We start from the raw sequence: 71,877 nt of genomic DNA, 5'->3' as shown, positions 1-71,877 counted from the left end.
GAACTCCTGATCTCAGGTGATCCACCTACCTCAGCCTCCCAAAGTGCTGGGATTACAGATGTGAGCCACCACCCCCAGCTGACTAAACCTCTTTGTTTTGTAAATTACCCAGTCTCAGGTATTTTTTTATAGCAGTATGAGAACAGACTAATACAATATATATTATACGTAAACAGCTGGTCTTTCTAAGGATAGTTGACCCTTAAAGGAAAGCTCAGTTTTGTCCAGCAGTTTCCCAAATTTTAGAATTTCAGGTCAGAATGTGTTGCTTTGTGAGCGTCAATCCACAAAGTGTCACCAGTGAGTCGTGAATCCCTCTCTTGCATGTAACAACTGTTCATGCAATTTTCTTTGGCAGGATTGAACCCATCCTCACGTTCTTTTTGGTATTGAACAAACAGGAGTTGGTCACAAATCAAAGTCCAAGTCTGAATTACATGCGGTAGGAAGCAGCTACAATTTTAACAGCATGTTATGTAATTTCAGGCCAAAAAAAATGAAACTACTTATGCTAGACTGCCAATGCTGTGACCTGGACCACCTGCTGTGAAATAGGTGGTCACAGTTGGAGACAGTTACCTTTTATTTTATTCCCGAAACCAGAATCAAAATCTCCATTCAGTAGTTTAGGCATATCTCCATTCTAAAAAGAGATGGTTGGAGAGAACAGCCCAAATAAAGGCAAAAAAGAAAGGGAGATCTGAATTCAGGACTCACCCTTTTGAACCCTGTGAAACCTCTGGAGTCTGAGGAACATAGTGCATCAATGCTGAGTCCAAGAGGGAAGGCAGCGTGTTCAGGGTTGGGAGTTCCCTCTGAATCCTGCTGACTATAACAGATATGTCTACCTAAAAGAAGAAACCTAGGTAAAATTAATATAAGTAGAGGGTCTATTTGTGCCAAATTTGAAGACTGTAACCTAGGAAACACCTCCAAGTCACTTTAGAGAATAAAGAACATACTTGAGATTTTAAGAAAAAAGGACAAACCAGGGGAGGGGATGATTACAAAAGTTTTCATCAGGAATTCTCATTGCTTTACAAAAATAGCATTGATGAGTAACCTTTATACATTATTTAGCTATAGAGTATGACTTACGGTGTCCACATATGGCATTGTTACATTAATTTGTAGCTACTTGGGGTATCAATCTGTCCAGAGTCCACATGGCAAGCAGCCTCCAGAGATGATTACTTAACTGAAGGAGGGAAGGGGGACATGACTGCTTTCTCATGCCAGTGCCTCTCTGGGCCTGGTAATTGAAAGGAGCATCGCATTCCTCAGATTAAGAAGGTTTTTGTGCAATCTATATTACAATACATATGTACCCAGAATTTATTTAATTACCTTTTGGTTTTTCCTGCTGTAATCTAAGGATAGCACTGTGGCCTCTAAACCTAACACTTGCTCAGTACATAAGTGTTAACGTACCTTCTCATTTCCATCTGAGCTTGGTGGGTGCCTAAATCAGCACATCTCTCCTTTCTTCCTTTTTTTTCCTATTTTGGGATGTTGCCTCTGGAAGCTCTGTCTTCAGTTTTTTCTCTGGTTGATAAGAGGAAAAGAAGGAAGAGGATGGGACCTCTAGGCAGCAGCCTCTCCCTGGGATGGCCCTGAGGACAAACAATGTTCCCTGTCATCAGAGGTGAACGAAAGGTGCACAGTCACGTCCACTGCTCCCTCAGTCATGCCTGCATATGTAGTTCCAAGAGGAGTCCACAGTTGGGTGATCTGATAATTGAAGACATTTTTTACAAAATTAATATCATCATAAACTTAATGAAATTTAACATTTTTATACCATTAAATTCCATAAAACTGTTAAAATAATTCTCTCACATCATCTAAAATGGAGCATACATTCTAATTTCCCCAAATTCCTCTAAAACCGTTTTTCTGATAACCAAATTTGGTTTTAATTTATCTCTAAATGTTTCATAATATTTTCCTAAGAAACATCAGTTCCTTGAGAAAACTTTTGGGTGTTTTAAAATTATGAATTCACTGTCCTCAAATAGTTTAGGGATATTCACTTTATTCTTCTCATATTGGGTGAGTTCTGGTAACTTGCGCTTTTCAAAGAGTTTTTGGTTCATTTTATCTGTGTTGTCATGTGTGGAGTTGTTCATAATATCTCTTAATGATCCTTTTGGTGTCTGCAGGGTCTATAGTGATAGCCTTTGTTTCATCCTGATATTTAAAAATGTGCCATTTCTTTTTTCTTCTTCATCAGCCTTGCTATAATTTTTTCCCATTTTCTTTTCTTTCAAAGGATCGACTGTTTCTGTTGTATTGTTTTTATGTTTTAATTTCATTTATTTTCCGCTGTCTTCTCTTTTTTACTAATTCTGATCTCCAGCTTGCTTCAGGTTTATTTTGCTCTACTTCTTGTAGTTTCTTGAAGTGAGCATTTTTATTACTGAATTGAGACTTTTTCTCTTTTCTGTGTCATTTTTTTGGTCACATTCGATGGCTGGGAGCTCATATTAGGGGGTGGGTGTCCCCGGTGCCTGGCCTCAGGGCTGTTCCCGAGTCCTCAGGTCTCTAGTCAGTCTGCCTTCCTTTTTCACCTTGGAAGTCCTCCTATGCCTGCTTCTCATGATATTTCTAGAATTTCTAGTTGTATTTCTCAAGGAGGAGCTGGAAGAGATGAATCTGCACCATCTGTCTGAAGTTGCATTTGCTTTTTAGACTTCCATCCACCCACTGGAGCTCCTACCAGGGCTGCCATTGTTGGGTGCTTCCATTGTGCTGGACATAACATTCTCGCTCATGTGCTATGGCTGGAAATGCGATTTAGGTGGTCTAGGCTGGTAGGCAACGTGCAAGACGCCTTATGTGATGTGCTGCACCAGCAGCGTGGCAGCCTAGTGAGACTACGCGCCGGGGTGTGGTGATTATTGTCATTTGACCCACAGTCATTTTGCAGCTTGGCATTCTTTGTTCAAGTAACTCATCATACTCAGAGCCAGGCTTGTGCAAAATCTACTTTTGCTTTTTTACTTTGTCTTTTGGTTTGGGAGGTTAGTTATAGAGATAATCAGCTATGCTGATGCAGCTGTCCCCAGAAACCCAGAAGATGGCTGATGATTTGTAACTGCTTTGACCCAAATATTCCCTCCCACATCTCAGGGTCCCACAACTTCCCCATCAGGGACCTAGCCTAGCAAAGCAGTCCTTTGAAGCTGAGATTCATCCACCTCTGTGCTTCTGCTTCTCTTATACTGATCCCTAGCCCAGTCTTCTATTCTTTCTGCCCTCTGGCTCCTTGAGGTAACAATCTATACTGCTGCGAGAAGTCCTCTTGTTTTCACACTAAGCCTTAACTCATGATCAGTTACTCTTAGCTTCTCATTGTCTTTCCCCAAAGAACTGATGCCCAGCAACAACCATCAAACACCTCAGTCCTCATAACTACCATTTCCCAATTCAGTTTCAAATGCCTGATGCCAAAGAATTTCCTTCCCACTTCACTGCTAGTGAAAGTTTTACTAGTTGTACCATAGCTGCAACTCAGGGCTTCCCCAGCTCCACTCACTGCCAGCCCTGGGGTCTTCATTGTCAGCTGATAAGTGAGTGGTCAGGTTCCAAACTTGCACTTTAGAGTCTGCTTTTCAGACCATTTCCATTGTCAGTTTTGCTAGGAGGACAACTGGAGGTGGATACAGGAATACAGGAAGCATCCTAGAGTGTTGTCAGGGTTGACATGCCTGAGGGAGGGAGGCACAAATGCAGGACAACAAATGTGTTGAGCCACAGTGCAGACAGGACAAAGACCCAGCTGCTTCTACACAGAAGCCAAGGGCTAAGAGGGTCCCTTAGAGTTTTTTTAATTGAGGAGAGAGGCATGGCCTTTCTATTTTCAATTCAGCCAATCTTTCTTATGGTCTGCCCCCTAGAAGGAGGAGTGTACTTGGAGAATGTAACTCTCCTGGAGGGAGACAAAGTCCCAGAGAGTCACCCAGCTGGGAACTGCTGGTCTCCACCATTCCAGCCACAGATGCTGAGATCTCCATACCTTCCTTAAGGACCCACCAGCACCATTTTATTTCCCAGAAAACATATATGAGAACAAAAGTAACCATATCTTCATTTGTTTGCTTTAAACGGCGAAAAAAAAATTCTCAGAGTAAAAATGCAAAGAATCCAAATGTGTGCTTCCTCAGATCGGACTGTCTGTCCAACAGAGAGATTTCAGATGGCACCTGCTCTGGGGTTGAGATGAGCTTGATGTCTGAGGTCCTCCCAAGCATGAGAGTCATGCCAGGGTGTTTTCTAGCCAGCAAGATCATTAGGTCCAGCCCCTCTAGGGCTTCCCTAGGTCTTGAGAACATGGGGTTATCTCCCAACCCTGGGGTTAAGCAGGGCGGCCTGCGACTTTCTCTGAAGCTATCCTCGAGTAACTGAAAAGCATGTTAGTTGCTTGCTGCATGTAGAATCCAATCAATGAATGGGAAGCAGGTCTGACACAAAGCAAGTGAATTTATTCTGAAGCCTGCTTGGGGAAGGGGCACAAAGTGCCCTGCCTTTAAATGTGCCCCTTTGAAGCAGAGAGCAGATACTTTTATAAGGTAATGAGGTTGGGAGCAAGGGAAGGTGTCCCTCTGCTAGCCTGGTGACTTAACAGACAGTTGGGTTGGCACCATCCTGTGCAGAAGTAAGTTGTAAAAGTGGCCAAGTGGGCATGCTTTCCATATGCCCTCCTCGTGGATCAAAGTCTGGAGAATACCCACGGAGGTGACATTTCCATGGTGGGTATGCTTTGGTGTATCACCCCACCAGGAGAGAGATCTGTCTTGGAGCACACAGAAAAAGTTGCCCTGCAGGGAATGTCTGGTGAGGGAAAGGTGAAAGTTGTATTTGCATTTCTGAAGGGCTAAGTAGGAAACTAGGAGTGGGGGGGGTGGGGAGGGAAAAGAAAAAAAAGAGAAAATCAACTACCTCTCAGCAAACTGGGGGTACTCAGTTACTGTCTTGCCACCTGCTTGCCCTTTCGTAATTGTTCCTATGACCTTGGGAGGATGGACTTGTCTTGTTCAAAAGGATACAGTCTCAGGAATCATCCTAATGGAAGTAATGATGGGCTTCCCTAGGTTTGGATACAAGTAACCTCATGACCCTCCCTAAATTCTCTGAGCCTCAATTTCCCCTTCAGAATGGAATAATAATCCCTGCCCCACTGCCTTGTGAGGATTAAGTGAAGAACGCAGGTGCCACATGTATAAATACCTGAGTACATATTCTTTCCACCTCTTCCCTCCAGGAGGACAACCTGACAGCCTGGGACAGGGTGAGGGAATGAGGAACCTCTTTCCCTGGCCTCTGCCTTGGGTGGGAGCTACGGCAGCCCAGGCAGGATGCAGTTTCAAAAGCTTTAGGGCATTGACAGTCCCAGGTAGCCTCAGATGGGGTAAGTGGGATTCTATGGAATGGCCTCCTGGGTAGCCCCCTCATAACTTTTCCTGTCTCCTTTCCAGGCCTGGCACTGGCTCCTACTGCTCCACTCCTCATAACGCTCCACCTGGGCCCCAAGGTGCTGCTGGTGGTTTGTGTCTCTGTCATCTATGCCCACTGGAAGCAGAAGGCCTGACTGTAAGTGTGGGGGATGCAGGCCTGAGCAAGGGCTGTCCCAGAGGGGCAAGGCCAAAAGAAGAACCCAGCCAACATATGCAGCATCAGGGTCAATGGAGTTTAGAGAAGGTGACAGAGCTCCCTCAGCATCCTCAGGAGCCTCAGAGAACCCTCTAAGAAGGACCTAACCCCCAGGAAGTGTGTGAGTGCTTAAGGAGGTGAGCTATAGCAAGGGTGTTCACAGGTTTTTATAGAACCCCAGAGGTTCCATGAGGAGGCAGGATTAGGGGCCTGAATCATGGGCAACTGAGTGGGTGGTCCCTTGCAAGTCATCTCTAGATTATTTGATGCTGAGCTCCATGGACCCAAAGGAATCCCCACTATAGAGTCATGTTGAGAAACCGCAGATGGGTGGCTCCTAGGGCTGTACCCATTCTGATCCTCTGTGTGCCTGAGTGGAAGCAATGAGAGAAGCGGCATCAGGACTCGGAAGGAGGGCTGAGCTGGCAGAGTCCTATCTCAGAGCTACCTGTCCACTTGCAACAGACATCCCAGAAGGACACCACCACTGCGAATACACCAGCCTCCCAGTAAATGTTTCTTAAATGATGAGCAGATGATTAAATACAGACATGTTACCCACAGCTCCTTCCCTCCTCCCCTGCCACATGGGACCCCACATCTCTGCTGTCTCTTTCCTTCCGTAAAGGGGTCCCATGAGAAGGCGCTTGTGAGAAGCCTCCCCAGACTCAGCTCCAAACGCCTCACCTCCCGGGACATCTCCCTACCCACAAGCTCCTGTTGCTCCTTTGCAGAGTCCTCGATGCTCTAGAGCAGAGTCTTCATTCATGGTCCTGAACAGAGGCCATGGGACGGGGCTTGGGCGTGGCTCCTGACAGCTCCCTAGGATGTGGGAAACACGCCGAATCTAAACACATCAGGAAACCTCTCTCCTCCATTGTTTTGGAGTGTCCATAAGCCACAAATTTTAGTACAGATTCTCCAGAGTTATTCTGCCTTCTGGATTCCTGCCTACCCAATTACCCAGCCTTGTTGAGATCTGCTATTGCCTTCTGAATACAAATTAACCCCAATTCTGGTTTTAAGCAAAAAAAAAAAAAAAAGTTCCTTCCTCTTTGTTTAAGCCTATGATATAGTTTGGATATTTTTCCCCTGCAAATCTCAATGTCAAATTTCATCCCCTATGTTGGAGGTGGGGTCAGGTGGGAGATGTTTGGGTCATGAGGTGGAGTCATCATGAATGACTTCATACTATCTTGGTCTATTAGTACCCACAAGTTCTGATTGTTTAAAAGAGCCTAGGAGCTCCCTCCTCTCTCTTTCTCTTCTTTCCTGTCTCCCATGTTGTGCCAACTTCCCCTCACTGTCCACTATGAGTAGAAGCATTCTGAGTCCCTCAGATTTTATCCATACTGCAGCAAGTCAACCTAAAGTTGAAACTGAATTCTGCTCGTGATTGCCACAGACAATTTTTACTCAAAAAGCATCTATGTTTTAGCAGATCTTCACTGAAAGATTGGAGTTCCTTGAGAACGCCTTGACAGTTCCTTCCTTGGGAAGGCACCTTGCTGCTCCAAGCACAGATCTGCCATCCTCCTGACACGATTGCATCAGTTTTTGAGTCCTGTATTCCAAACTATGACGTTTTGGAGGCATGAAACGTTATGGCTCACACCTTCCAAGCCGATTGCTATTTTCATGAGAAGAAATATTCCTCTTTCAACCACTGGCATGTTTTACTTTGAATTATATTTCTTCGGCTATTAATATTTCTTTTTTTGCTTTGTAAACAGTACACTTTTATATAACTATGTAGGTAAATGTAACATTTTGCACCTTCAAGGTTATCATTCAATAAAAAAGCTTATTAAGATCAGCAAAACATCTTAAATATATTTTAACAATGTGCAAATGTATTCACAACACAATCTGCTGATTAAGAGACTCCACCAAGTTTATACCTACAACACAATTTACAGATGCCTACAATAGTTTGCACATTGATTTAGTTTATAATAACATCTATTGCTTTAAGAAATACCATTCATACAAATGCCTGATATATAACATTCTCATTATAGTAAGAAAAAATATAGATTTATAAAATAAAGTATCTTTAGCCATTATGTGAAGTATGTAAATGATTATTATCATTAAAACATAAGAATAATTCATTTTTAGTCATAAAAAATAAATTTCATTAGGTCAAAGAGCAATGAAGAGCTCCAGGAGGTTCCAAAGAAAAATCTGATTTGCTTTTTACACAATAAATAGAACAGCACCAATCTCTTGGTATTCCGGAAACATAAACTATGATTTTATTTATATTAGTTGGGCCTTAAGTAAATTATTTCTTACAAATGAAAATAAACACAATTTTAGAAACTAGGTAATACCAATGGCCTAAACTGGGTTTTTACTTGTTTGTGTATTTCTAGGAAATTTTACCATGAAGTACGTATTAAAAATTAACAATTATTTCTAACCTACCCATAAGCCAAAGTGCTCACTTATACCATGGAAACAAAACTTGCTTCTGAAAATAATCTAAAGAAATAATCTGTAAATACATAGAGCTTTCAGATGGACTAAGAACATCCTATGTTCTATGGATCAAATTGCAAAGGCCTTCATTACATTTATCAATAAACAAGCTTTGGTTAATTTGGGATATATTGATATTACACGACCATGTGCATACTTCTGTATACCATTAAACAAATGTTGACGTTTGTAATGACAACACAGTTTTGAGCCCCAAGTACTGGAAAGAAAATAAAAATATGAAAAGTATTTTCTTTGTTTTAAATAAAATTAAGTGGGGGAAAAAAAGCCAATGCTTTTTGTTGCAATATAAACTGAGATCTAAAAGTTTCAGAATCAAGAATCTCTTAGGTTGTTCCCCAACACAATAAAACATATAAACTTCCTCCCTCTATTTGGGAAATCTCATCACGTCCCATGTTCGACCACTTTACTCTGAAGGAGAAGTGGTTGAACTTCTCCTTCAGAGTAAAGTGGTTGACGTTCAAACACTTCTCCTTCAGAGTAAAGTGGTTGAACACTGGACGTGATTAGTCTGTTCTGTGTTAGTCTGTTCTCACACTACTATAAAGAACTACCTGAGGCTGGGTGCAGTGGCTCCGTCTAGTAATCACAGCACTTTGGGAGGCTGAGGTGGGCAGAGCACCTGAGGTCAGGAGTTTAAGACCAGCCTGGCCAACCTGGGGAAATTCCATCTCTACTAAAATATGAAAATTACCTGGGAATGAAGGTGGGTGCCTATAATCCCAGCTACTCAGGAGGCTGAGGTGGGAGAATTGCTTGAACCCGGGAGGCTGAGGTTGCAGTGGGCCAAGATTGTGCCGTTGAACTCCAGCCTGGGTGACAGAGCGAGAGTCCATCTCAAAACAAAACAACAACAACAAAAAAACTACCTGAGACTGGATAATTTATAAAGAAAGGAGGCATAATTGACTCACAGTTCGTCATGGCTGGGGAGCCCTGAAGAAACTTACAATCATGGTGGAAGAGGAAGGGGAAGGAGGGAACATTTCACATGGCGGCAGGAGAGAGAAAGAACAAGGATGAACTGCCAAACACTTTTACACCATCAGATTTTGTGATAACTTACTCACTATCATGAGAACATGGGGGAACCACTCCCGTGATCCAGTCACCTCCCACCACATCCCTCCCTTGACAAATGGGGATTATAATTTGAGATGAGATTTGTGTCGGGACACAGAGCCCAATCAAACCAGGCACTAAAGGCAAATATCACTCACAGCACTTGACAGGCAACAAGTCCCAACCAGAAGATTCTTTATTCAGCCTGTAAGACAGTTTTACTCTCTTGACAGGATGCCTCCCCGGACTCAAATTCCTAATGGCCCTTTCTATCTTCATCAGTGTGATTCCACCAACATAGTCCAATAATTTCTCTACCAGTGACATTCTTCACTGCCCAAAATCACCTGACAATGAGGTCATTGTCACCACACAGGCAAGAAAGCTACTGCTGGGCAGTTCACAGAGAAGATAGATGGTGACTGCAGGAAAAGTGGTGTCACCGGATGTCTGATTTTGGATTACGTTGGTCTACTAGTTGTCTCCCCTTCTAAATCAAGCAGTGAAATATCTGCAGTGCCATCATCACTGTGTCTGCAGAGCCAGCCCTGGGCACTGCCACCTCTCTGCACGCCTGCAGCTCTTCACCTGTTTCTGGCAACATTATTTTTGACCTGTTTTGTGAGATGTCCTATGCTATACCTGTATTTATACCTATTTACATTACTCTGTTGGGTGTCTCTGTGCTGGATCCCAAGTAATTGCCCCACATGATCCCCCAACTCACTAACTTACTACTTACGTGTATATAGTCACCTAGTCAACCTATTACATTTTTTAATACTGTCCTCTCTAATTATGTTTTCATTTGCAAAGTATCTTTTTTGTTATTTTTCCAGTATACCTGTTACTTCCTGCCTGCCTATTTCTGTTTCACACATCCCTGGTGTATTTTTATGGATTTACTTCCTTTTGCTATCTTTATAAAGTTACTACATATACTAATTTTAAAGACCTTTTTATATTTTATTTTGTCCTATGTCCTCAGTTGTGAAGTTTTTTTTGATTGCTGTTTTTTGACATATTGTTGTTCTTGGATTGGTTAGGTATCTCCTATGGTTCTGCTGCTCCCCGAATCTTTAGCTATTCCTGTTTGCACTGATGTCTTTCCAGGAATAATGCCCCACCCCACGTGATCATGTGTTGTCAGGCCCTCATGGAGCATGGCACCTGCCATGGCCTCACTGTGGGGTCTGTTCCTAATTGAGGCTATGGCTTCTTTTCCGCTTCTTCCTAAGAGATGTCTCTTTTTTCCTGTGAGAAATTTCATAGTGCAAACATCGAAGGTAAAGTCTGTGGAGTGTGGCAACCTATGCTCTAGTTCTAAAGCTGAGTGATCTCGAGCAAATCCATTACTCTCTGTGAGACTCAGGTTTTCTCACCTGTAAAAGGAGGCGGGTTAGTGGCAGTGCTTACCTGATGGAGTCAGAATGATGAGTTAATGAGATAACCGACATAAAATGCTTGACACCATGTCTGGGGCACAGGACATCTCCAATAAATGATAGGTGCTACTATTCCTTCATGTCACATAGAGACTATTGTCTTGTTTTTAAGTGTAATTTGACAGGGATTAATATAATTTTATACTTTTTCATTTTCATTTTTGTGGGTATGAAGTAGGAGGGGGAGATTTCACCCTGTGCACATTTGCCACATTAAACAGAACTTTGAATGAAAATATGATAACCTTTATAATTTCATTTGACAATTACTGATGTCAGATGAAGGATCTAAAACCCAGCATGTGACAGAGAGGCTTCCAGACAGGTCTTTCTTAGTCATAGATGATACAAGAGAAACCATTTCTCCTAACAAGGTGGCTGTTCTAAAGCACAACTGTGGCAGGAAAGCAGTGAACCCTTCCCATAAAAAAAAAAACTAGTCACATTTTTGTGGTTAAAATTAATTGTGAGTCAAGCATTCATTACGGTTTACATTGTTTCTACCACATCTCTACAAGGTGTATGTTGGTGCATGTTATAACCCCTATTTACACTCAATCAAAATAAAACTCAGAGAAGTCAAGTGTCTTCTTGAAAGTCACAGAGCTGGAAATTGTGAGAGAACAAATTACTCTGTAGATTGTATGGAGCAGGATGCAGAGAATCCAAGTGAAAGCAATTGATCTCCGTGTGGCAGGGGTAGTCCAAGTACACCGTATACTGTGGGTCTCAGGAGGTCTGGGTTGCTGGAAGAAAGACAAGCCATGCAGTAGGGATCCATTCAGAAGCATCATTTGAGTTTCCCATCTTCACCTGGCACCATGAGTTTCAATAATGACCCACTGGGTTTCAGGCATGGTACAGTCATTATTGTCTTTAATCTCCATGATAACAGTGCAATGAAACAATTATAACCCCCAGTTTAGAGAACAAAACTGAGCACAGGTGGCCCCAGTGACTTCCCCAACTCCTTAGCACACCCTCTTGGTCGGGGCATTTATCCTTACTCTCCCCCCATTTCCCATCCGAACACAGTGAATGAATTAGGTCCTCCGTGCAGAACAAAGTGTACTAAAGTTGATGTGATGGCCTCAGAAACCTGTCCGCCATATTCTGCTGAATCATAAACCTATCCTGTTTTTAAAAACCACATTCCTCACTTCACCCCACGAAATGGATGCTCAATAAACTAAAACTACTCCCTCTCCTGGAAGAATTCGGGAAATGATTCCCTCTGCCGGATGCGGGCACATGAAAGTGCCAAAGTCCAGATTAGATTGAATTTGGGCTATGTTTCACCAGTCATATCAATAAAAGGTTAGAATAAGGAATCATTTCAAGAGCAGACTTGTTTCCTCTTCAACATCAAGAGGGTCCTGTGATCCCTCCTCCTGCCCCCTGCTGAGTAGCACTTGGTTGAGGCTGGTACAGAACAAAGCCACAAGCCAACCACATCCTAGGGTCTTGAGATGGAGCATTTAGGGCACAGCTCACAACTACAGATCTTCTTGGCATGAGACCCCCAACTGGCAGATCACCAAGGAGACCTGAAATGGGGAGGGGCACCATGTGGAGATAACTCGGGCCTCATTGAGGGGGAAGCATTATTTGAGATAAGCCTGTCTGATTCTGCTGAAAATGGAGCATGAGTAACCATGCTTTGTAGCTGCCTGCTGTGCCTGATTTGTATGTCACAATCTAGAAGCAAGATTGTGATATCCCCACCATCATAGCCACTTCCTCTTGAATCTAGGGAGGCAGGGCTTGTTTTCTCCTCTCAGAGCAGAGCCTGGCATCTCCCCATGAACAGAGCAGGCTCCTGAGGTCTCCAGGATGCCTAACCCAGCCTCCTGGCCCCACCCTCCTGGTCCTCTCCGGCTGCTGACTTTACTGCTGGGACTCACAGGTGAGCACTGCCTTGGGCTAGAACCCTTTCCCTTGGCCTGCAGGGCCAGAACCCTTTCCCTTGGCCTGCAGGGCCATGCTCTGCCCCTGGACTTCCGGGAATTCCAAACAACCACAAATGCTGCCAAGGAAGGCCAAAGACGGGGCCTAAGAGCAGGAAATCGGGGAGCTGAGCGCTTACTCTGTGGATCAGCAGCCGGCTACCAGAGGCATGGAGTCACAGGATGGGGCAAAGATGGGGCTAAGAGCAGGAAATTGGGGAGCTGAGTGCTTTCTCTGTGGATCAGCAGCTGGCTACCAGAGGCATGGAGTCACAGGATGATTGAATCACCACCACAATTACTTACATTTTGATAATATTTCATTTGACAAATACAGGACAATCATTACTTAAATCTTTATCAGTCTTGAGACTCTGGGGCCAAACAACCTACCCAAGGACAGGGCAAGCTCAGAGACAGATTGAGAGGGCTGTGTGGCTCCCGGCCCAGCCTTCTGTAACCACCACCCAGAGGAAGTGAAGTCTGAAATGGCACCTGCTTGAGTAGGGCAGGGGTGCAGTGTTTCCTGGGGATGTTTAGCCACTGTCCTCCTTAAGGGTGCTCCTTACTTTGTCCTGTGTCCCTCCATGCTCCTCCCTCCCCTGTGACCTGATTCTTACCACCCATTTCTCTGTGGCCTCCTCCTCTTTAAGCAGTGCTGCATTTGCCGCTTACTGGGTCCATATTTCTTTCCTAGGGCTTCCATAACAAAGTGTTGCAGGCTGGGAGGTGAAAGCTACGGCACTGTTAACAATAGCAAAGACTTGGAATCAACCAAATGCCCATCAGTGGTAGACTGGATAAAGAAAATGTGGCACATATACACCGTGGAATACCATGCAGCCATAAGAAAGGATGAGTTCATGTCCTTTGCAGGGCCATAGATGAAGCTGGAAACCATCATTCTCAGCAAACTGATACAGGAACAGAAAACCAAACACTCCATGTTCTCACTCATAAGTGGGTGTTGAACAATGAAAACACACGGACACAGGGAGGGGAACATCACACCCCAGAGCCAATTGTGGGGTGGGAGATAGGGGAGGGACAGCAGGGGGCAGGGGAATTGGGGAGGACTAACATTAGGAGAAAAGTATGTAGATTACAGGGGGATGGATGCAGCAAACCATCATGGCACGTGTATACCTAGTAACAAACCTGCATGATCTGCCCATGTACTCCAGAATTTAAAGTATAATGTAAAAAACAAATACAATCTTTTTATGTTACAGGCCAGGTTGGGAGAGTTAAATGAGATAATACGTGTAGTGTGCTGAGCTCAAGACTGCTCCTTATGTGCACCCAGTCAATTAAAGCCTTTGATAAACATGGGGAAACATACAAGATCAAGTCAGGATAAATACATGACTGTTTTGTGCTCCTTTCAGGAGTGGCAGGTGAGGAGGAGCTGCAGGTGATTCAGCCTGAGAAGTCCGTGTCGGTCGCAGCTGGAGAGACGGCCACTCTGCACTGCACTGTGACCTCCCTGGTCCCTGTGGGGCCCACCCAGTGGTTCAGAGGAGCCGGACCAGGCCGGGAATTAATCTATAATCAAAAAGAAGGCCAATTCCCCCGGGTAACAGCTGTCGCAGACCAGACAAAGAGAAACAACATGGACCATTCCATCCGCATCAGTAACATCACCCCAGCAGATGCCGGCACCTACTACTGTGTGAAGTTCCGGAAAGCGAGCCCTATTGACGTGGAGTTGAAGTCTGGACCAGGCACTGAGCTGTCTGTGCGGGGTGAGTACAGCGTGGGCCTCCTTCATCCCCTGGTTTGTGACAATAAGCCAATAATAATACCCTCCGTTCTTTGAGCCATGACTAGGTGTGCTGGTGGGTGCTCCTTTTTATGATCTGATGTCAGCCTGGTCTACAGATCACATGAGTTGAGGCTTGGAGATCTTATGGTAGTCGCTCGAGGCTCCTTGTCTTGTAAATGATGGGAATGACTGTGTCCCTAGTCTGTGACTCTACAGCTTGTCTTTCCAAATCTGACCCAGCCCTTTGGTTCCATAGATGAGGGAACTGAGAAGTTGAGTGACTTGTTCAGGTCAAGAGTGACTCAAACTCAGGGATTACAGGTGTAAGCCACCGCTCCCAGCCAACAATTTATTTTTCAACAAATCTTTTAGGTCCAAGAAGACCTAGTTTATGGAAGTATTAACACTGAAATACGCACATTGAGCTCTTTTTTCCAATTTAACAGAATTATAATTTTTGTGAAAGGCTCTGGATGAGCAGCTTTGGGTAATGGGGTTCACCATGGGGCCCTGGTGTCCGCACTTGGACCGTGTGGCTTCCCTCCACTCTTCCAGTAGCTATCTTTTGAGCTACCACATGCCAAATGCTTATTTTCCAGCCCCCTCTTCTACTGTCCTGTTGTGACACAAACTCCCTCCGTGTTAGTAAAAACCTAGGAAAGCCTGGAGAAAACCTTGTCTTCAGCCCCAGCCCCAGCTTTGCTACCACAAAAAGGGCAAACTCAGTGCCAGGTTTCATCAGCCACCTTCCTCGGGCTGTCAGAGGGCAAAGTGCATTTCCCCATTTCCAAACCCAGCCAGACTCATTCCCGGCAACCAACCAAGGAAAAATGCTTACCTGTCCATCACTGGCTTGAACCTTTCACTTCCATTTTGACAGATCTGAGTTGACTTGTCAAAGGCTGAGTTATAGTTTATAGTTGAGTTTGAAAGGAAAAAAGAAAAATAATAAAGCAAGTTGCCAGATATTCTCTCCATGTGCATTCTGCCTTCAGGGAATACTTGCCCTCGGGGTGGCTAAGTCTCCTCTTTATGCATCAGGCACTCACTGAGAACCCACTGTGTGCAGGATCTGCTTGGATGCCGTGCATTCAGCAGTGAATGAAACCACCAACAGCTCCTCCCCCACCAAGCTTACATTCTCTTCTCTTGTAAAGAGGGGAAATCCATCCAGGGCATGGAGAGGGTAAATCATGTTTTCTTTATTTAACCTTCAGAAACATCACATGAGGAACATTCCTGGGAGGCACAGATTCACTGTTTAATCTGATGGCCTGGTGGGAATAGATGCCCATAAGTTTGGCATTTGCTGTGGGTCCATTTGGGAAACCCTTGTGAGAATCAGGGGACTGAGTCACACAGTCCCCATGGGCTCTGAGCAGAACTGTGTCATCTCAGAATGTCCCTCCCCTCAGGAAAGAGGTCCCACATGTGGGTGACTGAGGGGTTCCCCATATAAGGCAGCAATGATGCTTATTTGGAGTTTCCTGCCAGAGACCCAGGAGCCTCATCCTAACTCCTGAATCCCGGAACATCAGCACAGGAAGGACCTTCAGATCATCCAGCCCAACCCTCTTTACACGTGGGAGACTGAAGCAAAGAGATGACAGGGTCCTTGTCCATGGTCACAGGGCCAGTTATTGACAGAATTGGAACCAGCGTCCGTATCTGAATCGAGGCAGTCTCCTTCCTTCCCCAGTGTTTCTTAGACACAGTCTCCAGAGAAGGGCCTGGTACATCATAGATGCTAAATAAAAGCTCCTCAAACAGAAGCACGGGTCAGAGAGCCAGCATTTCTCTTTTTCATCAGTTTCCCAAAGGTTCAGAACGCTCCTCAAACAGAAGCACGGGTCAGAGAGCCAGCATTTCTCTTTTTCATCAGTTTCCCAAAGGTTCAGAACGCTCCTCACATTCAGACACAAAAGCCCGTTGGGGATCGGTAAACTTTTCCCACATGTAAGTCCTGTCATTCTGTATCAAGATTCCACATCAGGACATAGAGAGCTGCTCCATTTTTTTTTTTTTACAGCTGAAAAAACCTCCCATTTATGGAAATATCAAAATTTATTTCACAACCTTCTGTTGATAGATATGTAAGTTACTCCCAACCTTGAGTTACTAAAACAATCCTGCAGTGGATGACCTTGTACATGCGTCAGCCTACTCTGGTGGGAGATGCCCACTGGAACTGGCATTTCTAGGTCAGAGGATAGTGTGTTTTCATATTTGAGAATGTTGCCTAATTTCCGTCCTAGATGATGTAGCAATGAGGGCTCCCCACAACACTTGAACTTAGACGGGGAGGGTGGCTTTACCCTGACTGTGCAGATCATATAGGCAAAAAACACTGAAGTTTCCAGATGGTGCCTCCCCGGCCCAGGCAGTCACAGCCAGTGGTGACTCAGGTGCGACTCAGATCTGCTAACTCCTAGTAAACTGATCACTCCTCTTTGCCGTGCTCTTGGCCTAAATGATGAGCTGAGTGAGAAAAGAGGAAGGTGGGATACAGCAGCTGTGCCAGAGTCTCCTTATAACCAGTGCTATGAGGGAGGAGCCATTTGCTACCTCCTTTAAAGACGAGGACACTGAGGCTCAGAGAGGAGACCTGATTTGGGAGCAGGTCAGAGAGCCAAGGCTCGAACCCCCCAGCCTGACTTATAGCCCTTGTCCTTGCAACACTCAGCTGTGGTTTTTCAAGTGTGGAGAAATGCTCCAACCTTCTCTTTCTAAACTCTCGTATTGTTCAATTCTACAGCAAAAAGCATTAAAACAAAACAAGAAGCGCTGTGGGGGTGGGAGGCGCCGACTTTACACTCCCATCAGAAAGGGCTTGCACATGTCTTATGAAACATCAAGCCTGTTCCTAAAGGACGGGTCTCAGCACACGGGTCTTTAGGGCTCTCCCTCCCCACCACTGCTGTGCTGTTTCTCCTTCACTCAGCAGCATCCATGGAGCAGAGTGGAGTCTCCTGCAGCCCAGCAGAGCACGTGCCTGCCCGCTCATGGTGCTGAGGCCTAAGGATGAGAAGATGAGGCATTTCCTAGAGAGTGTTTGAGGCCCATGTGAACAAGTTTAGATGCTCCCCTCTGGCTGTCAGGAGCCCACTATCTTTGGTTTATGGCGACAAGGTAACCAGGCCTGGGCACCCAGGAGGGAGGCTTCTCCCTAACATTGCATGAAGTCTAGAATCTCAAAGGGACAATTGAGGTGGTGGTCAGTGTTGGGGCTCGAGAAGTTAAAACACTTTCCTGTTAATGGACATAAGTGCTTGGTGGGACATAGGAAATGCCCACTGGGACACATGGGGGATGAGGAGACAGGGCCTTCATTTTGCTCAGCCTCAGTTTCCTCATCTGTAGAATGGACATTCATGGACTCCTTTAGGAAAGTGGAAAACATTTAAGGTTCTCTCTGTAAATCACCTAGCACACTGTAGGCACCCCCAAAGTGAGGGGTTATTTCAAGATCGTGTGATCTTGGGCCAGTCTTGCCTTCCCTTGAGTCCTCAGTTTCCCCATCTGTGCGACACTGATTATCACGGCCCCACTCTGGGTTCTGTGAGGATTGGAGGGGATGTGCACAGAGCTCCTAATGGTGGTGGTGTTCGGCTTATTACTGAGCTTCTGCAGAACGGTGGTTAGGAGAGCACGGGCAGGATCGCAGCTGCCTGGGCCACTTCTGGGCTCTGCCACTTCCTGGCTCTGTGACCTGGGACAAGGCGCTCCACCACTGTAGGCCTGGATGTCCTCACCTGTTGATAGTAACACTGACCTCACAGACTGGGCAGAGTCTGAAGGAGTTAAATCATGTAAAATGCTTAGGGCGTCACCTAGCAGCCAGTAAATGCTCAATAAACGTGAGCTGTGTTAGGGTGCAGCTGTGTGACCTCAGATAGGTCAGTGCATCTCTAGGCCCCAGGTATAAATGGGGTTAGGGTTGGGGTCCAGTGGCCTTCAACCTTGGCTGCTCATTAGAATCACTGGGGAAACTTTCAAAACAAAAAGTTTACAAACCTGGACCCAGGATCCCTCCCAAAAATGCCAGTTGAATTGGTCTAACATGGGCCTGGACATCTAAAGTTCTTAATGACTCCAGAAAATACTCATACATAGCCACCTAGCAAAAGTGGTGCCCCAGGTTTGGGGGCTTTGAGAACAGCTTTTGGGGTCATGGGTGCTTCAAAACAGACATGCTGGGAACATATCAGGAGGCCCCACAAGCCTGGACAGGACCCTCCCATGCTATTGGCCTCGGGGCCCAAGACAGGAGACTTGGACAAAGCTTCGTTCAGATCCAGCCTCAGTGCTGGGGAACCTTCTGTCTTGAAAATGTTTGTATCTAAACACGTGCTGGAGTCCCAGCAAATCCTCACTCCTCAGCCCCAGAAGCCTTCCTGCCTCAGCACTCCCAGATGTCACTGAGGTATCTTTTCCCTCTGTCTTACCAAAATGCTTCCAGCTTCACCTGCGATCTTATTAGAAACCAAATCACCAAAGGTGGTGGTTGCTGCTCCTTTTATCATTTGGGTTTTTTTCCTGGCAGCTGCAATGAGCAGGGTTTGAACCCCTCCTTGGTGTTTCTGCTCCTCTTTGTTCTGTTGCCTAAAGAATAGCTATGAAGCTTCAGAAGCAGCGATGACCAAACCTCATAATTCCTGTTGCAGGGGTTATTTATTAAGCACCTACTACATACCAGGCTATGCACTTGAACTTACCCTCACTCATCGTACCCAGGGTAGGTTTTTTATCTACTTTTGGACCTTGGCCAGCAAGCATCCTTTCAGAGTCTCACCCTATAAAAGGGCTCACACGAGGACCCCCTCTAAGAATTAGAGGGAGGATTAAAGAGCCGAGAGGTACAGAGAGAGCAGCTGACGTCAGGCTGCCAAGAAGCCCTCAATAAATCGGAACTGAAGACAGCATCTCAGCCCCCTAGGGACACCCATGTTGCTGGTGTCTCAAAGACTTGACATCTCAAGTGACACCCTCCTTACTGTGCCCTCAAAATATTTCACGTGTGTTAGAAAGCAAGTTAATATTTGCAAAGGTAAACGTATAATACGTGCTTTCTGGAACCACAGTAGAAGGTTCAAGGTAGCAATTAGCAGTTTGCAGACACCCGTAAAGCTCATCCACGGGGAGGAACCACCCTCGTTGTTCTGATTCTCCAATTTGTTTGCTTTCCGGACCCAGAATATGTTTCTGCCTGTTGGGGTGGCCTGGGTCTTTGTCTCTTGTCATTAATTAACGATGAAAAAATTAACCACCTCTGGCTTTCTTAGTACTCCATGATGGTTGTTTTTGACCCAATCTTGACCTAACTGAAGATCCAGATTCCAAAAAAAAAAAAAAAGTCCTCTTTTCAAATTTAGGTCTTGCAGCAGATTGGGCCTGCTAACTAAAAACACGATTGTTAGAAAGGCCAAAGGAAATAGCATTTATCTGAAAAATAAAGAGTTGCAATTTGGGTACACTGCGTCGGTGAAACTCTGAATAGTGTCCCATATGGCAATGCAGGAAAGGTTTCTTATAGGAGACTTTCACAGAAGGTTGTTTTTGGAAATGGTTCATCAGCTGGTCAAAAAACCTAAACTGTAAACCTATTCTCATTGGTTATTTAATTAAAGTCATCCATGATGAGAGAGAGATCAACATCCCGCGGACCTTGGCTTCACTTGAAATCCAGGTCTAGAGCAGCGTCCTGTGGCTTGACGTTTAGCAGCTGTGAGTGCAATGGCCTCACAAACGCTTGGCTCCATGTTAAAGCTTTAGCCTTAATTAATGCCTTTTTGACAGACCGAAATATTTGTGAAAAGAATAAAAATAAGGAATAATTCATATTTTTGTAATAATCAAAGAGAGACCTCTCTATTTGTAAAGGCTGGGTTAAAGATAGATCTGTGTTTATTTTTGAGAAGCATGTTCTAGTGTTTGATCCAGAGCTAACTGCTTCCATTGCCCCCATTTAATCCTGGCTGCATCCCAGGAAGTAGAAACGCTGTCCTCCCATTTTACAGATGAAGAGCTGGATATGCCAGGCCACGCCTCTCCTGGACTGAGCAGCCTGGTTACAGCTCTCATGGCAATACCACTTTGCTATTGTTCTCCGCATTGGCTTCTAGAAACACCCTCTCTGAGGTTGCTGAGATTTTGGCGAAGGCCAGCTAGAGCCAGTTAATAACACAGAGGGACACTAATCATTAATTTTGTTCCTATGCCCAGATTGCTGGAAGTCACCCTGTGTGGAGAGGACTTTGAACTCAGGCCTGGACTTCCCTTTGGGCCTGCCCCTACTCAAGGGTCTGACCTGGGGCTGGTCTTCTTCCAACCTTTGCTTCCTGCTCTGTAAAATGAGAATAAGAACACCATCCTCTCCACATTATTAGAAGGATTAAAATTAATGTCCATGAAGGTTCTTAGCGTGTCACACACTCATCGTTAGTGATGGTCATCTCAGTCATGTCTGCTGTTTATTGATGATCCTTTTGTAGCCAAACCCTCTGCCCCCGTGGTGTCAGGCCCTGCGACGAGGGTCACACCTGAGGACACAGTGAGCTTCACCTGCAAGTCCCACGGCTTCTCCCCCAGAGACATCACCCTGAAATGGTTCAAAAATGCAAATGAGCTCTCAGCCCTTCAGACCACCGTGGACCCCGCAGGAGACAGTGTGTCCTACAGCATCCGCAGCACAACCAGGGTGGGACTGACCCGTGGGGACATTCGCTCTCAGGTCATCTGCGAGGTGGCCCACGTCACCTTGCAGGGAGACCCTCTTCGTGGGACTGCCAACTTGTCTGAGGCCATCCGAGGTAGAGGACCCTCACTCCCAGCCCAAGCCCACACCTGGCTGCCGAGCCCACTGCCCACTCCCCAGGTCATTGCTCCAGAGCTTGAATGGCCTAGAATCTAATTCCTAACTGTGCTGCCTACCTCCCATGCACCTAGGTGTGCCGGTCACTTATCATCATTTTAATGGCAGCTGTCCGGGGACCAGCAACCATGTGCCAAGCTCTGTGCTAGAGAGTTTCATTTATTTCACCAAGAGCAACTGCAACTAGTGAGCACCTCCTAGGAGCCAAATCCGTATGTGCTTGATGATTTCACTGATTTTGCTACAGTTCTTACATTCTAACTGTATGCCAAGGGTTGTGCTTGTAAATTTCCCTCATTCTTAGTCTAGTAGGAGCTATCAGTCCTCGGGCACCTGCTGTGTGCGAGGCATTGTGCTTAGTAATTTCACTCATATGCAGAGAGCCCCCTCAATGTCTGAGCCCCTGCTGCCTGCCTAGCACTGTCCTGGGGACCCCCTCACCATGGTGGTGGGAGCTAAGTTATGGAGCCCTCCCTGTGACCTGTCTGTGCCACAAGGTCAGAGTTTCTGCCCTGTGCTGTTTCAGTTCCACCCACCTTGGAGGTTACTCAACAGCCCATGAGGGCAGAGAACCAGGTGAACGTCACCTGCCAGGTGAAGAAGTTCTACCCCCAGAGCCTACAGCTGACCTGGTTGGAGAACGGAAACGTGTCCCAGAAAGAATCAGCTTCAACCCTCATAGAGAACAAGGATGGCACCTACAACTGGGCAAGCTGGATCCTGGTGAACACCTGTGTCCACAGGGATGGTGTGGTGCTCACCTGCCAAGTGGAGCATGATGGGCAGCCGGCGGTCAGCAAAAGCCTTCGCCTGGAAGTCTCAGCCCACAGGAAGGAGCAAGGCTCAGATGTTACCCATGGTGCTGTTACTTACCATTTTAAAATTTTAACTTTTTCTTTAATGTCAAAAGCAATATTCATGCTTATCATAAATTAAGCTAGAGCTCTATAAATATAAAGTCGAATTTAAAGTCAGCATCATTCTCCCAAATCTCACACTCCCAGAGTCATCACTAGCAAGAGTTTGAGGTACAATCTGACAGATTATTTGACATGAATATATATCAAATGAGGAAGGAAGGAGGCAAGGGTATCAACTGTTCATTGCATCCTGCTTCTGGCTTTTTCCTCTGACAGTTGTTACACCCCCGTTTCTTACCAGCCCACCCTGCCTCCTCCCTTCTCCTTCTGACCTCTGCCTTGTCTGTTCCTTCCTAAACTTTTCCATTAATATCTGTGACCTGCCCCCAGCAGACTCTGGCATCTACTGTATGAATTTCAGAAAGACAAGTGGAGTTTAAGCCTGGACCAGGCCCCCAGGTGACCATGAGTGGTCAAAGCATGGGCCTCCTTTGAGCTCTGATGGTGATCTTTGACCAATAACAATCACAGCGGCTCTCTGCAGCTCTATTTTGTGCAAATTTCTGTTCTTCTATGATCTCCTTTCCTGCTTCAACCACCCAGTGTGTCTGGAGTTTTGCAGAAGGGGAAACCAGGGCATGGAAAGCAATGGGGGATATTGTTGAAGACAATTAGATCAAGGCACTAGACCAGATGACTGGTCTAATCTAATCAAGGTAAGTCTGAGGTCCTGAGGACAGGGTCATTACCAGCCTATAATGTAAATTTATGCTAATCTGGGAAATGTTCTCTTTCTGCTGGGCATTGTACTGAGGATGTGAATTTGACCAGGGTTCCCCTCAATAGGAGCAAAATACATCTTATTTCTCTCTCATGTAACACAGGGGGAGGGGGGTCTCTATTCCAGAAGACTTTTAGAAGGCCCAGATTCCTTCCCACATGCCCTATGGCATTGGCTTTATCTGCTGGGTCCATGCTGGATCATGATTTGTCTACGTCTCTGCCTGCTGAAGAGGGAAGACAGGAAGTGGAAGACAAACAAGGTCCCCTGTCATCAGAGATGTACGGAAGGTGCATAGTCACGTCCACTGCTCACTCAGTCATGCCTGCACATGCAGTTTCAAGAGGAGTCCACAGTTCAGTGATCTGATGATTGAGGACATTTTTTACAAAACCAAATATCATTATAAACTTAATAAAATTTAAAATTTTTATACGATTAAATTAATTGTTAAAATAATTCTCTCACATCATCTAAAACGGAGCATACCTTCCAATTTCCTCAAATTCCTTTTGTAACCGTTATTCTGTGCACCAAATTTGGTTTTAATTTATCTCTAAATGTTTGGTAGTATTTTCCTATGAAACATCTGTACCTCAAGAATATTTTGGGGTGTATTAAAATTATGAATTGACAACCAGGTACAGTGGCTCACGCCGATAATCCCAGCACTTTGGGAGGCCGAGCCAGGTGGATCACAAAGTAAGGAGTTCGAGACCAGCCTGGCCAACATGGTGAAACCCCATCTCTACTAAAAATAGAAAAATTAGCCAGGCACATTGTTGGGCACCTGTAATCCCAGTTACTAGGGAGTCTGAGGTAGAATTGCTTGAACTTGGGAGGCGGAGGTTGCAGTGAGCCGAGACAGTGCCATTGCACTCTAGCCTGGGCAACAGAGTGAGACTCCATCTCAAAAAAAAATTTATGAATTTATATTCCTCAATAGTTTAGGGCTATTCACATTATTCATTTCATATTAGGTGATTTCTGGTAACCTGTGCTTTTCAAAGAGGCGTTGGCTCATTTATCTATGTTGTCATATTTCTGTGTGTGGAGTTGTTCATGATATCCCTTATAATCCTTTTGGTGTCTGCAGGGTCTGTAGCGATAGCCCTTGTTTCATCCTGATATTTAAAATGGGCCATTTCTGCTTTCCTCTTCATCAGCCTTGCTATAACTTTTTCCATTTTATTGTTCCTTTCAAAGGAACAACTGTTTCAAATGCTTTTTGTATTTTTTTACGTTTTAATGTTATTTATTTCCACTCTCTTTTTTTTTTTTTTTTAATTCCTGTCTTTGGCTTGCTTCAGATTTATTTTGCTCTACTCCTTGTAGTTTCCTAAAGTGGGGGTTTATATTATTGAATTCAGACTTTCTTTTTTCTATGTCTTTTTTTTGGTCACATTCTATGGCTGGGGGCTCATATTGGGGGGGGCATCCCAGGTGCCTGGCCTCAGGGCTGTTCCTTAGTCCTCAGGTCCCTGGTCAGTCTGCCTTCTTTTTTCACCTTGGAAATCCTCCTATGCCTGCTTCTCACGATATCTCTAGAGTTCTTAGTTGTATTTCTCAAGGAGGAGCAGGAAGAGATGAATCTGCACCATCTGTCTGAAGTTGCATTTGCTTTTTAGACTTCCATCCACCCACTGGGGCTCAGACCAGGGCTGCCATTTTTGGGTGCTTTCAGTGTGCCTGACGTAGCATCCTGGCTCACATGCTAAGTCTGGAAATGCATTGTAGGTCGTCTTCTGTGATGTGTTGCATCGGTGGCATGGGAGCCTAGTGGGAGACTGTGCACTAGGGTTAGGTGAGTGTTCCCTTTTGACTCATAGTCATTTTGCAGTTTGGCATTCTCTCTTCAAGTAGTATTTAGAGCCTGGATTGTACAGAATTTACTTTTCCTCTTTTGTTCCTTCTTCTGGTTTGGGGAGGATATTTATAGAGACAAGTAGTTATGCTACTGAAATTGTCCCCAGCAATTCCACAGTCAACTGACAATCTTTGAGTGCTTTGACCCAAATGTCTTCTCCCACATCTCAGGGTCCCACAGCTTCCCCATCAGGGTCGTATCCCAGCATAGCAGCCATTGAAACTCAGATTCTTTCTCCTCTGTGATCCTGCTACTCTTCTATGATGCCTAGGAACCAATCCTCTATTCTTTCTGCCTTGTGGCTCCAAGAAATAAGAATCTATGGTGCTGCCAAGAAGTCGTCTGTCTTCCACACTGAACCTTAACTCATCTTCAATCACTCTTAGCTTCTCACTGAACCTTAACTCATGATCAATCACTCTTAGCTTCTCATTGTCTTTCTCCCAAGGGTTGATGCCCAGCAACAGCTAAAACCTTAGTTCTTATGACTACCATTTCCCAATCTGTTTTCAAAAGCCTGATGCCAAGGAATTTTTCTTCCTGTGGTTACACTATCCCAGTTTACTGCCAGTGAAAGTTTTATCAATCGCACCAGCTTGTCCAGCTCCACTCACCACCACCCCTGGGGTCCTCATTGCCAGCTGATGAGTAATCAGATTCCAAACTCATATTTGAGAGTTTGCTTTCCAGACCACTTTTCAAGGTCAGTTTCTCTGGGAGGCCAACTGGGGATGGATACAGGAATGCAGGAAGCATCCTAGAGTGCCATCAGGTCAACAGGCCTCAGCAAATGAGGAGGCAGGACTGTAGGAGGAGGGAGGTGCTGAGCCACAGTGCAGGCAGGACAAAGACCTGCTGCTCCTGCAGAGAGGCCAAGGGCTGTGGGGTCCTGTAGAGCTGTTTTAAATTAAGGGGAGGGGCTGGCCTTTCATACTCCCAATGTAGTCAATCTTTTATGTGGGCGCCCCCCTAGAAGGAGTAAGCTTGGGCAGTGCAGCTCTCCTCAAGGGAGAGAAAGCCCCAGAGAGCCACCCAGCTGAGAACTGCTGGCCTCCCACACACCAGTAGCCACAGATGCTGAGGTCTCCATTCCTTCCTTAAGGACCCACCAGCACCATTTTATTTATTTTTTTAAAATTAATACTTTTGTTACTTTTAATATCCCAAACCCCTTATTTAAAAAATGCAGAGTCCAAATACGTGCTTCTATAGATCTGACTCCCTGCATCCAACAGAAAGATTTCAGATGACATCTGCACTGGGGTTGAGGTGGGACAGATGATGTCTGAGGCCTTTCTGAGCAAGAGGCCCATTCCCTGACTCACCAAGGTATTTTTCAGCTGGCCAGTTTCATTAGGTCTTATCCCTGAGGGCTCCCTGAGATCATGAGAATGTGGGGTCAAGCCCCTACCCCTGGGGCTAAGAAGGGCAGCATGCAGCTCTCTCACTCTGAATCCATTCTCACACCACCTGCTTACCCTTTCCTAATCATTCCTGTGACCCAGGGGGGTTGGGCTTGTCTTGGACTCAGGAGTCACCCTTGGGGACATAGTGATGGGCTTCCCTAGGTTTGGATCTTACTAATCACCTGATGCTCCCTAAACTCTCTGGCCTCAGTTTCCCCATCAGAATGGAATAATAATCCCGGCCCCACAGGCTTGTGGTGGATCAAGTGAGGAACCCAGTTGCTACATATATGAATACCTGAGTACATGCTCTCCCCACCTTTTCCCTCCAGGAGGATAAGCGGGCAGCCTGGAACAGGATGAATGAGAATGAGGAGGCATTTCCCTAGCCTTTGCTTTTGGCTGGAGTCAGGGAAGCCGGCTCAAAAGCTTTGGAGCGTTGATGGGCACAGGCAGCCTCAGATGGGGTAAGTAGAGGCACCAGGTGGCCCCTCTCATGGCTCCTGTTCCTCCCTGATTTCCAGGCCCAGCACTGGCTCCTACTGCTCCACTCCTTGTAGCTCTCCTCCTGGCCCCCAAGGTACTACTGGTGGTTGGTGTCTTTGCCATCTACATCTGCTGGAAACAGAAGGCCTGACTGTAAGTGTGGGAGAGGGAGAACTGACCAAGTCTTTCCCAGACAGGCAAGGCCAGAAGGAGGGCCCAGCTCACATGCCATGCAGCTTTGGGGTCAGTGGAATTCACAGACGGTGACAGGGCTCCCTCGGGATATTCAGGAGTCTCAGGGAACCCTGAGACTAGCAATCCCCAGGAAGTGTGCAGGGGTGGGATGCCTCAAGTGTGTTACAGGAGGTGGGATGCTTCGAAGAGGTTCAAACGTGTCCCCAGTGCCCTAGGAGTCCCATGGAAGAGGTGGTCAGAGGGGGTTAAATGAAGGACAACTGAGTGGGTAGTCCCCTGTAGGCCACTGCTGGGACTCCATGGGGTCAAAGGAATCCCCGCTGTAGAGTAATGTTGAGAATCCCCAGATGGGCTGTTCTTAGGGCTGTTCCTACTCTGACCCTCTGTGTACCTGAGTGGAAGGGAGGGAGGAAGGGGCATCAGGACTTGGGAGGAGGGCTGAGCTGGCAGAGTCCTATCTCAGGCCTGCCTGATGAACAGGCATCCCAAGAGGAGACTAGCACCAGGGACATATCAGGCTCTCAGGAAACATTTCTTGAATGATGGGCAGATGACTAAATGTGGATGTGTTTTCCCACAGTTCCTTCACTCCTTCCCTGCCATGTGAGACCCTCAGTATCTACTGCCTCCTTCCTTTCTTGAGAGGCTCAGCCTGAGAGAAGGAGCTGGTGAGAAGATTCCCCAGACTGAGCTCCAAATGCCTCCCTTCCCAGGACATCTGCCTGCCCACAGACTCCTGTTGCTCCTTCATAGGACCTTGATGCTCCAGAGCAGGGTCTTCATTCTTGGTCCTGAATGGGGAACATGGGATTGGGCCCAGGGCACTCACTCATGGCACCTCCCTAGAATGTGAGAAACACACCAAATCTAAACACATCAGGACTCCTCCCATCCATCGCCTTGGGACTGACTTTATATCACAGACTCTTTCCAGGCTCTCAAGAGTTATGTTGTCTTCTGGATTACTGCCTACCCCAACTCCCCAGCCTTGTTGAGGTTCTCTATTGCCTCCTGAATACACATGAACCCCTATAACAATTTTAAGAAAAAAATGACTCTCCTTCCTCTTTGTCCAAGTGTCCTAGCCCTCACATGCAAAAAGAAAGAAGCTCTCCCTTCTCCTAGCATCCTGCGGCCTTCCAAGCCCTGCTGCTCATGGTAGAAATGCTGCCACAGTCCAACATCCTGGAGTCCTCCTTGACTTCCCTTTACACCCTGTATTCAATTCTGCCTCCAAAATGTTTATATCCACTTATGTGAGATGGTAAATGTTTAACAGTGAACTTTCTGAAAGGGAAAAATCAAAAGCTGTTTTGTCGTGCTTGCCAATTTCTGTAGCGTAATAACTCCCAACATGGACGGTTTCAAGCTACCAACAGTTAAACAACCAGATTGCAGAATTCCTGTAATTCAACAATTAGTTTTCAGGGGCCAGTCCAAGCCTGCTGCAGGACCCCTGAGTTACATCCTTAATCTGCCCGCTTCTCACTTCCGCCACCCCTGCCTGTCTCAGCCAGCATCGTCTCTTTTGGGACCACTCCTCTGGCTTTCATTTTTCAGCCATAGCGATTCTTTGGGAAAGTCAAATCATCACTTCCTTGCTTCTTTCCCAGCAGAGCTGCACGGCTCCCTCTCTCCCTCCTTCAAGTCTCTGTTCAATGTCACTTTATTAAAGGCACCTTCTGTAAACTACCCTGTATAAAATATTATTTCTTTTCTCTATCCCAGCATTCTAATTTCTCTTATCCTAGTTAATTTTTCTTTGGCCCCCATTTCCGTCAGTATTGGCTGAATACAGGCAGCCCTCGCTTTTCACGGCGGTGCAGTATTGCAAAAACAACTGTGCAACCTGAAACTGTGACCTTTAAACTTTTTGTCAAAATATTAGAAAATCCTACACTCTTAGTTACAAATGTAGAGGACAATGAAAATATAATGAAATAAATATTTATTTGTGCACTGTAATTCAAACTATTAGAAATACTGAGAGTTCAAGTGTTGTTTCTTAGTAAAAATGTATCAAAAGTAGTTGAAAGAGTGCTTGCCTTCTTCTTGTATATTTCCGATATGGAATGATATGGTTTGGCTCTGTGTCCCCACCCAAATCTCATCTCGAATTGTAATCTGCACATGTTGGGGGAAGGGGCCTGGTAGGAGGTGATTGAATCATGGGGGTGGGGATTTCCCCCTTGCTGTTCTTGTGGTAGTGAGTTCTCATGAGATCTCAGTGAGTTCTCATGAGATCTGGTTTTTTGAAAGCGTGTGGCATTTCCTCCTTCATTCTCTCTATTCTCTCTCTCTCTCCTACCACCATGTGAAAAAAGTTCCTGTTTTCTTTTCTCCCTCCATCATGATTGTAAGTTTCCTGAGGCCTCCCAGTCAGGCTTCCTGTTAAGACTGTGGAACTGTGAGTCAATTAAACCTCTTTTCTTCGTAAATTATGCAGTCTCAGGTAGTTCTTTATAGCAGTGTAAGAATGGGCTAATACATGAAGCAAGCATCATTTCTTTTCCTTTTTTTTCTTTTTTTGACATAGAGTTTTGCTCTTGTTGCCCAGGCTGAAGTGCAATGTCACAATCTTGTCTCACTGCAAACTCCACCTCCCAGGTTCAAGTGATTCTCCTGCCTCAGTCTCCCAAGTAGCTGGGATTACAGGCATGCACCACCATGCACAGCTAATTTTGTATTTTTAGTAGTGACGAGGTTTCACCATGTTGGTCAGGCTGGTCTCGAACTCCCACCGTCAAGTGATCTGCCTCCCTCAGCCTCCCAAAGTGCTGGAATTACAGGCATGAACCACCACGCCCAGCCATCAAGCACCATTTCTATTATACTTTGGTGTTTTGCCATCTCTCCAAGTTTGAACTAGCTTCCAACATCTCATCTCTTGCACTTTCAATGTTATGAAATCACTCCAGAAGATCCTCTCATGTGAAGTTTTTTGCTGGTGTTTCAACCTTTGGGACATCTTCAGCCCTTTTATTACCACCCCCTCCCATTCGTGGCAGTTGGCCTTTACTACATCCCTCTGGCTGCCTCTCTGAAGTTCCTGTATCAGGGTCTACATTGCCATGGTCAACTATTTGTACTTCTAGAATTCCACTCACATTTAATTTGAACTTCACAGGCAGCATTTTCACTTCTCATTTCTTCATGGCACCTTCATCTTGGTTGCCAAATTCCTCTTTCAATTTTTCATTACTGTAAAATGTCATGTGGGCTCATCTCACTGGGAGACAAGAAGGCAAACCAACTAAGGCTTTGCTGTTTGAGTAGGAGATTCATGGGAACCAATCACCAACAGACTTTGAAAGAAGCAACATGACTGGTTACTGATGATGATGAGCTTTTGTTATTTCCATGGTGATTTGTGGACTGAAGAGCTAGCCCAGAAGTTTGTACTCTATGCAAATTACAGTAAATTTACTATGGCACCTAAATTTTGAGACTTGTGTTGTGGGACTGATATTACTTAACTAAACCGTGGTAAGTTAAATGCATGCACGTCAGCACCAAAGTGAGAACTGCCTGTATTTGTCTGTCTTACTCAAATAGAATGTCAGTTCTATCACAGGGTGGAGGGAGATGATCAGTATCTTCAGCTGCCAAAACTGTGTTTGCCATATGACAGGCTGTCAATGTTTTTAAATGAGTGAATACATCATTGAGGCCATTGGTTTCTACTAGGTGTTAGATTTCCTAAGAAAACTTTTCTTCATTTGATCCCTTGGCTTGTGTGCTGTATTCTCAAGCTCTTTCTTTAAAAAACTACTCTCTCTTCTTTCCGTGTAAAACATTCCATCAAAAATTCAACATCCTCTAGAAAGTAAGAAAATGCTAAAAAGAAAAAAAAAGTCAACCCCAAAACCAAAACCCACAGTGACTGCAGTACATCAAAGCGGTGCAGGAACCAACTGAAAGAGCTCCCAAAGGCTAACGCTGGAACAATTTCAGCAAAAAGTCCAAATAAGCAAAGTAGTAATGAGTTATAATCCAAAGTATAAAATAAATATGTGAGTCCATACCGATATAAATCAATGACTGAGTAAATTAATGGGAGAGAAGAGAAGACTCTCCAGTGCAGAAGAGTCCCAGATCATTTATTTATACACTCCATCCTAAAGGAGGTATAACATAACTTCCACTCCTGAAGTGTGGGCTGTGCAGAGCAACTTCTTTTTAGAGTGCGGCAGGGAAAAAAGGAGAAAAAATAACTTCACAGTAGAAAAACCTGACAAATACCGCTTCAGCCAGGTGATCAAGAGTTCATCAACAATTATAAATCAACATCAATAGTCATAAATCATGTCACTAATATGTACCTTTAATATGAGGTGATGAAAATGACACTTTTCCTCTGCTACCTTCCCCCTCACAACCCCAATCTAATCATGAGAAAAACATCAAATTGTCATGAAGAGGCATCCTGCAATATTGGGCCCAGTACTGCTCAAAACTGTCAAGGTCATCAAAATCAAGAAAAGTCTAAAAACCTGTCACAGCCAAGAGAGGCCTGAGGAGATACTACAAGTAAATGTAACAGGTTTGCTGGATGGGATGCTGGAACAGAAAAAGGACATTAGGTAAAAAGAAAAGATCTAAATAAACTATGAACTTTCATTAATCATAATGCATCAATATCGGTTCATTGATTATAATAATGTATTATAATAATGCAAGATGCCAATGATAGGGGAATCAGTGCACAAATATATCCAGCCTCTCTGTATTGTCTTCTCAATTTTTCTGTAAATCTAAAACTGTGGGATCAGAGAACTTTGGGTTATGTGGGTGAGCTGGGCTAACTTTCAGGATCTGACTATGAGTGAGTGAATAATATCCTGAGCCCAAAGCTTTACAGGAACAAGTTGTTCCCAGGAGGAGGGTAATGGATGCTGAGAGGCACTTGCTTGCGAAGATGGTCCTCAGCATCAGCGCTATTTGGGATTGTCTCAGCTGGAGGGAGTGCCCTTGCTTAGGTCATGTCTGGAAACAGACCACGTCTCACTTTATACCACATCAGCCTGATGGTATCAAGGCCCAGCTCTCTTATCCTAACTTAGAGCAACTCTGGAGAAACATCCTAGCACCAGGCTCCATGCAAGCTCAGCTGAGGTCTTCGCTGGGACTTCACTGCAGCCCAGCTGCTTCTTCTACCCAATCCTGCTTCCCTCTCCTCTCTTCTACAAGTGTTGATCCTAAAAGTACTCCCTGAAAAATAACCTGCTTGTTCATCTTCACCCCAGAGTCTGTCTCCCAGGGAACCCAACCTGGGACAACGAGGCTTTGCTACATGTCGGAAAGGTGGGGATCCCTTTGTCTCTAAGGGAGCAAGTCAGTCAAGGAAGAAGGCCTTGTTTCTATTACTTCCAGGTTCATGAGAATCCACAAAACGTTTATTCAGGAGAGGGACATAATTAACTCAATGCTGTAAAAAGACAAGTCTGGCTGAAGAAGGAAAAGGAGACTACAAGGGGCAAATAAAAATGAGGGTAGCCTAGTAAGAAGGCAATTGTTTTTATTCAGCCAAGAGATGATGATAGAGAAGAAGAAAGAGATTAATTCAGAAGGGATTTAGGAGGTAAATCCAATAGGGGCTGCTAGGGCGAGATATGAGTGTGAAACCAGTTACTAACAGAAATTCTTGAGTTTACAGGATAGCGGGTAAGAAAAAAAAACAACTTGCTAAAATGCTGAAACTTCTTCCATTTGTAAGATGACAAAACTGACTAAAATCCATTGGAACCAACATGGCCAACTGGAGTTTGTTCAGAATCAGCTTGCCAAGGTCACAGCCTGAATTTCTACCATACATTTTATAAGAACGTCCCAGAGTTTTGCACATGGGAACCATGAAGAGGCATGGAGAGATAACTGTAAATGCCAAGAACTTTCTAGGTCTCCTCTTTCCTTCCACCAATCATGTACTAATCCCAGAATCCACCCCCTAAACTTTTTCTAATAAAACTGCCCTCTTGAAGCCAGCTAGATTTGAGCTGGACTCCTGTCTTGCTGTTAGTCAACTTGCAATAAAAAAGCTTTTCTTTTCTCAAATGCCTGGTGTCATAGTATTGGCTTCTAGCACATCAGGCAGCGAGCCCCTTTTACTCGGTAACAAGTGGTTACGTGAGGGTAAAGAACATGAGTCCCTTCCTGGTTTGACAAACACGAAGATGATGGTACCAAATAACAAACAGGCATGGTGTGGGACAAGATAAGGTTTATGAGTGCAGATCTGGAATTCAAACTTGAATATTTAAGGTATACTAATGGGCCGGGCACAGTGGCTCACACCTGTAATCCCAACACTTTGGGAGGTGGGTGGATTACCTGAGGTCAGGAGTTCAAGACCAGTCTGATCAACATGGTGAAACGCTGTCTCTACTAAAAATGCAAAAATTATCTTGGCGTGGTGGTGGGCACCTGTAGTCCCAGCTACCCAGGAGGCTAAGGCAGGAGAATCACTTGAATCCAGAGGCAGAGGTTGCAGTGAGCTGAGGTCATGCCATTGCACTCCAGCCTGGGCAACAAGAGCAAAACTCCATCTCAAAAAAGAAAATTTAAAAAGTATGCAAGTGAAGATGTCAAGATGATTGCAGGATATACAGGTCTGCATCATGAGCCCAAGATTACTCAGCTCCTAGGAGGTGGATTCAGGATTTTAACCTAGATTATATCTCGTGTCAAAGCTGGCACTCTTGGGCATCGACCCATGAGTACAAGACCCTCCAAGGAACTTAGAGTCTAATGAAAAGTGAAAAGATTCCCCAAAGTAGGGGAGGAGGAGGATAATGGAGTCTGGAGGAATGTTCCTGACTAGTTCCAAGCAGGGCTATGGATGGGAATTCCTTTGTGGAATTCATCATTTCAGAACAATGGCATAGGATGATGACATCACAAGGAGACAGGGAGTCTTGACATCTCAGAGAGAATGTGCTGGCCTGGTTCTGTTTTCTTTTCCTAGAGGGTCTAACACCTCTCCTGGCCCTGACATCTAGGCGTTCCCTGTGGAGAAGGCACAAGTCATGAGGAGGCAATGGAGAAATAACCATGGCAGCCAATGCCTGCCTATGGACGCTTGGACATTAAAGGGCCACCAGTTGAGTGTGGGCTGAGAGTCTCTGAACATAGCATTTGTGCTTAGAGAGAACCCATTCCAGAGCTGAGAGAGAATGATGCCAACATGCTGCTTCCTCCCTCTTTCTGGGAGCATTTCTTCTGCCCCTCCAATCCCATCCCCCAGAGCTGGTCCCAGGTCCAGCCCAAGCAGGAGAGGCAGCCCTCACCTTCCCAGGTGTCTGCAGGCATGTTACTCTTCCTCCAGGAGAGTGTTCCCCACAGCTCTGCCTTCCCTGCAGGCCCCTTCCATCCTCTAAAGCACAAGTCATCACCACCTCCACAACTCAAATACTTTCTTCAGCCACACCTGATTCCTCTGCAGAAAGGAAAAAGCAAGCAGTTCCTAGTATTGCATGGAGGGACCCACAGAAAAGCTCAGCACAGACAGCCGGTATTGCATCGGGGCTTGTTTCTTACCTCTAATAACTCTGGAGTGGAAGAAAGGGCATCCACTGTAAAGTCTGACTCTCATCATCAAGAGGGTGAGGCTAGAGACATTTGCCTCTTTGCTAAGCTGTGCAGCTCAGAGAGACCCAGACATTGAGCTCGTGCAGGAGCTAGACCCACATCTGCCTGTCATGAGGTGTGGGCTTGGTCCAGCCTATGTGTGTGTCTAAGGCTCCTAGATAGGCAAAGTTCATTAAGTTGGAGAGAACCTGTGAGATGGGATGAAACTCAGGAAGGAGTACATTGCTCCCAGCCCCAGCAATACTAAATATTTCCAGCAGTAACTTCTTAGTTTAAAGCAACCTTGTCTGTTCAATTTTATAATCACAAAGGAAAAAGTGTCCCAGTCCCCTGGCCCTTCCTCTCATCACAATCCCCTTCCTCTGACATCACAGAAGCAAGAACTGTCCTCTCTGCTCAGAGCACTGAGTCCAGGGCCTCTCCAGGACAGATTCAGGCAGAGCAAGCTCCAGGTTTCACCACAATGCCCATCCCTGCCTCCCCACTCCACTCACCTCTGCCTTCCTTACTGCTGTCCCTGCTGCTCAAACTGGCAGGTGAGTGGGAGTGGTGAGTTCCAGCAGTAACTCAGAGGTGCGTGTATAGTCGGTTCTCCTCCCTACCTGTTTAGTGTAACTCTCCCTCACCTGCTCCCACAGAATTTCTTTTGGGAGAGTTTTCTCCATCTTATCCCAGAACAGGCAGATTTCAGAAGACTACACTGCGATGTCCCCCAATTCTGAAAAAATCTCCCAGTGGCCATGTCTGTTGCACATTTCTTTGTTCAGGTAAAGGGCTCACACCTACTGTTGCAGGGCTGGGCACAGCACCTATCATGGCTCTCACCCTCCAGCCTCTTGAATCAAAGTGTCTGTCATTTGTTTTACTTTATTTTTATTTATATATATTTTTGAGATAGGGTCTCACTCTGTCACCCAGGCTGGAGTATAGTGGCGTGATCTTGGCTCACTGCAACCTCCACCTCCTGGGCTCAAGTGATTCTCGTGCCTCTGCCTCCCAAGTACCTGGGACTACAGGCACACATGCCTGGCTAATTTTTGTCTTTGTTGTAGAGATGGGTTTCACTATGCTGCCCAAGCTAGTCTCAAACCCCTAAGCTCAAGAGTTCCACCTGCCTTAGCCTCCCAAAGTGCTGGGATTATAGGCATGAGCCACTGCGCCTGGCCCCTGGCAGTTTTTACACTTTCTGTGAAACTCAATTTCTTATTTCTCTGTTTCCTCTGTATAGATTCCTGTGGCTACTCTAAAAAAGTACTGCAAAGTGGGTGGTTCAAATGACAGAAATTAAGTTTTCTCACAGGTCCGGAGACTAGACCTTCAAAATCAAGCTGTGGGCAGGGTTGGTTCCTTCTGAGGACCATGAGGCTGAGTCTGTCCCATGTCTCTCTCCGAGCTTCTGGCAGTGGTCGCCTCAAACATTTGTTGGATGGCGGGCGGCATCCTCCCTGTATCCTTACATCATCTTATCCCTGTGTATGTCTGTCTCTGTGTTCAAGTTTCCACTCCTTATAAAAACAAACATCATATTGGATTAGCACCCACCCCAATGACCTCATTTTAACTTGATTTTGTCTGTAGCAACTCTATTTCCAAATAAGGTCACATTCTGAGCTACTTGGGGTTAAGACTTCAACATATATTTCTGAGACATACAATTCAACTCATGATAGCCTCTACATGAAATTTTAATAACTTAGATATAGTCTATGTTGGTTTATGTACTGCATTTATATCTGTCTGCACTTTATACATAGGAAGGGTATGTATAAAACTTGTTCTTTTTATTCAGTGCAGAGTTAAGGATGACTAAGTAAAAATACTTAGGTAAAAGCTAACTTTAGACTCTTAAAGCTAGTCCAAATCACTTGAATTTTTAACTGTACTTATTGGGTGTGGTACACAGACGGTAAGATGACTCCCAACTATCCCCCCCTTATGTAGCTCAGTTGTGTGTGACATGCTTCTATCTGATAGAATATGGCCAAAGTGATGTGCTGTCATCACCTTGAGTGTGTTAAGTTGTATAAGATCCATCACACTAGAGTTTTTCTTGCTTCTGACGTTAAAGAAGCAAGGAGCCATCTTGCACACTGCCTGTGAGAAGGCCCACATCGCAAGGAACTGAGGGAAGCCCCTAGAAGTTGAGGGCCCTAGTCCTACAACCACAAAGACCTGAATTCTGCCAACAACCTGAGTGAACTTAGAATAAACACTTCCCCAGTCAAGCCCCCAGATAAGAACACAGTCTAGGCCGGGCGCGATGGCTCAAGCCTGTAATCCCAGCACTTTGGGAGGCCGAGGCAGGTGGATCACGAGGTCAAGAGATCAAGATCATCCTGGTCAACATGGTGAAACCCCGTCTCTACTAAAAATTACAAAAAATTAGCTGGGCATGGTGGCGCATGCCTGTAATCCCAGCTACTCAGGAGGCTGAGGCAGGAGAATTGCATGAACCCAGGAGGCGGAGGTTGTGGTGAGCCAAGATCGCGCCATTGCACTCCAGCCTGGGTAACAAGAGCGAAACTCCGTCTCAAAAAAAAAAAAAAAGAACACAGTCTAGCCGGCACCTTGAGTGGAGCTTGGTGAGACCCTGAAGCAGAGGATCCAGCTAAGCTATATCTGAAGTACAGATTGACAGAAACTGTGAAATAATATGTGTTGTTTTCAGCCACTCAGTTTGTGGTCATTTGTAATTCAGTGATAGAAAATGAATACACTGAGTAAGATTGCAAAACCATTCAAAATAAAGTCCTCCATAGTTTTGTGGAACTTATTTGTTTATAAGGTGTCCAACTTGATGGTTTTTTCACATTTTATTTTAGTTTTGACAAAATAATTGACAAACAATAATTGTATATATTTATGTGGTATAATATGATGTCCTTATACATGTATATACAGTGAAATGATCAGGCTAATTAATATATCCATCACCTCACATACTTTTCACTTGTTTTTTAATCAGGCTAATTAATATATCTATCATCTCACATGCTTATCCCCTGTTTGTGGTAAGAACATTGAAAATCTACTCTTTTAGCAATTTTGAAGTGTACATGAACTATAGTCACCATTATGTGCAACAGATCACCAGAACATATCCCTTGTGTCTAACTACAACGTTATAGGCTTTAACCAGTATCCCCACTTCCTTGTCCAACTCCCCACCACCTCAGACCCTGGTAACCACATTCTATTCCTTACTTCTTTGAGTTAGACTTTTTTGGATTCCACATATAGTTCGCAGTGTTTGTCTTTCTGTGCCTGGCTTATTTCACACCATAATATTCATGATGTCATAAATGACAGAATTTTCTGCTTTTTAAAGGCTAAGTAGTATTCCTGTGTGTGTGTGTGTGTGTGTGTGTGTGTATAATCACAGTTTTATTAATTTATACATTGATGGACACTTCTGTTGCTTCTCTATTTTGTCTATCATGAATAACAATGCAATTTTGGAGAACTTATCTTGTAGACAGTTTGTGTATCTGCCATGAACTCAATGTCAGTGCAGTTTGTGTGATACCCAAGGACACGTGACAAGAGCAATTAAGTAGTAAGGAATAAGATTTTGTTGGATAGGATTAAGCATTGACAAACAAACCATTGTAATAGCTAAGATATTCCTACACTCCAAAAAGCAATTGTCACCTTTCACAGAAAATAGCCACTTCATTGAGCATGCAGGCCTCAGTGTTTACTCTGGAGAGGTGAATGAGTGGCCTTTCATACAATAGAAGGCCTGGCATGGGAGGGAGCTGCCTGCCTCCATATGCAAGTCGCTCTCTGAACTTAGTATGTTGGTTATCAACACACTGTCCTTCACTTTGGGCTGTATCCCTGATACTGAGACAATTAAAAAAAAATATGACCCAAATTCTATTTTGCATTTTCTCACTTAATAAAAATATATTCATATATTCATTTAAAATATGTTTATACAGTACCTCATATATTGCAGGCCATCCTCATATCCTGATACAGAAGGAAAGTGCCATTCTCATATTTGTACACTGGTCCCTTTCCCTTCATCTCACATGGCACCCAGCACTGTAATTTTTATATGACTGGCGCCACCACATGATGCTGAAATTAAGATATTATATTGAGATCCCACCTTAACCTAGCACCAGACCCTCAGAGCATCTTGAGCCAGACAGAGAACATGAGAGTTGAGTCCAAGTTTCTTTCCAGGAACTTCAGATGAAGAGTTCCAGGTGAACCAGCCCCAGACTTTAGTGTCAGTCAACCCTGGAGATGTCTTAACTCTGGCCTGCAACATGTCTGCTCTGTCCCCATCAGGGCCTGTCTTGTGGTTCAAGAACACTGAGCCAGAACAACAATTAATCTATAGTTTCAAAGGAAACCACTTCCCCAGAGTAACTCCAGTGGAAAACACAACAGTCGATCAAACTGACTATTCCATTCGCATCAGTGACGTGTTGCCAGAGGATGCTGGCACCTACTACTGTGTGAAGTTAAGGATAGGACACCCTGACATGGAATTTTTCTCTGACCCAGGCACCATCATGTATGTAAATGGTGAGCACAACCTGATGCACTTTATTCCCTGGGTTTGTGAAGATGAATCTTTAAAACCCATGCCAAATATTCAATCAAGCTATGTTGACAAGCCACATCCTTCTCTGATGCCAACCCCACCAGAACCCAATGACATAGGAGACACAAATGAAAAGATACTGGGTATGCAAGATGCAACTACATATGTGCACTGTATGGTCCAAATGGTAAGAAAACTGGGCCCTAGAAGGCTGATGACTGACGTGTAAGTTTTTCGGAAGAAACCTGGGCCCAGGTATAAGCATTGTGTATATCATGACTCATTTCATGACCCTAAACTTCCGGTCACAGGTGCTTGCAGCCACGTCTTAACTTCTGACGGAATCACAACATAGGTGATGTTTGCCCCCGAATGCCCAGTATCTCCTGGGCCAAAACAAAGGGTTCCTCAGGTAGGCAGAACCTCTACATGCCTCCATGATCCCCCTCACCCTCCCATTACCAACTGGAACGTGACTGGGGCCTGACAGCAAGTACCTAAGTGGTCATCACAGTACAGTCTGAGATCACATTCCCATTCCCCACACGAATCAGTGGATGTGATCTCCCACCACGGCCTGGCACTGCTGTTGGGGAATTCTGAGACTAGAATGAGGGATCTTATGTATCACTCTCTCCAAATCCTTGTTTGCAGAAAGCCTTCCCGGGGGATTGAGTCATTCCCTGACACTTGAGCTTTCCCAGGTCTGCCCTGAGACTTCCATGCCTGGCCCCACTGTTCTTTTATTCCCAGTATTTTTATTCCCAGGATAAACAGTATTTCCTTCTCACTGCCCTCTGAATTAACTTCATGAAATACAGTGATATTCAGTGTCCCTCCTGTTCTTCTCAGAGAACTGACCTTCCCAGTAATGTTTCCTTGAATCCAGACACATTTCATAGTGCCCAAATGGCTGTGGAAAATCCACAGGTTTCCCTTAAGTTACATAATGTCAGTGCAAGCTGCCTTCCTACCACTACCTTCTGGACTTGCCAGCCAGGAGTTCCCTTTCTCTCTAACCTGCTCTTTAGGCAGTCTGTGGTTTTGACGACCAAGCTTAATAGGAGAGATTATTACCAGGACCTGACACATTGTAGGGTAGGGATGATGACTGTGTAGGAGAGTAAAGGGGGGTCAGTGAGGCTCTCCAAAATTGTAGAGGGTCCTTGAAGTTCTAATCTCTTTTCGTTGAGGAGAAGAAACTCTCCTTTCTCTCTCTCCTCTTGAAGAGATAAGCAGTGGAACCATATGTTGTTGCCATGACCACCTCATTCTTTAATTGTTTTATCTCTTAATTTCTACTTCTCCACATCCCTCAGCATGGATTTCTCCACAAAATCACAGGGTGATCACCCTTCAGAGGAGAGAGGAAGGCCAATCCCAAACTCAGATGTAGGGTGGGAGGACAGGACTGGAGCCCAGTTCCAAATGTATCAAGTGACTCCAGGCAATTAGATGGATAGGGGGACTAGTCCTTCTCCATGAACATTACCCATCGATAATTCCCACCTTCTCCCTCCCTGTCCTCTTACCATGGTTGAGGGCTCAGAAATGGAACTGAGAAGGAATACATCTGGTCTTCTGGACTGACTCCCCTCCTTCAGCACTCTGGGAAGAAGCTACCTCCATATGCAAAGGCTTCTCTTTACTCAGTGAATGGGCATTTGTACATGCCACTAAAAGAATTAATGAATGAGCCCCAACCATGACCTGTACCCATGCCTAAGCCACAGCAGGAGAAATGAGAAATGATTTTCAGTTTCGTTCCAGGAGCCACATGTGTGTTCCATGTGCAACAAGCTGAGCTATCATGGACTGCATTAACTGGGGAGTCAATCGCCTTGAGTTGCAGCGTACCAGACACCTTACCAGATGGACCTGTCTTGTGGTTCAAGGGAACAGGGCCAGACCGGAAATTAATCTACAATTTCAAACAAGGTCATTTTCCCAGAGTAAACAAGATTGGAGACACCACCAGACCTGGCAACACAGACTTTTCCATCCGCATCCATGAAATCTCTCTTGCAGATGCTGACACCTATTACTGCATGAAGTTCATAAAAGGGAAACCTATCAAGGAGTACCAATCAGGTCAGGGCACTCAGGTGTTTGTTACTGGTGAGTATGTCTCCTGTACCCCATGCCCCCAGTGTATGAAGTCATCTTAGCAGTTATGTCTTCTTTTCATTCAATAATTGCTATATGCCGAATATTATTGAAGGTACAACATACATTTGATCTTTTTAATTCTCTCAGCAAGCTATGAGTTAGATATTTTACAGGAAGAAAAAACTCAAAGGGGTTGAGTAATGAAAGCTGTTTTGGTTGATTTCTCATGTTTATTCCACCCTCAATGACTAACCTAAGCCAACTAGGATAATTCCATGTGCCCTGCTAGAGGTTTACCCAAACATGGGGTGAACTTGGCCAGTTTGGGTCTATAAGAGAAAAAGACAGGCTTGCAGAGAAATCTGGGTATCTAAAGTAATTCTTCCCCTTGTTGGCTGAAAACAAGCAATTGTGTTTCTCCAGGTGCTTTAGGCAGACATCTTATGACGATGAGTGGAACCAAGACAAGAAAAAGTCTACACGAGTGCTCAAGTGTGAGTTGACAATATGCACAACCATACCGCTCCTCTTTCTAATCTCACCTCTGGACTTCCAATAATGTGAAAGAAAACATCTCCTTGCTAAGCCAATTTCCTTAAGTCAACAATGTCTTAAGAGCTACCAGAATGGGGGAAAAAGAAGATGGTGTGGTAGGAGCAACTCAGGGTTGCAGCTCTCAGTGAAGGTGCAGAGGGTGAGTGCAAGCTGCATTTCCAGATGGATCTCTGTTGCCCACAGAATGGGGAAATTCCCAGGTGTAGGAGAGACACGGGATGCCAGTGCAGCTGTTTCAGCTGGCGCGGCTGTTTTGGCTGGCGCCGCAGCACAGCAGTACTCCACACAAAACACACTGGTCTGGATGCCCTGTTTGAGCCAGTGCAGTGGGTTGCTGCAAGGGAAATCACACAGATCCCGGTGTCCTATCAGTAGGCGACTGAAACACCTGAAAGAGAGTCAACTGTTCAACTTAAAAAAAAGAAAGGGCTCTGAGGCAGCGAGCCAGGTGATCAGGCTCGGCGGGTCCCACCCCCACATGGACAAACAAAATGGTGATTCAAAACACTCAGGGTTGAGAGTTTCACTGTGGGCACAGCTGAACCCAGGATGGTGCATCTCTGCGGGGGAGGGGTGTCCGCTATTACCGAGGCATTCTGCCCCTACTGAGGTACACTCCCATTGCTGATGCAGCCCGCCATTGCCAAGGCAACCTGACATAACAGAGAGACTCCGCCAATACAGAGGCAGGCCACCATCACCACAGCAGTTTAAACCACATCCATATAAACAGTACTACAGGGAATTACACTTGGCAGCAGGGTGGAGCCCACGGCAACAGGGCGGAGACCACAGCAGCAGGTCGGAGCCCACGGCAAAAGGGCAGACCCCACGGCAGCAGGGCAGAGCCTCAGCAGGCAAATAGTGACTAGACTGCTTCCTAGCTGGGCAGGACAATGCAATGGATACTCATAAGGAAAGCTCTAACTCCCCGAGACAGAGCATCTGAGGAAAAAAAGGGGTTTTATGAGTTCTGCTGCAGCAGACTTAAACGTACCTGCCTAACAGCCCTGAATGAACAATGGAGCTCACAGCTCAGCACTTGAGCTCCTATAAAGTACAGACTGTCTCCTCAAGCAGCTCCCTGACCCCTGTATATCCAAAGAGTCACCTCAAAAAGGACTGATCAGACTGACATTTGGCAGGCATCATTCTGGGACAAAAATAGCAGAAGAAGAAACTGGTAGCATCCCTCACTGTTCTGCAGCTGCTACAGGTGTACCCCAGAGAAGCAGGGCCTGGAGTGGACCTCAGCAGTTGTACAGCAGATGGGCTAGACTGTTAGAAGGAAAACTAAGTAACAGAAATACTTCATCATCAACAATCTGGGCATCCACTCAGAGACCCAATCCAAAAGTCAGCAACTACTCAGACCACAGGTGGATAAACCCACAAAGATGGGAATAAACCAGCACAAAAAGGAGGAAAACACCTAAAACCAAAACACCTCACCTCCTACAAAGGACCAAAACTCCTCACCACCAAGGGAACAAAGCTGGACGGAGAAAGAGTGTGATGAAATGATGGAATCAGACTTCAGAAGGTGGGTAACGAGAAACTTCCGCGAGCTAAAAGAACATGTTCTAAATCAATGCAAAGAAACTAAGAACCTTGAAAAAAGATTTGAGGAAATGATAACGAGAATGGACAACTTAGAGAGGAATATGAATGAATTGAAGGAGCTGAAAAACACAACACGAGAACTTCACAAAGCATGCACAAGTTTCAACAGCCGAATTGACCAAGCAGAAGAAAGAATATCAGAAGTCGAAGATCAACTCAATGAAATAAAATGAGAAACCAAGATTAGAGAAAAAAGCGCAAAAAGGAATGAACAAAGTCTCCAAGAAATGTCGGACTATGTAAAGAGACCTAACCTACGTTTGATAGGTGTACCAGAATGTGACAAAGAGAATGAATCCAAGCTGGAAAATACTCTTCAGGATATTATCCAGGAAAATTTCCCCAACCTAGCAAGGCAGGCCAATATTCAAGTCCAGGAAATACAGAGAACACCACAAAGATATTCCATAAGAAGAGCAACTCCAAGGCACATAATCGTCAGATTCACCAGGGTTGAAATGAAGGAGAAAATACTAAGGGGAGCCAAAGAGAAAGGTCAGGTCACCAACAAAGGGAAGCCCATCAGACTCACAGCAGATCTCTTGGCAGAAACTCTACAAGCCAGGAGAGGGTAGGGGCCAATATTCAACATCCTTAAAGAAAAGAACTTTCAACCCAGAATTTCATATCCAGCCAAACTGAGCTTCAGAAGTGAAGGAAAAATAAAATCCTTTGCAAACAAGCAAGCACTCAGAGAGTTTGTCACTACCAGACCTGCTTTACAAGTGCTCCTGAAAGAGGCACTACACATAGAAAGGAACAACAAGTACCAGCCATTCCAAAAACATACCAAATGCTAAAGAGCATCAACAAAATGAAGAATCAGCATCAACTAACGGGCAAAACAGCCAGTTAGCATCAAAATGGCAGTATCAAATTCACACATAACAATATTAACCCTAAATGTAAATGGGCTAAATGCACCAATCAAAGGACGCAGACTGGCAAATTGGATAAAAAACCAAAACCCATCGGTGTGCTGTATCCAGGAAACCCATCTCACAGGCAAGGATACACAAAGGCTCAAAATAAAGGGATGGAGGAAGATTTACCAAGCAAATGGACAGCAAAAAAAAAGCCAAAGTTGCAATTCTCGTCTCTGATAAAATAGACTTTAAAGCAACAAAGATCAAAAGAGACAAAGAAGGACATTACATAATGATAAAAGGATCGATACAACAAGAAGAGCTAGCAATCCTAAATATATACAGACCCAATACAGGAGCACCCAGATATATATGGCAAGTTCTTAACGACTTACAAAGAGACTTAGACTCCCACACAATAATAGTGGGAGACTTTAACACTCCACTGTCAATATTAGACAGATCAACCAGACAGAAAATTAACAAGGATATCCAGGACTTGAACTCAGACCTGGAACAAGCAAACCTGATAGACATTTACAGAACTCTCCACCCCAAATCCACAGAATATACATTCTTCTCAGCACCACATCACACTTACTCTAAAATTGACCACATAATTGGAAGTAAAGCACTCCTCAGCAAATGCAAAACAACTGACATAATAACAAACAGTCTCTCAGACCACAGTGCAAACAAGTTAGAACTCAGAATTCAGAAACTAACTCAGAACCGCACAGCTTCATGGAAACTGAACAACTGGCTCTTGAATGTTGACTGGATAAACAATGAAATGAAGGCAGAAATAAAGAAGTTCTTTGAAACCAACGAGAACGAAGACACAACATACTAGAATCTCTGAGACATATTTTAAGCAGTCTCCAGAGGAAAATATATGGCAATAAGCGCCCATATAAGAAGAGTGGAGAGATCCAAAATTGACATCCTAGCATAAAATTGAAAGAGCTAGAGGAGCAAGATCAAAAACCTCAAAACCTAGCAGAAGACAAGAAATAACTAAGATCAGAGCTGAACTGAAGGAGATAGAGATACGAAAAACCCTTCAAAAAATCAGTAAATCCAAGAGCTGGTTTTTTTTAAAAGATCAACAAAATAGACAGACCACTAGCCAGACTGATAACAAAGAAAAGAGAGAACAACCAAATAGATGCAATAAAAAACAATAAAGGGAAAATCACCACAGATTCCACAGAAATTCAAACCATCATCAGAGAATATAAAAAACAACTCTATGCACATAAACTAGTAAACCTGGAAGAAATGGATAAATTCCTGGACACCTGTGTCCTCCCAAGCCTAAACCAGGAGGAAGCCGAAACTATGAATAGACCAATAACAAGGTCTGAAGTCGAAGCAGCAATTAAGAGCCTACCACACAAAAAAAGTCCAGGTCCAGATGGGTTCACAGCCGAATTCTACCAGACACACAAAGAGGAGCTGGTAACATTCCTTCTGAAACTATTCCAAATAATCCAAAAAGAGGGAATCCTTCCCAAATCATTTTATGAGACCAACATCATCCTGATACCAAAACCCGGCAGAGACTCAACAAGAAAAGAAAACTTCAGGCCAATATTCATGATGAACATAGATGCAAAAATCTTCAATAAAATACGAGCAAGCCGATTGCAATAGCGCATCAAAAAGCTTATCCATCATGATCAAGTAGGATTCATCCCAGGGATGCAAGGCTGGTTCAACATACGCAAGTCTATAAATGTAATTCACCACATAAACAGAACCAAAAACAAAAACCACATGATTATCTCAATTGACACAGAGAAGGCCTTTGACAAAATTCAACAGCCCTTTATGCTAAAAACCCTCAATAAACTCGGTATTGATGGAACGTATCTCAAAGTAATAAGAGCCATTTACGACAAACCAACAGCCAATATCATAGTGAATGGGCCAAAACTGGAAGCATTCCCTTTGAAATCCGGCACTAGACAAGGATGCCCTCTTTCACCACTCCTATTCAATATAGTATTGGAAGTTCTAGCCAGAGCAATCAGGCAAGAAAAAGAAATAAAGGGTATTCAAATAGGAAAGGTGGAAGCCAAATTGTATCTATTTGCAGACAACATGATAGTATACCTAGAAGACCCTATCGTCTCAGCCCAAAAACTCCTGAAACTGATAAGCAACTTCAGCAAAGTCTCAGGATATAAAATCAATGTGCACAAATCACAAGCATTCCTATACACCAATAACAGACTTAAAGAGAGCCAAATTAAGAACAAACTGCCATTCACAATTGCTACAAAAAGAATAAAATACCTAGGAATACAACTCACAAGGAACGTAAGGGACCTCTTCAAGGAAAACTACAAACCACTGCTCAATGAAATAAGAGAGGACACAAACAGATGGAAAAACATTCCATGTTCATGGTTAGGAAGAATCAATATTGTGAAAATGGCTATACTGCCCAAAGTAATTTACAGAATCAATGCTATCCCCATCAAGCTACCATTGACTTTCTTCACAGAACTGGAAAAAACCACCATGAACTTCATATGGAACCAAAAGAGAGCCCACATAGCCAAGTCAATTCTAAGCAAAAAGAACACAGTGGGAGGCATCACATTACCGGACTTCAAACTATACTACAGGCTACAGTAATCAAAACAGCATGGTACTGGTACCAAAACAGAGATATAGACCAATGCAACAGAACAGAGGCATTGGAGGCAACACAACATATCTACAACCATACAATCTTTGATAAACCTGACAAAAACAAGCAATGGGGAAAGGATTCCCTGTTTAATAAATGGTGTTGGGAAAACTGGCTAGCCATGTGCGGAAAGCAGAAACTGGACCCCTTCCTGACACCTTACACTAAAATTAACTCCAGTTGGATTAAAGACTTAAACATAAGACCTGACACCATAAAAACCCTAGAAGGAAATCTAGGCAAAACTATCCAGGACATAGGAGTAGGCAAGGACTTCATGAACAAAACACCAAAAGCATTGGCAACAAAAGCCAAAATAGACAAATGGGACCTAATCAAACTCCACAGCTTCTGCACGGCAAAAGAAACAGTCACTGGAGTGAACTGGCAGCCAACAGAATGGGAAAAAATTTTTGCAGTTTACCCATCTGACAAAGGGCTGATATCCAGAATTTACAAAGAACTCAAACAGATTTACAGGAAAAAAACAAACAAGCCCATTAAAAAAATGGGCAAAGGATATGAATAGACACTTTACAAAAGAAGACATACATGAGGCCAACAAACATATGAGAAAATGCTCATCATCACTGGTCATCAGAGAGATGCAAATCAAAACCACATTGAGATACCATCTCACGCCAGTTAGAATGGCGATCATTAAAAAATCTGGAGACAACAGATGCTGGAGAGGATGTGGAGAAATAGGAACACTTTTACACTGCTGGTGGGAGTGCAAATTAGTTCAACCATTGTGGAAGACAGTGTGGCGATTCCTCAAGGCCTTAGAAATAGAAATTCCATTTGACCCAGCAATCCCATTACTGGGTATATATCCAAAGGACTATAAATCGTTCTACTATAAGGACACATGCACACGAATGTTCATTGCAGCACTGTTTACAATAGCAAAGACCTGGAACCAACCCAAATGTCCATTGATGATAGACTGGATTGGGAAAATGTGGCACATATACACCATGGAATATTATGCAGCAATCAAAAATGATGAGTTCGTGTCCTTTGTAGGGACATGGATGAATCTGGAGAACATCATTCTCAGCAAACTGACACAAGAACAGAAAATGAAATACTGCATATTCTCACTAATAAGGGGGTGATGAAAAATGAGAACACATGGACACAGGAAGGGAGCACTACACACTGGGGTCTATTGTGGAGAATAGGGGAGGGACAGCGGGGGCGGGGAGCTGGGGAGGGATAGCCTGGGGAGAAATGTCAAATGTGGGTGAAGGGGAGGAAGGCAGCAAAACACACTGCCATGTGTGTACCTATGCAACTATTTTGCATGTTCTGCACATGTACCCCAAAACCTAAAATGCAATAAAAACAACAAAAAAAAGAGCTACCAGGATGATAAAGGTCACACATTACACAATGTGTTGAATTGCAAGTACAAATCAGTTTTCTGCATCCAAAGCCTTTTCCTTGGTGTTTTGCTTCTTGTGGTGCCCTAAGAACTTTGAGCAATGTCCATCCTGAGAAATTATTAAATTGGTGATACAATAAGGCTAACATTTATTGGGCATCTACTATATTCCAAATACTTTATCTATACTATCTACACAGCAGCATTTGAATTGCTGGATGCTTGTACTCACTGTACAGATGAGGAAACTAGCTCAGGGAGATTCAGGAGTTGGAAATCTACATAGTAGGGAATAGAGAGGTAAGGTTTGTCTGGGCCCAGTCCAGTATGCTCTATATTAGTGAAGAACATTTACTCACAAGAGATAAGATCAAATGAATTAATTTAAACCAAAAATATGAGTTGATTGATTCTGTAGCTACAGAGGATTCTGTATTCCTCACAGTATTCAAGACAGAACTTTAGGAACCAGAGATTAAATAATTGGATTAGGGCTTAGTGTTACCAAGACTGTCACTTGCTGAAATTCTCTCAACTCTTCATGGCTTTGTTCTTTCCTGCTGCATATAGACCTTCACTATATGATAGTGAAGAAAGTGCAGAAAGTGTTGACATTCATTTCCCATCTTAGCAACCAAGGTGGAAAGAGAGCTTCTTCCTACCAACCTTCACAAATGAGTTAAAGGGAACTAGCCACATTAGCCTTTCCTATTCCATGTTCTCAATGTTTTATTCATTGTTGATAGGAAGAGGAGGTGCTATAGGCGATAGCAATCAACCCAATGGAACAAATGCTAAGCAGGTTGAAAACAAAATGTGTTCATCCACCACATGGTCCACACCCTACCTTATCAGATGAGGAGGTTGAGCCTCTGAGAGGTTAATGGGCTTGTCTTCCAGGTTATGGATACTGGAACCCAGAGAGACTCTTCTCAGAATTCTTTGGGTTTATGGTTTTGCCTGTTTCTTAATAAGAAGTCTCTAGTTAGAGTGGAGGTGTAGGAATGCATGACAGCTGTTTAGAGAGAGAATACTGGGAGAATACTGTGAAGGAGTTCGATATCCTTATTAACATTCAAATGTTCTGAGTCAGAAATGTACCAAATTTATGCCCTTTCTAAATAAACAAAAATATATACATAAAATTTTAAAATACTGAGCTATGTATTAGTTTCTCCTAGTTTGTGTAACTAATGGGCACAAATTTCCTGGCTTTTTAACAACAGAAATAGACCATTATGGGTGACATAACAGCACAAGAAGTTCCAAGGGTCCTCTCCATGGAAACTGGGGAAATTATTTTAAAAAATATTTAGACTATCTGGAAAGAGTAGTAAGGGCATATATAAATGAAAAAATAATTTTTAAACCACTAAAACTGGGAGAAAAAGTGAAATTCTGGTATTTGAACCAAACCACCCCTTTTTCCTGCCCCATGGCAAAGAAGACGAATCAACTGCACCAAAATAATCCATCCAGTCACTCAAGAACTGAACAAGAAGATGACAATAACAAGCCTTGGTGGTTGTGAGGGAGACCAATATCCAGAGTTTCTACAATATATTATCTAAAATGTCCATTTCAAAAAAAAGTGAGACATGCAATAGAACAGAAAAGTATGATACATATACCAAAAACAAACCAAAACAAAAAGGTATCAGAAACTACGTGTTATGAACACCAGATGTCAAACTTAACAGGCAATGCCTCTGATGTAACCATCACAAATATGTTCAAAGAAACATAATTAAACAAACCACAATTAAATAAGTATATGAAAGTAAGATGATAATGTTGCATCAAATAGAGCATATTAATAGAGATATAAACAATTTAAAAGAACGAAAAGGAAATATTTTCTTTCATAAGTATAACAATTGAGAGATCGATCCAAGATGGCCGACCACTAACAGCTCAGGATTGTAGCTCCCAGTGAAAGCCCAGAGAACAAGACGACGCCACACTTTTAGATGAATTTTCGTCACTCACCAATCAGCCGATTCCCAGTGGAGGAGCCCCACGGGTCACCAGCGCGACTCTTGTGGCCGCCGCAGTGGTTTTGCCGGCGTCTCGGCGCAGCAGCTCTTTATGCAGAGCCAACGGGACTGCTTCCCCTACTGACCGGAGTTTGGAGCTCCGGGAAGTCAGAGCCGCTTGTTGTGGACTCAAGAGGGAAGCCAGACCAGAGATTCCCGGGCAGAAGAGCACCATCAGTCTTATCGCTGCTATTTAGGCTGCCACAGTGGGTTGCTCGGATCCCAGCACTGGGAGTCATAAGTTGGACGTCGACTCAGAAACCTAATTAGAAAGGCGGTTCATCTACAATGAAGGGAAAAAAACAGCCTAAGAAGGCCGAGCATACCCAAAATCAGATCCCATCAGCAACGGAACAAGCCCTGATGGAAAAGGACTCATCAGCAACGGAACAAGCCCTGATGGAAAAGGACTCATCAGCAACGGAACAAGCCCTGATGGAAAAGGACTGTGTTCCATTATCTGAAGTAGGCTTTAAAAGGTGGATGATAAGAAACTTCTGGGAGTTAAAGGAACTTGTTCTAACTCAATGTAAAGAAACTAAGAACTTGGAAAAAAGGTTAGATGAAATGTTGAAAAGAATAGACAATATAGAGAGGAATACAAATGAACTTATGGAGTTGAAAAATACAACAAGAGAACTTAGTGAAATATGTACAAGCTTAAACAGCCGAATGGATCAAGCAGAAGAAAGGGTATCAGAGGTCGAAGATCAACTTAATGAAACAAAACGACAAGAATAGAGAAAAAAGGATAAAAAGGAATGAGCACAGTCTCCAAGCAATATGGGACTATGTGAAAAGAACTAATATACGCTTGATTGGTGTACCTGAATGTGACGGAGAGAATGAATTCAAGCTGGAAAATACTCTCCAGGACATTATCCAGGAAAATTTTCCTAATTTAGCAGGGCAGGACACTATTCAACCCCAGGCAATACAGAGAACACCACAAAGATATTCCTCAAGAAGACCAACCCCAAGGCACATAGTCGTTAGATTCACCAAGATCGAAACGAAGGAGAAAATATTAAGGGCAGCCAGAGAGAAAGATCAAGTTACCCATAAAGGTAAGCCTATTAGGCTTACAGCAGATCTCTCAACGGAAACCCTACAAGCTAGAAGAGAGTGGGGGCCAATATTCAATATACTTAATCAACAGAACTTTCAGCCCAGAATTTCATATCCTGCCAATTTAAGCTTTACATTTGAAGGAAAAATAAAATTTTTTAGGAACAAGCAAGTACTCAGAGATTTTATTACCACCAGGCCTGCTTTACAAGAACTTCTAAAAGAAGCATTATACACAGAAAGGAACAACCAGTATGACCCTTTCTAAAAATACACCAAAAAGTAAAGAGCATTAACATAAAGAAGAATTTTTATCAACGAAAGGACAAAATAGCCAGTTAATATCAAACGGCAGCAACCCTAAATTTAAATCGACCAAATCTCCCAATCAAAAGATACAGACAAAATCTAACGGTATATCCAAAGATATACATAGACTCAAAATAAAGGGTTGGAAAAAAAAAAACGTACCAACCAAATGGAGAGCAAAAATAAATAAATAAAAAGCAGGAGTTGCAATTTTCACATTTGACAAAATAGATTTCAAAGCTACAAGGATACAAGGGTAAAAGGATTAATGTAATAATAAGAGATCTTAACACCCAGATACATAAGACCCATAATGAGATTTAGATTCAACGAGACAGAAAATTGATAATGATATCTGGGACTGGAACTAAGATCCAGAACAAATAAACTCAATAGAGCTCTCCATTTTAAACACATAAAATATACATTACCCACAAAATCTAATGATATATCTAAAGATATACAAAGACTCAAAACAAGGGGATGGAAAAAAACTCACCAACCAAATGAAGAGCAAAAATAAATAAATAGAAAGCAGGAGTTGCAATTCTCACACTTAATAAAATAGATTTCAAAGCTACAAGGATGCAAGGGTAAAAGGATTAATGCAACAATAAGAGATCTTAACACCCAGATACATAAGACACATAATGAGATTTAGATTCAACGAGACAACATGATAACGATATCCAGGACTTGAACTCAGAGCCAGAACAAATAAACAAAATAGAGGTCTCCATTTTAAACACATAAAATATGCACTAACCACTTTAAACACTCAAAATATTGATCGGCCATTATTGAAACCCATTTTAGGAATGAAGTAATATTTCTTTTTCCCTCTTTTTCTTTTTTTCCCCTTCTTTTTCTCTTTTTCCCTCAAAAAAAAAAAAAATTCCTATAGCTAAAAAAAGTAAAAAAATTAAAAAAAAGTATAACAATTGAAAGAAAAATTGTCCTACAGAGATTAACAGTAGATTTTGAAGAAGCAGATTTAGCAAATTTAAAATTAGAATAATATAAATTATACAATCTGAAGAACAGAGAAAAATAAAATGAAAATAACATTTAAAAAATGAACAGAACCTCAGAGAAATGTAGATCATCATTAAGCATACCACATACATGTAACAGGGGTAGCAGAAAGAGTAGAGAAAGAGAAAACAGCAGAAAAAATATTTAAAGAAAGAATAGCTGAAAACTTCCCAAGTTTGTTTATTCAACTGGACTGAAGGTTGAAAAAGAAAACTCAAATTACTAGAATCAGAAATGAAAGAAGAAACATTACTATTAACCTTATAGAAATAAAAAGGAATATAAAGGAATACTATTTTGAAAGTGTGCCTGTAAGCTAGGTAACTTAGATGAAAAAGACAAATTCCTAAAAGACACAAAAATTACCTAAACTGATCCAAAAATAATAGAGCACTTCAAGATATCTAAAACAATTAAATAGATTAAATTAGTAAAAAATATTACCCTGATATCAAAACCAAAGGCATCACAAGAAAAATAACACAGACCAAATATATCTATGTATATGGACACAAAAATCCCTTAAGAAAATACTAGCATACTGAAATCAGCAACATATAAAAAGCATTATTCACGTTGACCAAGTGGGATTTATCCCATGAATTCAAGGTTGGTTTAGCATCTGAATGTCAATGAATTTAATACAACACAATATCAATAAAATAAAAAAGAAAACCACATAATCCTCTGAAGATGATACAGAAAAAGAATTTGGTCATGGTGGCTCACGCCTGTAATCCCAGCACTTTGGGAGGCCAAGGTGAGTGGGTCACCTGAGGTCAAGAGTTTGAAAACAGTCTGGTCAACATGGAGAAACTCCATCTCTACTAAAAAGACAAAAAATTAGCCAGACATGGTGGCACATGCCTGCAATCCCAACTACTCAGGAGGCTGAGGTAGGAGAATTGCTTGAACCCAGGAGGCAGAGGTTATAGTGAGCTGAGATTGCACCATTACACTTTAGCCTGGGTGACAGAGTGAGACTCAGTCTCAAAAAAAAAAAAAAAAAAAAGAATTCGGTAAAATCTAAAATTCTTTTATTTTAAAAAGTACTCAAAAATATAGGAATAGTAGGGAACTTTATCAACCTGATAAAGGACATGGATGCAAAAACCACAGCTAATACCATATTTAGTAAAACCCACAGCCAACATTATAGTTAATGAGGATGGCTAGATGGTGTCCCCGTTAGATCAAGAATAAGACAAAGATAGATGTCTGCTGTCACCACCTCTATTCAACATTGTACTAAAATTTTCAGTCAGGACAATTAAACAATTTAAAAAATCCAAATTGGAAAAGATGAAGTGAAACTGTATCTATTCACAAATGGCATGTTCTTGTATATATAAAATCTAAGGAATCCACTAGAAAACTATTCAAACCACTGAGCAAGTTCAGCAAGCTTGAGAATACAGGTCAATATAAAAAAATCTATTACATTTCCACACACTTGGAATAAACACTAAAAACAAAAATAAATTTTACCAAAAGAAGTGCAAATTTAAACTTTGAAAACTATCAAAAAAATGTTGAAAGAAATGAAAGAAGATCTAACTAAATGGAAAAATTTTCCATTTTCATGGACTGGAAAATTTAACATTGTTAAGATGGCACTATTTCCCCAAACTGGTTTACAGATTCGACACCATCCTTATCAGAATCCCACTCTACTTTTTTGTAGAAATTAACAAGCTGATCTTAACATTCATGTGGAAATACAAATGACCCAGAATAGCCAAAACAATCTTGAAAAATAAACTAGGATAACACGTTTTCTCCTTCAAAACTTAATACAGGCTGGGCATGATGGCTCGCACCTGAAATATAAGTACTTTCGGAGGCTGAGATGGAAGGATGCTTGAGGACAGGGGTTTGAGGCCAGTCTGGCCAACATGGTGAAATCCCATCTCTAAAATAAATAAATAAAATAAAAATAAAAGCTTACTACACACCCACAGCAATCAAGATAATGTGGTGCTGACATAGGATAGACCTATAGACCAATGGAAAAGAGAGTCCAGAAACAAACCCACGTATCTGTGGTCAACTGATTTTCAACAAATGTGACAATGAGGAAAGAAGCATCTTTTCAACAAATAATGTCAAAACAACTGAATAGCCACACACACAAAACAATGAAGTTGAACCCTTTCTTCACACCATATACAAAAATTAACTCAGAATGGTTCAAATGCCTAAAAATACCTATAAAGCTCTTACAGTAAAACACAGGAATAGATCTTAATGACATCAGATCTGGCATTGGCTTTTTAAGTGTAATATCAAAAGCACGAGAAACAAAAGGAAAAATAGATATATTGGACTTCATAAGAATTAAAATCTTTTATGCTTCAAAGGACACTATCAAGAAAGTGAAAAGATAACCCACAGAATGGGAAAAACATTTGCAAATTATGTATCTGATAAGGGCCTTGAATTTAGACTACATAAAGAATTTCTCCAAAGCAGATATACAAATTACCAACGAACACATCAAACAATGCTCAGCATGATTAATCATCAGGGAAATGCAAATCAACACTATAATGAGATACCATTTTGCACCCATAAAATTAACTAGAATTGAAAATCAGATTATAACAAATATTTATAAGAATATAGAGGAATTGTAAACCTCATACACTGCAGGTGGGAATGCAAAATGGTAAAACCACTTTGGAAAACAGGCAGTTCCTCAAATAGTCAAACAGAAGTTATTATGTGACACAGCAATTCCACTCCTAGATATTTACTCAAGAGAAATGAAAAGATATATTCACATAAAAATTTGTGAACAAACATTTATAACAGCATTTACACTATCTGTAAGGTGGAAACAATTCAAACATCTATTAACTGATAAATATAAAGGCAAGATATGATATATATATACAGTGGAATATTATTAAGCTATGAAGAGGAATGACATGCTAATATATGCAACAACATGGATAAACCTTAAAAGCATATGCTAAATTAAAGAATATCATCACAAAAGATTACTTATTCTCCTAAATGCTTCCTCTCTGGGCAGGGCATCTCTGAAATAAAGGCAGCCCCAGTCAAGGACTTATGGATAAAACTCCTATCTCACTGTGACAGAGCACTGGGGCAGCTGTGGGTACAGCTTTAGCAAACTTAAACCTTCCTGCCTGCAGGCTCTGAAGAGAACAGCAGCTCTCCCAGCAGAGTAGCTGAGCTCCGCTAAGGGACAGACAGCCTCCTCAAGTGGGTCCCTGACCTCTGTACCTACTGACAGGAAAACAACTCCCAGCAGGGGTCAATATTTGCTGGTATTCAAATAGGAAGAGAGGAAGTTAAATTGGCTCTATTTGTAGATGACATGATTGCATATTTAGAAAACCCCATTGTCTCAGCCCAAAAACCCCTTCAGCTGATAAGCAACTTCAGCAAAGTCTTGGGATACAAAATCAATGTGCAAAAATCACAAGCATTCCTATACACCAATAAGAGACAATCAGAGAGCCAAATCATGAGTGAATCCCATTCACAATTGCTATAATGAGAATAAAATACCCAGGAATACAACTTACAAGGGATGTGAAGGACCTCTTCAAGGAGAACTACAAACCACTACTCAAGGAAATAATAGAAGACACAAACAAATAGAAAAACATTCCATGCTCATGCATAGGAAGAATTAATATTGTGAAAATGGCCATACTGCCCAAAGTGATTTATAGATTCAATGCTGTTCCCATCAAGCTACCATTAACTTTTTTCACAGAATTAGAAAAATGACTTTAAATATGGAACCAAAAAGCCTGTATAGCCAAGACAATACTAAGCAAAAAGAACAAAGCTGGAGGCATCATGCTACCTGACTTCAAACTATACTAGAAGGCTACAGTAACCAAAACAGCATGGTACTGGTACCTAAACAAATATAGAGACCAATGGAACAGAACAGAGGCCTCAGAAATAACACCACACATCTACAACCATCTGATCTTTGACAAACCTGACAAAAACAAGCAATGGGGAAAGTATTCCCTATTTAATAAATGGTGTTGGGAAAACTGGCTAGCCATATGCAGGAAACTGAAACTGGACACTTTCCTTACACTGTATACAAAAATTAACTCAATATGAATTAAAGATTTAAACACAAAATCTTAAATTATAACAACCCCAGAAGAAAACCTAGGCAGTGCCACTCAGGACATAGGCATGGGCAAAGACTATGACTAAAACTCTAAAAGTAATTGCAACAAGAGCCAAAATTGACCAATGGGACTTAATTAAATTAAAGAGCTTCTTCACAGCAAAAGAAACTAGCATCAGAGTGAACAGGCAACCTACAAAATGGGAGAAAAGTTTTGCAATCTATCCATCTGACAAAGGTCCAATAACCAGAATCTACAAGGAACTTAAACAAATTTGCAAGAAAAAAAAACGCCACCCCATCAAAAAGTGCATGAAAGATATGAACAGACACTTCTCAAAAGAAGACATTTATGCAGCCAACAAGCATATGAAAAAAAGCTCATCATCACTGGTCATTAGAGAAATGCAAATCAAAACCACAATGAGATACCATCTCATGCCAGTTAGAATGGCAATCATTAAAAAGTCTGAAAACAACAGATGCTAGAGAGGATGTGGAGAAATAGGAATGCTTTTACACTGTTCGTGGGAGTGTAAATTCGTTCAATCATTGTGGAAGATGGTGTGGCAATTCCTCAAGGATCTAGAACCAGAAATACCATTTGACCTAGCAATCCCCTTACTGGGTATATACCCAAAAGATTATAAATCATTCTACAATAAAGACACATGCACACATGTCATTTCTTGCAACACTATTCAAAATAGTAAAGACTTGGAACCAACCCAAATGCTCATCAATGATAGACTGGATAAAGAAAATGTGGCACATATTACACCATGGAATACCATACGACCATAAAAAAGAATGAGTTTATGTCCTTTGCAGGGACATGGATGAAGCTGGAAACCATCATTCTCAGCAAGCTAACACAGGAACAGAAAACCAAACACCGCATGTTCTCACTCATAAGTGGGAGCTGAAAAATGAGAATATATGGGCACAGGGAGGGAAACATCCATACTGGGGCCTGTCAAGAGATGCGGGGCTAAGGGAGGGACAGCATTAGGAGAAATACCTAATGTAGATGATGGGTTGATGGGTGCACCAAGCCACTATAAAACATGTATAACTATGTAAGAAACTTGCACGTTCTGCACATGTATCCTAAAATTTAAAGTATAATTTTTAAAAATTGTTTTTTAAAATAATTCCATTTATATGACATACCCAGAATAGACAAATCTGTAGAAACAGAAGATAGATTAGAGACAGAACATTTTTTATGACTTGGGGGATGGAGGAAAGATGGGGAAAATGAACGTTATTAGATGAATGGGATGGAGGGTTTTCTTTTGAGATGATGAAAATGTCCAAAATGATTGTGGTGATGGTTGCACATATCTACAAATAAATATCTGCAAATATTGAATTATATATTTTAAATGTGTGAATTGTATGGTATGTGAATTACATCTCAATAAATTTGTTTAAAAACCAAATTTATTATCTCACAGTTCTAGAGGCGAGAAGTCTGAAATCAGTATCTCTTGACTCAAATTGAAGCATCAGCAGAACTGCTCCTTCTGGAGGTTCTAGGAGAAAGCACATTCCCTTTCTTTTTTGGCTTCTGGTTGCTGCCAGCACCCCTGGCCAGCAGCATTGCTTAAATCTTCAAGGCCAGCATCTTTAAATCTCTTTGTGTTCCATATTTACATTGCCTTCTTATCTCTGTGTGTGAAATGTCTCTCTTATAAGAATATATGTGATTGCACTTAGGGCCCACCCTGATAATCCAGAACAACCTCACCATCTCCAGATCTTTAATCACATCTGCAAAAATTTTGCCTTGTGACATTCACAGATCCCAAGAATGCGATCTTTCATCTTTGGGCATGTGGGGCCATTTATAGCCTAACTATAAGCAAAAAAAAAAAAAAAAAAAAAAAAATCTAAGTAAGGGCTTCTATCCTTCTAGATTGATACTCTTGAGATATTTGCCTCTCACGAACACAATAGCTGCTGGGACCTAAATGCAAATGAGTTAAAGTGAGAAGATTATCTTGGGGTTCCCAGCATGAAGATCTCCTATTGGACTTTCTTCCCCATGGTTTAGAGGGAAATTGTAAACAATATCAAAATTAAGGTGCCTACCCTGAAATGTGGCAAATAGGTAAGTAAGGGAACTTAGCTTTTGGTAAAATGTAAACCCATGGGAAAAGGACCACATGATTTCTTATTCCCAAAAGTGCAGAAGGAGCCAAGTGGATGGCAGAGCTTTTCTGCCCTTGAAACACAAACAGTACAGTAAAAGGAGAAATGAAGAGGTTCTCTCCAGCTAACTTTATAAGAAATAATTGCCTGCCTACCTTTATATACCTTGAGTTCCCTCATGGAGAGACATTCCCTTGCCTTTCTCCACCTGTGGGATATCTGCTGTTAAATAAGCTCCGGTGATCATAGGTAGGTTCTAAAAATCTCACAAAGGAAAATTACAAAACAAATAAGCGGACAGAGAAGCAAGAGATCAGGCGTGTGTGTGTGTGTGTGTGTGTGTGTGTGTGTGTGTGTGTGGTGTGTGTTAAAATACTACTCAGTCACAAAAAGGAATGAAATAATGGCATTCACAGCAGCCTGGATGGAATTGGAGGCTATTATTCTAAGTGTAATAACTCAAGAATGGAAAACCAGGCATCATATGTTCTCACTCATGTGAGAGTGAGCTTATGTGGGAGCTTAGCTTTGAAGATGCAAAGGCATAAGAATGATACATTGGACCTTGGGAACTTGGGGGAAAGGATGGGGGGTGGTGGGGGATAAAAGACTGCACACATTGGATACAGTGTCACTGCTCAGGTGATGGGTATACTCATATCTCAGAAATCATCACTAAAGAACTTATTCATTTAACCAAACACCACCTGTTCCCTCAAAACCTATTGAAATAAAAAAAATAAGAACTTGAGTAATTTTAAAACTTCAGCAGAGGGCAAGAAAGGAGAGAAAGAGGGATAAAGAATGGCCAGTATAAATAGAAATCAAATACAAGCAAACTAATGTTAAGCCTAAATATCTTTGTACTTCTAGTAAATGCAAGTGGAAACATGCTGTCATTAAAATATAAAGGTTGTCAGACTAGACAAAATAAAATATAATTTATGTACACTTCAATTACTTTCAGAAAACACTATAATATAATAATACAGAAAGATTGACAAGAAAATAAACAGAAAAGGTACAACATGCAAAAGAAAGCTCAGGTTGTTATATTGATGCCAGAAAACATAGACATTAAGGCAAAAAGTATCATACAAATTTAAAATGCAGCATTTCATAAGAATAAGAGGTTTAACTCATCAGGAAGTTATAACAATCCTAACGTTCATCCAATTACTAATAAAGCCTCAAAATATGCAAAATGACACAAATAAAAAAATAGAGAAATTCATAGTTATGCTACCAGCTTCTTAACAAACCTGTATTAGTCATTGATGCTGCATAACAGATTACCTAAAATTTAGTGATTTCAAACAACAAACACTTATCGTCTCACTGTCTGTGGGTCAGAATTCTAGACAAGGCTTAGGTTGAGTGAACCTTGGGTTAAGGTTTCTTACAAGGCTGCAATCAAGATGTCTGCCAAGAATGCGATAATCCAAAGTCTCAACTGGAGAAGAATCCACTTCAAGCTCACTCCCACGGCTGTTGGCAGGCCTCAGATCCTTGCTGGCAACTGGCTGAAGACATCAGCTATCTTCCACATGTGCTTCTCCACAGGACAGCTTACAACATGGCAGCTGCTTCTCAAGAAACAGGAGAGAGGGAAGAAGAAGATACAAGTCACAGTCTCTTTATAAGCTCATTTCAGAAGTGACATCCTGTTACTTTTACTTGTTTATTAGAAGTGAGTCACTAAATCCAGGGGAGGGGATTACATAGTGGTATGAATGCCAGGAGGTGAAGATCATCTTAAAGGCTACCTACCACAGCGCCTCTCTCAGTAACTAGGAGGACAAGCAGACAAAACGTCAGCAAGGATACAAAAGATTTGATCAATGTGATTAACAAAGTTGAGGCCAGGCGCGGTGGCTCAAGCCTGTAATCCCAGTACTTTGGGAGGCCGAGGCAGGTGGATCACGAGGTCAAGAGATCAAGATCATCCTGGTCAACATGGTGAAACCCCATCTCTACTAAAAACACAAAAAGTTAGCTGGGCATGGTGGTGCGTGCCTGTAATCCCAGCTACTCAGGAGGCTGAGGCAGGAGAATTGCCTGAACCCAGGAGGCGGAAGTTGTGGTGAGCCGAGATCACGCCATTGTACTCCAGGCTGGGTAACAAGAGCGAAACTCCGTCTCAAAAAAAAAAAAAAAAAAAAAAAAAAAAAAAAAAGTTGATGTAATTGGCATATATAGAGCACTGCACCCAACAACTGAAAAACACATATTCTTTTCAAGCCTATGTGAAATGTTAACTGAAATTAATCATGTTCTCAGTCAAGAAGCAAGTCTCAACAAATTTTGAAATATTGAAATTTATATAGGTATGTTTTCTGATCATAATGGAATTAAACTATAAATACTTATGAAAAGATGATTAGAAAATCCTCATATGTTATGAATTTGGGAAATAATCTAAATAACCTATTTATCAAAAAAGAAATGACAACAGATTCTAGAAAATACTTTGAACTAAATAATAAACTGTACATTAAATTTGAGGCATGTAGTTACTGCTGTACTTGGAATTTATAGCCTTAAATCTCTATATTAGAAAAATAAAAATGATTGAAGCCCAGTAATAAAAGCATCCATTACAATAATTTAATAAAACAATTACAAAGGTTTTAGTTTTAGTGTGGTCAAAATTTCAACCTTTTCCTTTGTGGTTATAGCTTTCAGTGCTTAAGAAATCTATCCTTAACCCCATAAATCCTGAAGATATACCCTTACATAACTTATAGTTAAGCTTCATGGTTTTGCCTTTTGCATTATTTGATATTCTTTTTTATTTTTTGAGATGGTGTCTTGCTTTTTCACCCAGGCCTGAGTGCAGTGGTACAATCTCAGCTCACTGCAGCCTTGACCTCCAGAGATCAAGTGATCCTCTCACCTCAGTCTCCCCAGTAGCTGAACTACAGGCCCATGACACCACACCTGGCTAATTTTTGAATTTTTTATAGAGATGTAGTTTTGCCATGTTGCCCAGGCTGATTTTCTAATATTAATTCAACTTTTTATTCCTGAAATGAAACCATTCTGGTGGTAGTATATTATTCAATTTGCTAAAGTTTGTCCAGAATTTTTGAACAGTTATTCAGAAGTAAGATAATAATCTATGATGTTTTTCCTTTATATTATCCTTGTTGGAATTTTCTTGTTGAAGTTATGCTAGCTTCAGAAAAATGAGTTGGGAAATGTATTCTCTTTTTCTATTTTTTAGAAAAGATTACATAAGATAAAATTTATTTATTACATAAATGTTTGGCAGATATTTCCAGTGAAGTCATTTAGATCTAGATTTTTTGTTATAAGAACATTTTTTAAAATTACTGATTCAGTTTCTTTAATAATTTTGATAGTGCTCAGGATTCTTATTTCTTCTTATTCCCTTTTGATGTTACATTTTTCCAGATAGTTTTTTACTTTTTCTAAACTTTATATTTTATATTGGCAAAAGCTATTCAGGATATCCAATTTTTATCATTTTAATGTCTGCAAGATTTATAGTAATGTCCCTTTTGCACACCTGTGATTGTACCTCTCTCTCTCTTTCTCTCTCTTATTATTTTGTTTCCTCTCTTTTCATTTTCACCAGAGGATTATATATTTTCAAAGAAAGCATTTTTGTTTTGCTGATCCTCTATATTTTACGCTCGTTTTTTGTTTCATTTATGTTATCTTATATGTATTATTTTCTTTCCTCTCCTATTTGTTGCTTGCTTTTACATTTTGTTTCTCATCATATATAATTTGATCCTCATTGTAGTTACCTTTATAAATCCTTAAAGTCAACTTTACAAATCTCAATTAGTTGTGGTTTTAAGATCTTGCCTTAAAGTCCTTTCCCACCTCAAAGACATATAGATATTCCCTTATTTTTTCTTCTTATAGTTTCATTAAGTTTTAGATTTAAGAATGGTCTGTTTGGAATTTATTTCTGTGTTCAGTCAAATATAATAATTTAAAAACGTTTATTCATAAAAATACAGCTGTCTCTATCTAGTTGACTAGCTCACTTTTTTCACTGATCCCCAAATTCCCATGCGTGTGTGGGTTTTCCAATCCATCAGTTTTTTAGTGAGCAGATTCATTTAAGTTTTCTCTGCAAGTTTACATTATATTTTTTTCTTCTCAATTATTATTTATTCATGACTTTTTGTTTCATTGCTTAAGCCATAATCTCCAGTACATCATTGAATAGATACAATGTAAGTAGGTATCCTGTTGTTGCTTATTCTAAAGGACATTCTTGTAAAGTTGCACTAAAAATAATTTGTTACAGGATTTTTGGTAGATAGGCATCAGGCTAAGAACATTTCCTTCTATTCCTTGTCTAAACCTTATTAAGTGAAAACGGGTAAGTAGGAGTAATCAATACCCAGAGTGAGAAAGATACAGGAATATGGCTCCTGAGTCAAGATCACAGGCTGTGTGATCAGAGAAACCTGTGTCCCAGTCCAGGCTCTGCAAGTTGCTAGTATTTTTTATTTTATCTCTACCAGCTTCAATTTCCTTATCTATAAAATGGACATTATCATACCTAATCACGGAGTTGTCAGAATTAAAATTATATAAAGCACATAGAATACTGTATGGCTTACCAACACTAATTATTTATTCATCTTCCTTTTCGTAGCTCCACCCTCTCTCCCTATGGTAATAGGCCCCTTGGAAAAGGCCTTGCTCAGACAGACTGTGAATTTTAGCTAAATATCCTATGGCTTCTATCCCAAAAATATCACCCTGAAGTGGTTCAAAAATGAGAAGAAACTTTCATCCCTCCAGACCCATGTGATTCGGTTAAAGAACAGCAATGCCTACAAAATTGTCAGTACCACGGAGGTAGTCCTAGCTCTGAATGACCTAAACTCTCATATCACATGCAGTGTGTACCACCGAAGTTTGCATTACCCTCTTCGTGGGAAGGCTGATTTGTCTGAGACCATAATAGGTAGGTAACACCACATGTACCAGACTTTCACATGTCTTTGGAGCATAGTTCTTCCCAGATTTGCTCCAGGGAATAGGCTTAAATAATAATAGGTCATTACAGCTACTGAATATCTACTGTGTGCTAGGAATGGCCACATGCTCGGTAGGTGCTAAGCACATGGCCACAAAGCAATAAGCAGATGGATCTGATTGTTTCATAAAGTCTGAGCATGTGTTCTGTGCTGTCTCAGTTTCACCCAAGGTGTCCATTCTTCAATACCCTGCCTCAAATAACAAGATGAATGTCATCTGCCAGGCAGAGAAGTTCTATCCCCAGGACATGGAACTGACCTGGCTGAAAGATGGAAGTGTCTCCCAGATAAGTGAGACCCTGACCCCCACCAAGGGCAAAGATGGGCTGTACAGCATGCAGAGCTCCATCCTGGTGAAAAACACTGACCATGAAGGGGACACTATCCTCACCTGCCAGGTGGAACAAGATGGCTGGCAGAAGATCACTGCAAAAATGACATCTTGGGGCTCTCCTCACCTGAACAGTTCTCAGATGTAGCCAATAGCAAGGCCTCCATAACCTAAGGGGGATCCTTCATCTTTTCATAAAATGTTCTTTGTCAGATTTATAAAAGTTTAAATTATGAAAGCAAAGCCCACTTTCTTTCTCATTCTCTTGCTGACTCACACACTCTCACAGTCTCCTCTCTCACACACACAAGTGCATGCACATACACAAAAAAATCCAGAATTGTGTAGGTATTTGTCATAAACTAAATATCTATTATGAAACAAGTACATCCAATGCAACTCCCTAGAAAGATCACATATATGATGTGCTGCACTTTCTTTTAAGGTCTCGTATATTTACAAACAGGATTTCACGTACTAGAATTTTAAGGTACAAGGTCATAGGAGGACTAGATAACATCTGAAACTCCTACCAAGCCAAGGAGTCTATATTTCCTTGAATTACCTTAATGGTTTCTTGCCAGGAGATTTTTTAGTGTTTTCTTTATTTTCTGATTGTACCCAGATTCTTCCTGGTGCTGAGCAGAACAGCCTTGAAATTCTCCCAGTAGGAACACACTTGTATTCCACTTACTCCCAGTGTAGACACATCCTTCTGTGCCCTGACGTGGTGCTGTTCTCCTAGTCTCCAGGCTCTGGGCGTCCCAGGTGTCTGGATCTCCTGCACCTTGTTGATTTGAAAGTTCCTAAAATCTCTGAGCCTTGATTTTCTCAACAACATAAAAATAATAATATCCATCTCAGGGGACTATGTTGAGAGCTAACAAGGTAATACAAGGTAGTTAAATGGTTGGAGCTGCCTCCTTTTTCCTAGATAAGGCCCAGCCCAGCAGTGTGAGATGCAGGTGTGCTCACCAGGGCTCCTGCCTCAGGTATCTGTGCTAGCAAGGCACAGTGCAATGGGAACCATTGTCTAAGATGGGCCCTGGGAGCCTCAGATGGGAAAGTGAAGGCCCTGAAGGATGGACTCCCTTATGCCCTCTGATGACACTTGTTGCCCACCCTTCCTTTTGTAACCATCCTCCTAGGCCACAAGGTGCTGTTGGTGATAGAGTCTCCATCTTCTATTCTGTAGGAAGACAGCCTAACTGTAAACTGAGGGGAGGTTCAAGGAGGCAGGACAAGGTGGTGGCCACAGCCTGGTCTGGGAGCAGGTTAAGGTTGGGAAAGAAGTAATTCCAAGAAGGACCCACAAGGACACATGGTGCCTAGGTTCATCTGGAGGCAAGAGAAGGGCACATCACTCTTACTTCCCCAGGAATTTCCTGGAATACACTGAGAGGCTCCATCTCGGATGTGGTAATGGGGGAAGAGGGGCTTGATCAAGTGTTTGCAAAAGAGGTCTTCAGGAAAAGAGAAGGGATTAGAGGGCCCAGGGAGGAGGCAACTCTCATCTCACAGGGCTGGATATCACCTCTTTGTGCCCCAGCAACATCCAACCAAGGGAGCATCCAGCATTAAGGGTAGAAGCCAGTCCTGACCAAATGGGGATCAAGGATGAGGTAGCTGTGAGGCTACTACTGCGGCTTAGTTAATCAGTGTCAGGCTCCCAGGGTTTCCAGGGATGGGGAGCCCCAAAAAGGGGAAAAAAGAAAGGGCAACTATGGGATCCCAGAAGAGGCAGGGATCCTGTGGCATTAATGCTTCTGGGGAGACCTAGATCAGAGGCCAAACACCTGGGGTCACCAGGAACACTTATCATGAACCCACTGCCCATTCCCTCTTGGGTACAAAATACCTGTTGAGCATTCTCAATGGGAAACAGAGTGAGCCAACTTCTGTTCTCATTGAGGGGTGTGCTCTAGCAAGTAAGGCAGACAACCAACATAAACATCTGTTTACGAATTCTTACAAGGTACTAGGGGCGCTCTCAGTTTATCTACAACAAGGAGGAGAAGGGAGTGTTTATCTGCAGTTCAGGGAAAAAAAAAAGCAGCATCTTGGGAGTGAAAGGGCTGGAAGCTGAGGCTGGATCAGTCAGGAACAAGAGAAAAATCTTTTATTTTCCCTCAGAACAATGGGAAGAAGCATTGTCATATTTCTCTAAATTTCTAAAAGTACACTCTGGCTACAGTGTAAGGGAAAGACTGAAATAGAGAAAGAGTAAGGGGGGCAAATTGGTAGCCTGTCCAAGCCAGGGATGACAGTGGAGAGAGAGATGCAGGATGATTTAAGATCGCTATGCAGGAAAGGTTTTTGTCCTCTCCAAATTCATGTGTGGGCGTTAGGAGGAAGGCTATTGGGAGGTGATTCGGTCGTCAGGGTAGAGTCATGAATGGAATTAGTGTCCTTATAAAACAGGCCCCAGAGAGCACTCATGCCCCATCCACCATGTGAGAACACAGTGAGAAGCTGTCTATGAGCCAGAAGTGGGCCCTCACCAAACACCAAATCTGCAGCTTCTGGATCTTAGACTTGCCAGGCTTCAGGTATGTGAGACATGAATTTCTGTTCCTTATAAGCCACCCAGTCTATGGTATTCTGTTATAGCAGTTCAACAAAAATGTATTTAGATGATAGGATATGGGGTGATAGGAGGAATTATCAAAATCAAACGTGACACCAAGGTTTTCTAGCTTAACTAACTGGGAGGATGAGGATACACTAAGATGAGGACACAGAAAAAAAGAGCTGATGGGAGGTGAGTGCTGAGCATGCTCTGTAGATGCTTAGCAGGCAGCAAGGCATAAGCATGTGGACAGCTTGCCCACTGCCCAGCAAATACCACCTAGGTCCAAGAATCGGACCCACTCTTCCTTCTATCCATGCAGCCTGCCTTTTAATCTCTATATTCAGTGATTCTTGCCAACGAGGAACAGCAAATCCAGTGAAGGAGGCAGAATCTAATCAGTGCGGGTAGTGAAAATGTTTCCAAGGGGGTGCTGTCTAATTACTATTGCTGCATAGCAAAACACCCCAAAACATAAGGACAAAAAACAACCATTTTATTATGATCAGTGACACTATGGGTAAGGAATTCAGAGAGGATACAAGAATGACTTTCTCTGTTCTGTTTTGCCTGGGGTCTCAAACTCACCTGAAGATGACTCCACTGCTGGGTCATCTGAAAGCTTTTTCTTTTACATGACTGATGATTGATACTGGATATTGGCTGCATCTTAGCTGGGATGTCAGCTAGAACTCTTACATGTGTCCCTGCAATGTGATCTCTTCATGCATGCTAGTTGGGCTTCCTCATAGCATGGTGGCAAGGTTCCAAAAATGAGCGTCCCAAGCCAGTCAGGTAGAGGTACAGGAAATTATCATAGTCTAGTCTCAGAAGTCACATCACATCGCTTCTGTTGCAGGTGCAGGCCTGCCCAAACTCAGGGGGAGGGAACATATGCCTACATCTCCATGGAAGGAGGGTCGAAGAGCATGAGAAAAGAAGGACCTTGTTGCAATCAGCTCTGGAAAATAGAATCTGTCATCAGTGAAGAGAGGGATTAGAGTCAGAACAGTGAATGCTAAAGGGCACACTGGCCAGTTCCTTGCCAAGGAATTCCCTCTTGGAAAAAATGTTTAACAAGCTAGAATAAGGTGTCAAGAGGAACACTTTTCATGCCATGGGGCAATCAAATCCCATCGCTGATTATCCCCTTTTATCCTGCCCCTTCTCATCACCAACATCCAGTCAGCCACTGGTAAGGAGGCAGGGGTTGGGAGCAGCAGGGAAACTGAATCATGGGAGGCAGTGGGCCCAGAGAAGTGATGAGCTCATGGCTAGCACCTCTGGGTGTGATTTGATGTGCAGGTGGATGGCTGCTGCTCAGAAGGAAGAAAGGAGATGCATTCTTGGTGTGAGCATTTCTCCAGCTCCTCTACTCCCTTCTCCCAAGAGGTAGCCCCAGACTGGAGACAGACAAAAGAGACACCCCTCCTCCTCCCAGCTGTGTTTCTGCATGTCCTGCAGGATGAGCACCCTAAGGCCCTGCACTCTGCCCCTCAACACACACAGGTTTCTTCCTCTTTCCTCTAAAACAGAAACTATCCTTCTCCTCCCAGGATCTAACTCCTTACTCACTCAAAGTCACTTCCTCTGTAAGTGTATTTTGAAGAGCCAAGGCCTCCCATCAGACGTGGCTACAGGCTAATTTTTACAACTGACATCTCTGGAATGGGGAAAACAGGGACCCACACCTGTGAAGCCCCATCCCCAGGAGCCCTCCTCCTGACTGGCTGCACAGCTCATCTGAGCCCAGGTTTTGGACTATCACTGGAGGCCAGACCCTTCTCTGTGGCAGACCCTGTTCCTGGGTTCCTGGATGAGGAAGGGTCACACCTGACACAAAATGAGGGGCCCAAAGGGCAGAGCCTAGGCACTAAGGGTGTCTGCCAGGGCCTCTTCAAGCACCTTGGGACCCTTATATCAGTAAGTTCTTAGCTTGTGTCTGATTTCTATTTCACAGTCTAGAAACTGGAACTGCCATAATCCCACATCCCTTTCATCCCATCATAGTCATTTCCTCTTATGTCATGGGAGATACAGTTTTGCCTCTCTCAGCATAGCAGAGTCCAGGACCTCCCCAGAACAGACCTCAGACAGAGCAGGCTCCAGGACCCACCACGATGCCCATCCCTGCCTTTCAGCCCTGCCTGCCCCATCATCCCTGCTGCTGCCTCTGGCTGCTGCAACTCACAAGTGAATACCCCCGCGCTCAGGTACTGTGGTGCAGGGATACTCTCCTGAGTTTGACAGCAGTACCGTTTCACCATCTGCAGTGGGGTGGATGAATCTCTGTTGTTCTAGAGCCTCTTTCTTTGCTGCCTCTTCCTCTTTAAGACACTTTCCTAAATAGTTTGATTTATAACTAGTGTCTCCCAAACAAAATCCCTCCAGAATTCTTATTGCTTGCAGGGGTTGCTTTCTCTCCTATCCAAGCATTTCCCCACAACAGGGGTGCCCAGTCCCTCTCACTTTCCACACGTAACTTCCTGTGAAGGTTCCACAGCCCCCTAGGCCTGACCTGCAGGACCTGATGCCATCCTGAGGGAAGAAGTAGAGGTGCAGTATTTGGCTCCTCGGTTCCCAGGAGGGAGGCAAGGATGCTGTCATTAAGATGAATACAGATAGATGGGTAGGTAATTAATAGATTCAATAGACAGGTAGATAGACAGATGACAGATAGATAACAACAAGTAACACACATGCAATGTAGAACTATTAGAAAAAAAGAACTGAAAGCCAAGGAAAGATGTGCGCTTCGTAGAATCACCAGATTGTCGGGGCTGGAGCCTGGCCTACTGGATTTGTAGTTCAGAAGGGAAGGCCCACTTCACAGAAGTCCTTCTATGAGCACAGTCCTGAGTGTTTCAGGTTTCAGTCTCACAACAAAATTGCCAGAGAAGTTGTATAGCACATTGTATAGATTACATACATTGTAATCTATTTTTTACAGGGAGGTTATTTTCTCAAGGTAAAACATTAATGTCAGTCCATTTTCTGTTGCTTAGAATAGAATACATGTAACTGGATAATTTATAAAGGAAAATAATTTATTTATTATAGTTATAAAGACTGAGATGTTCAAGGTCAAGGGGTCACGTTGGGTGAGAGCCTTCTTGCTGGTGAGACAGCACAGGGTATCACATGGTGAGAGGACTGAGCATGCTAGCGTACTATGCTTGGGTCTCTCTCCCTGTTATTATAAAGCCAACAGTTCCCCTCCCATGATAACCCATTAATCCATTAATTTATGAACTAATGCAGAGTCTTTATGACCCAAACACCCCTTAAAGGCCCTACCTCTAAATACTGCACATTAAGGATTGAATTTCAACATGAATTCTGGAGGGAACAAATATTTAAACTGTGGCAATCAGGTAAGCAATAGAGGAGGCGTTGAAACTTGGGCCAATGGGATTCCACTAGCTCTTACTCTGACCTCTTCACCGCGCTGCTTTTATATACATTGAACTTTTAACAAAAATAGGATTACACAAAATATGATTCATTTGCTCTTTTACTCAGTGATAAATTGGGGACCATTTTCTATGTAAATGTAGATGTGTCTGCAATATCATCAATACATTCCCCACTATATATATCAACATTATCATCTCAACAGCTACATGGTTTTCCACGTTGTGGTTGCACCATCATCTGTCTAACTAACTCCTATTCTTGGACATGGCCTCACATCAAACTTTTCTATATTGTAAATATAGAAAATGCCTTTCCCTTAAAAAGCATATTCACCCTTGTCTGACTGTTTCTTTTGAATAAGACCCTAGAAGAAAAATTACTAAGTCAAAGGAATGAGTTTTACTGGGAAATTGCTTTTCAAAGTGTTTTTTGGTTTCAGAAGCAACTTCCCGATAAAATGTGAGTGTCTCAGTGTCAGTAATACATTATCTCACCACACACAGCACTGAAGCAGCAGCAATGGACGGGGCGGTTGTTGGGCGGGGTAGGTATTTTGAACGTTTGTGACCAAAACAGATTTGCTTAAAGTATTTCCTCTTGTTTAAATATGGGTTTGTCATGTGCACACAGATCATAAGATCATGACTATCATGCCTATTGCCGTTTAGAAAGGTTGTGTCAACTTTTATTCCCATCAGCAGTATTGGGAGTGCCTGCCTCACCACACCCTTACAATGCAGAAAATTGGCAACTTTTTCACATTTGCTAAGCTAATACTATAAAAATTGTGTCTGCTCTTAGCCTGCAGGAGGGGGAAATGTTTATTTTATTTTATTTTTATGATACTTCGGGCTGTCAAAATAATTCAAACAGGGAAAAAATGTACAAGTACATAACAAAAGTCCACCTACTCATCTGGCTCCCTGGAGACAGCTACTTTTTTTTCGTTTGCCTTCTTCAAGAGAGCTTTCTTCCACTAGCATAAAATGCCAACTTGATCATACAATAAATCTATTTCTTTGGTTACGATTCTAGGCTTTCTCTTCTGTTTCATTGACTTCTCTGCTTGCCTTGGTACCAACCTGCCTCTATTATTAATGGCAGCCTGAAAATGTGCTCTTTCATATGCTGAAACCTGTGTACATTTTTAAAAATTTTCCAGCTAGTCTGTCATGGATGTTAGCAATTTGTTTTTGGTTTAACTACGCATTTCAGTGAATTACTGGGTTGTTCAACATCTTTTCTGGATGTGTTTCTTCTCTTGTGACTTCCTGACTGTGTCCTTTGCAAGGGCTGTCTGTCTGTCTTGTCTCAATGTCTCTGTTGATACCCAGTTAAGCAAATTGCCTATTCTGAAAGCTAATACACGATATGGAAAGAAAGAATTAATGGAGCTTCAAATGCAATCTGAACCCAGGCACCTGGACTGCAGCCTCAGCCCCAGCTGAAGCTTGGAGCTGATTTGCCCTCCTCCAGGAGTGGCAGGTGAGGAGGAGCTGCAGGTGATTCAGCCTGAGGAGTCTGTGTCAGTCACAGCAGGAGAGACGGCCACTCTGCATG

General features: G+C 42.7%; 2 protein-coding genes and 1 long non-coding RNA gene across 10 annotated transcripts; 2 read left to right on the top strand and 1 right to left on the bottom strand.

Annotated features, from left to right (window-relative positions):
• The first annotated feature begins 12,446 nt into the window (after positions 1-12,446).
• SIRPB1 (signal regulatory protein beta 1) lies at positions 12,447-29,284 on the top strand. Its single transcript, XM_002747442.5, has 6 exons — positions 12,447-12,573; positions 14,002-14,358; positions 20,870-21,187; positions 21,776-22,108; positions 26,688-26,802; positions 27,425-29,284. Exons 1-5 carry the CDS (start codon positions 12,501-12,503, stop codon positions 26,798-26,800), a joined length of 1,194 nt encoding a protein of 397 aa, XP_002747488.4. The 5' UTR covers positions 12,447-12,500; the 3' UTR covers positions 26,801-26,802; positions 27,425-29,284.
• LOC128932009 (uncharacterized) lies at positions 29,277-34,676 on the bottom strand. Its single transcript, XR_008481168.2, has 3 exons — positions 34,381-34,676; positions 34,131-34,279; positions 29,277-33,364 (listed from the first exon to the last, which is right to left on the bottom strand). It is a non-coding gene; the product is annotated as an uncharacterized LOC128932009 (long non-coding RNA).
• Positions 34,677-34,843: 167 nt separating this feature from the next.
• Positions 34,844-64,568, top strand: SIRPD (signal regulatory protein delta). Of its 8 annotated transcripts, XM_078371186.1 has the most exons (7): positions 34,844-34,967; positions 38,953-39,135; positions 40,763-40,930; positions 41,021-41,110; positions 41,525-41,595; positions 63,613-63,927; positions 64,160-64,566. In XM_078371186.1, exons 1-6 carry the CDS (start codon positions 34,895-34,897, stop codon positions 63,634-63,636), a joined length of 609 nt encoding a protein of 202 aa, XP_078227312.1. In that variant the 5' UTR covers positions 34,844-34,894; the 3' UTR covers positions 63,637-63,927; positions 64,160-64,566. The 8 variants fall into 8 exon arrangements, with proteins under 8 accessions (XP_078227312.1, XP_078227308.1, XP_078227309.1 ...); XM_078371182.1 differs by having other exon boundaries at positions 40,763-41,110; positions 64,160-64,568; XM_078371183.1 differs by having other exon boundaries at positions 40,763-41,110; positions 41,525-41,795; positions 64,160-64,568.
• The last annotated feature ends 7,309 nt before the right edge of the window (positions 64,569-71,877 follow it).

The sequence above is a fragment of the Callithrix jacchus genome, chromosome 5 (genome assembly GCF_049354715.1).
Source record: "Callithrix jacchus isolate 240 chromosome 5, calJac240_pri, whole genome shotgun sequence".
Lineage (NCBI taxonomy): Eukaryota > Metazoa > Chordata > Mammalia > Primates > Cebidae > Callithrix > Callithrix jacchus.
This window is presented reverse-complemented; position numbering and strand designations above follow the sequence as displayed.

What these genes read in the sequence shown, in the direction of transcription:
- SIRPB1 (XM_002747442.5), top strand. Translation starts at nt 12,501, where the DNA reads ATGCCTAACCCAGCCTCCTGGCCCCACCCTCCTGGTCCTCTCCGGCTG. An exon ending in CACTGAGCTGTCTGTGCGGG is followed by an intron (nt 14,359 to 20,869) that starts GTGAGTACAGCG and finishes ATCCTTTTGTAG; the next exon opens with CCAAACCCTCTGCCCCCGTG. An exon ending in CTTGTCTGAGGCCATCCGAG is followed by an intron (nt 21,188 to 21,775) that starts GTAGAGGACCCT and finishes GTGCTGTTTCAG; the next exon opens with TTCCACCCACCTTGGAGGTT.
- SIRPD (XM_078371182.1), top strand. Translation starts at nt 34,895, where the DNA reads ATGCCCATCCCTGCCTCCCCACTCCACTCACCTCTGCCTTCCTTACTG. An exon ending in CCTGCTGCTCAAACTGGCAG is followed by an intron (nt 34,968 to 38,952) that starts GTGAGTGGGAGT and finishes TCTCTGACCCAG; the next exon opens with GCACCATCATGTATGTAAAT. An exon ending in CACTCAGGTGTTTGTTACTG is followed by an intron (nt 41,111 to 41,524) that starts GTGAGTATGTCT and finishes GTGTTTCTCCAG; the next exon opens with GTGCTTTAGGCAGACATCTT.